This window comes from Spinacia oleracea, chromosome 6, assembly GCF_020520425.1.
Source record: "Spinacia oleracea cultivar Varoflay chromosome 6, BTI_SOV_V1, whole genome shotgun sequence".
In the NCBI taxonomy this organism is placed as follows: domain Eukaryota; kingdom Viridiplantae; phylum Streptophyta; class Magnoliopsida; order Caryophyllales; family Amaranthaceae; genus Spinacia; species Spinacia oleracea.
Genome location: NC_079492.1, coordinates 6773153 through 6845241, shown reverse-complemented (window position 1 = coordinate 6845241; position 72089 = coordinate 6773153). Strand labels below are relative to the sequence as shown.

The 72089-nt window shown below is 39.1% G+C and overlaps 1 protein-coding gene and 1 long non-coding RNA gene across 2 annotated transcripts; one reads left to right on the top strand and one right to left on the bottom strand.

The window, feature by feature from the left end:
- Positions 1-168: 168 nt before the first annotated feature.
- Positions 169-2625, bottom strand: LOC130464101 (uncharacterized). The gene is made up of 4 exons (XR_008924403.1): positions 2347-2625; positions 2001-2242; positions 1422-1486; positions 169-435 (listed from the first exon to the last, which is right to left on the bottom strand). It is a non-coding gene; the product is annotated as an uncharacterized lncRNA (long non-coding RNA).
- A 37202-nt stretch (positions 2626-39827) lies between these two features.
- On the top strand, positions 39828-60805 carry LOC130462889 (uncharacterized). Its single transcript, XM_056831862.1, has 7 exons — positions 39828-39895; positions 40533-41606; positions 41704-41741; positions 41830-42581; positions 59205-59295; positions 59547-60062; positions 60223-60805. Exons 2-7 carry the CDS (start codon positions 40548-40550, stop codon positions 60803-60805), a joined length of 3039 nt encoding a protein of 1012 aa, XP_056687840.1. The 5' UTR covers positions 39828-39895; positions 40533-40547.
- Positions 60806-72089: the final 11284 nt, after the last annotated feature.

The window sequence follows — 72089 nt, the reverse complement described above, 5'->3', positions numbered from 1 at the left end:
GATTTTTAAGAAATTTATTTTAAATAACTAGATAGTTAGGCGCCTAAAAAATTTATTAAAGTAAAACCATAAGCTCTGATACCACTTTGTAACACCCCGACAATTCTCTCTTTTCTAAAATAATCTTTTAATATAAAACGTAGAGAATTATCAAGGCATTATCGCCCGTGTGAAAACGTAACGGCTTATTCAGAATTTTGCAGCGGAAAACATAAAACTAACTTTAGGTTTATAAATAATCGATTACAGATTTAGTCCCCAAAAATCAACCAACGAAAATAAGGAAATATAAATAGTACGACAAGTTTAAAGTCCCAATTAACAAACCCAAGTTAACTTAGCAAATCAAAACTAAATACAAGCTCTCTATTCCCGATCCCAATGATGCAACATCTTCAAACCTGCAGATGGACAATGCTTATTGATCCTTAGAGACTGCTCACCAAAGATTGGGTCATCACAGGATCAATAAGGCATAGCCATGATCAACATGCACAAGCAAAAGCACGTAATCAGCAAAGCTGAGTACTACATACTAAATCAATAATAATCCTAACATGATACTATTAAACGATCAATCCTAACATGACACTAATGAACATAAATAAGGGCAGACAAATCATGATAATCTGAAGGCCATACTTGACTAGACTAGGCTAGACTGGACTAGACTTTTATAACAATAATATTATTTTAATTGAAATAGGCAATGGACCGAGTTTTCTAGCTAGACGAGGTACGGGCGCGACTCCGTAACCTCAGTGACCTGCGATATCGAGGAACGTTTGACTGAAAATAGGACGCGGTGATCAATCCGGTCCGAATGAAAGGCCATGGGCTACCACCATGAACCCCAACTCCTGTTTGTCCGTCACTTTAGACGTGCACAGTCTAAAGCTATTGCTACTCAGTTTCACTTTACATGATTTACAAATTGACACCCAGTTATGACTCAACAATCACATAAGGCATACAACTCACATTTATTTACAACTGGTTTTATCCTGGAATTAAGTAAGTGATCACAAAGGCATCAAACAAGACTCATTCCAATTAACTCCAATCTTTTCTTTAATACTGATCAACCCCTGAATATGGGTATAAGGTTTCAACTTACTAAATGAGGTCCTCCGCCCTCATAAAGTAGTGAAAAGCTAAAAAGGGAACAACAATTAACTGATCTGAATTGTATACTAAATACTCTAGTGTTCCCAATCAAACATGTTTGCATCAATCTTCCATACTAACATGTTATAATCCTCAAAATGCAATAAAGGTTTAATATGTTCATCCAACAGTATCAAACATGCAATTTCAACCTGACTAAGTTCATCAACAACATTAACATAACCAAGTTTATCAACAATTCAACATGGTTTCAACAATTGGCACACATTCCAAGCACACAGGTATGTACGTACCTTGTGTAAACAAACTGATACGTCACTTTAACACTTTTAAAAGTCGCCTAAAGAGAATTCTCCACCTAACAACAACCAATATAGACTCATATCAATTCATATTGAATTTTCAGCAACATTAGGGAGCTTCAAACCCTTCCTAAACATAATTATAACATTTCCCAATATCGAAACTTGAATATTTGATTTCCTAGCATCATAATTGTTATATTAATTATTGAGATTCGTTGAAAACTTTTCAAAGCATCATACTTTAAATTTCCAGCAATATAACTAATTTCAAACTACTCCAAAACATATTAACATGTTTGAAATCATAAAAACAATAAATTTAATAATTCTCAAACATCATACTATGATTTTCTAACTAATAAAACCTTAAAAATTCAAGCTTTATAATTTAAAACCCTTATTTAACAAAATTAATAAATCTGAAAATTAAATAATTCATTATGCAAAATATGAAATATGATTTCTATATTTAGATAATTAAAACTATAAATTTAAAGCATGAAAACATTAATTAAATTACTAAAACAAAATTAAAAAATTAAATAGTTTTAGGGTTAAAGAAATAACCAAAAAGTGAGGAAGAGAGTGATGGCCGGCAGCAGGGGGCGCGGCAGTGGGACGGTCGGCGTCTGGTGGTGCGGCGACAGTGGTGGTGCGACGTCGCGGTGGTACCACGCAAAGGAGAAGCAAGAAAAGAGAAGAGGAAGCTGGCTGGAAAGGCGCGGCTATGGCTGGCGTGCGGTGCAGCAAGGTGGCACGACAAAGGGGCACACCCGCAGCGACCAGGTGGTGGCGGCGATGGGTGGTGGCTGTCGAGAAAAATAGGCAAGCAAGGAATTAAGGAGAGCAAAACTGAGCAAGGTGAGGAGAAGAATGAAAGGAAAAACGAGTGAGAGAAGGAGAAGGAGATTACCGGCAGAGGAGGACGGCGCCAAGGGACGACGGTGGTCCAGCGGTGGTTGATTGGCGGCTGAGAGTAAGGAGGTTGCAAGATTTTGATTTGTGTTTTCACGTGAAGGCTAAAGCAAGAAGGAAGGTTTCTTGGTTTCACGTGAAAAAGAAAAGAGGAAGGAGGAGGATTATTTTGGGTTTATTGATTTGGGCTTTACCCAATTGGGCCTAGAATTAGGATTTGAGTTTTAGTGTTTGAGTCAAACCGAATAGGATTGTTTTCTAAATTCAATCGATTTTCGTAATTCAAATTCTTTTCAACTTAAAATTCTAAAATTATTCTTGATTGCACAAATCGTTAAAATATTTAGAATATATTTAAATATACATTAAATATATAAATATAATAATTTTCAAAAATCGTTAAATATTTAGAACGTACTTAAAATAAAATAAATATACGTTAATTATATATTTATTACTAAAATTCATAAATTCTATTTAAATATAAATAATATACGTTAAAATATATTAATAAAATTTATAAATTTACGGGGGATTACATTTGTGCTTTATACATGTTTCCTGGCTTTGGGGATGTTCCGCACATGTTATGTATGTTTAATTGTATTCCCCTAGAGTGGTATCATGAGCCTTATGTATTCAAAGCATTTTTTAGCATGATTTATTGTTTTTGCTGTTGTCGAATTTTTTGGATTTTTATTGAATTTTTCGAATTATTATGGATTATTGGATGAATCGTGTAATAAGTTCTGAATTCAAAAAGTTTCATAATTTCGACTTTTCTGACCCTAATCCGATTGAAAACGATTTTCTAAGATCAACTCATGAGAATGGAATTGCAAAAACAGGCCTCGAAATATGTGTTTTTGGGCGTTTTTGTTAATTAACGAATTAAAATTAACCAATTCGGAAAGTTTTTCAATTAATTGGTCGACCTAAATGTAATCCCCCGTAAATTTAGAAACATTATTTATATATTTTAACGTATAGTTAATTATGTTTAAATAAGAATTTACGGATTTAGAAATAAATATATATAATTAACGTATATTTATTTTATTACATTTTGAATGTTTTTAACGATTTATGAAATCAAAAGTAATTTTAGAATTTTACGCTGAAAAGAAATCGAATTACGAAAATTGATTGAATTTAGAAAACAATCCTATTCGGTTTTGGATTCGAATCCTAAAACTAAATTCCTAAGTCTAGCCCAATTGGGTAAAGCCCAATATTATAAACCCATAACCCCATACTTCTACTCCATGTAAAACACAAAACACCAAACCCCTTCTCTTCCTACTTCACGTGAAAAATAAAGAAAACCCCAAAACCCTTCTCTCTCTTCACTGCCGTCATTACTGCTGCCGCCCAGCCTCCACCACCGTCGGTGCTCCCTCCGTCGCCCCTCCCGCCGGTAACTCCCTTTCGTTCTCCTTCTCCTCGTCATCTCTTTCTCTTTCATTGAGTCTTGTTGTTTTGATTCCCTCTCTCACAATCTTTTTCGTTCTTGCTATTCTCTCTCGTTTCTGTTCGCGCAGCAACCACCGTTCGTCGCCGCCGCCACGCAGGCGCAACACCGCCCCTCCGCCGCCGGTAATCTCCTCCTCCTCTCCCCTCTCGTCGTTTACCCCTTGTTTCATTTTTCTTCTCTCCTCCTTAATTGTGGCCCTTGTACTCGAACAGCACCATTGTTTGCGCCCAACCACGTCTTCTGTCGCCGCAAGCCACCGCCCTGCCGCCGCCGTGCCCTGTCCGCAGGCCAACCCTCCTCTCTCCTTCTTTATTTGGTTATTTCTTAAACCCTAAGTTAATTAAATGTTTTAATTATATGTTATTAATTTTTTTTATTAAAGTAAATTTATGATTTTATGATTTATTTATGAATTTCAGATTTTTAATATTGAATAATTGAATTATTAATTTTTAGATTTCATAATTTGATTGAAATAAGAGTTTGAATTATTTAAAGCATGAATTTTATGGCTTTAATGGTTTTAAACCATAGTAGAATTATTAGGAATTACTAAAACTATTATTTTTATACTCTAAGCATGATAATTTGGTTTTGGTAAAGCTTTAAACGAGTTTATATTGCTGGAAATTTAAAGTATGATGTTTTGAGGAGTTTTGAACGAATTTCAATCATTAATTCAATAATTATGATTCTAGGAAATCAAATATTCAAGTTTTGATACTGGGGAAGGTTCTAAATATGTTTAGGATGTATTTAGAATGCTTTATTATGGTTACGAATGATTAGAAATTGACTGGGAATTTTTGTTGGTTGTTTTAGGCGGAGAATTCTCTTTAGGCGACTTTTGAAAGTGTTAAAGTGGCCTATCAGTTTGTTTACACAAGGTATGTACATACCTGTGTGCTTAAAGATGTGTGTTATTATTGAAACCATGTTGAATTGTCGGTGAACTTGGTTATGTTGAAATTTACATGTTTAATATTGTTGGATGAACATGTTGAACATGAAGGAAATAATGCCCTTGGTCCAAGTATGCATTCTATGATAAGTCTAATAAATGCGGTTCAGTATTAATTAACAAGTTAATAATTCAGTGAGATCAAGTGAGCTGAATGCCTAGCTAGAGGCCGCTTCAGTTCAAGTGGAATTAATGATATTAATCCACAGCTTACTCTTGACTGAACCCGTAGGGTCACACAAATAGTACGTAAACGGATCAAGTATTTAATGGCATTAAATACTCCATCTATGAATATTCGGAATCGACGGATCTTGGTTTCAGTGGGAGCTGAGATCGTCACAAGCAAGAAATGAATACTCCGGAAACGATGATATTACCGGAAACGGAAATATGGATAGTATCGGAAATATAAATATTATCCAAGTCGTAGATGTTGCCGGAAACGGAAACATGGTACGTATCGGAAAATATTATCGGAAATGGAAATATTGCCAGAATCGGAAATATTGCCGGAAACGAAAATATTGTCAGAATCGGAAATATTATCGGAATCGGAAAATAATTCCGGAAACGGAAATATTAAATATTTGTTCGAAACGGAAATTAATTCCGGAATCGGAAATGTTAAATATTGTTCGTATCGGAAAAGAATTCCGGAATCGGAAGCGTATCGTACGAAAAAGCATCGGACGAGGCCTGCCGGACGAGGGCCCAGCACGAAGCCAGGCCATCGCCCAGCAAGCCAAGCGCGCCACACAAACAGCCACGCCAGGCCCAGCGCAAGGCCAGGCCCAGCAGGCCGTGGCAGCGCGCACAGCGCGCGCAGCGCGCGCGGGTGCTTGCGTGGGCTTGTGGCTCGCGCAGGCCTCGCTGCGTGGGCTGCTGCTCGCACGCACGCATGGGCGGCCCATCGTGGCTGCCGTGTGTGTGTGCGTAAGTGTTTGTGTTCGTGCACGTTTCCTAAAACGTGCAGAGTTCGGTTAATGATTAAATTCCTAATTCTATTTGATAAATTAATTAAATTAGAGTTCTTGTAAGATTCTAGGTTTAATTAATTTGTATCTGAATAGGATTCCAATTCCCTTTCCATAACCCTATAAATATGTGGCCTGGGTTCACAATTTACAACGAGTTTCAAGTATTCAAAGTGAGTTTTTGAGAGAAAAATTCAGCCACACATCTTGCTCAAAAGTGCCGAAAATTCTAGTACCTTAAGGGCGATTCTAGTTGGTCAATCTTAAGGCGGATCCGGACGTGCTGTGGACTATCTACGGAGGGACGACACTTGGAGTCCTAAAGACTTGTTCTTGCTCGGTTCGGGCGCAGCTAGGGAGGGCACGCAACAAAGAGTATGCATCTAAATTATGCTATATGATTATGTGTAAATAATATGTATTCCTGGGTTAATGGTTGTTTCCGCATGATTTATGTAATATCATATGTATCATAACCTAACAGTGGTATCACGAGCCCCTTATTATTTTCATAATCTAATTTGCATAAACATGGTTAAATATTACAAATTTGCAAGAATTAAAAGGGGTGATTAATTTTCGTAATTGTTAATTAATTGCAAATTGCGTTTATTTAATTATACGTACGCAGTTTTTCGGCAGTTTTTCTGCCGAACCCAGAATTCTCAAATTCGAAGCCTAACTATGACTTTTCGAAGGTTTTAGTTTTTCGAATGCAAAATTTCGTAAATTTAAGATGTTAAATTAAATATTTGCGATTCTTGTTGATAAATCTTGAATTTTTGATTGACCTACTGCATATGTTTAACAAGTTTGAATGCCTAGTCTTGTTAATTATGCAATCTAATTTGTAATTATGATTAATTTGTTGAAAATTAGAATAATTTAGAATTAATTTGATTTTCATAATTAATTGTAATTTAATTAGAAACCTATGATTAAAAACCACCATAAAAATTGTAAATTTATGATAAATTTTAAATTTTTGTGACCTAGACTTGAATCCATAACAATCGGAAATCAATTGGATAATAAATTTTCGATTTTTTCGCCCTAAAATTATGAAATTAATAATATTTATTAATTTGTCATTAATTTTATAAATTTTAAATTTTTTATGCGATTCGTTCATATAACTTGCACGCACAAAGCAATGGACGCTTCGTGTTACCTTTAAGGGGTGTTGTATAATGCGGGCATGCGACGACGAGCAAGGGAGCTCGTCGCCCGTGCGGCACGAATGCAATGAGCAAGGGCGTAGTGCACGAGCACAAGGCAGCAGCCCTGCCTTGTGTCGTGGGCCACGAGCAATGGACGAATGGGCATGGGCGAAAGGCAAGCCAAGGCAGTCGCGTGTGGGCAGCAAGCGAGCTGCGCCACAACGCGCACTGCCTCGCGCAAGAGCGCGCAGCCTCGCGCGCAGCGAGCGCAAGCTCGCGTGCCACGAGCGCTGCGCCCAGCGTGGCTCGCGCGCCCAGCGAGCGATGTCGCGCGCCCAGCGAGCGATGTCGCGCGCCCAGCGAGCGATGGCTCGCGCGCACAACGAGCGATGTCGCGCGCCCAGGGAGCGATGTCGCGCGCACAGCGAGCGATGGCTCGCGCGTACAGCGAGCAATGGCTCGCGCGCACAGCGAGCGGTGGAGCGCGCGCAGCGAGCGCTGGCTAGCGCGCATTGCGAGCGATGGCTCGCGTGCGACGAGCGCTGGCGCGCGCGTAGCAAGCACCACATCGTGCGATGGCTTGCGATGGAGATGCAGCAGCTATGCGACGAGCGCATGGGCTGCGCGCACATGGCCAGCGATGGCTGTGTGCGTGCGGCCCATGGGCGTGCAATGCGTAGGGTGTTTGCGTTACGATTAGATCGTTTTGAATGTTTAATTTGAAAATTTCAGTTCACGTAATTTTAATTAATTTTAAAATTAATAATTTAAATTAGTTTCTTGGATTTTAATTTTGAATATTGTAATTATAATAAATGTTATTTATTCTAATTATTTTACTAAAATTAAAATCATGAATTAATTTAAATACGACTGAAATTAAATTAAACTTTTTGGATTCAATTATAAATTTATATGAGCTTTAAATTTTAATTAAATTTGTATGTTTCCGGTTAGACTAGAAATACATTTTTATGTTTAAAATTAGTAAAGCATATGAATTTATTGGTTTAAGTGGGAGCGCTTTTTAGTCATAAACTCTTGATTAGGTCTACAAATCCTTAAGGTTAAAACAACTTGATTAGAATTAATAAGGACTGAATAATTGGTAGATTATTGGTGCCCTTGATTAATTGTTGCAAATGTTTACGTGATGCATAATGTGTTTTACTAACCAGCTATGTGGGCCATTCATGATAATGAATGGGTGAATGGTATATATTGTATATGTACTGTTTTGCAGGTTATAAAGTGACTAGTATGGCCCAAATAGGATAGAAAATATGGTCTGCGTACCATTAATTTGAATGTAATTGGTCTGAAGTACCAAAGTTATTTTTCAATTCAAATATGGTCTGCGTACCATCAAATAGTTGTAATTAGTTATAGCTTATCCTATTTGAAGAAAATGGTGCCTCCCACGGAGATTTTCAAGACGGACTTTGAAGTTAAAGCTTCAAGATGAAGTCGGGCCATACTAGATCACAAATATCTTATGCATGTTTTAAGTTATTTATTGCTTTTAAATATGTCTTAAAATGCATGAGATCAAAAGCTTGATTATGTTGCATGATTAAGGATTTTAGTTCACTTAAAATCTAACCAACATAGTAAGAGCCTTAATTTCCAAACTTAAAAATTGAGTTAAAAGGTGCCATGCCAAAATATACACTTGCTTGGATATCCTTTACATCAATCTAGTAATAGTTTTCGCTCAGCGAGGTGTTACTTATTGGTCCTAAAGGGGCAAGGTACACAAATAATTGTGAGTACATGTTAGTTTTGGTGAAACTCAACGATATAAGTAAGGAGTCCTTTTATGTCGTGGCAAATTCGATAGGTTTACCTAATAAGTTCTTAGACGTACCTATCAACCAAGAATAGTTTCTAGACTATTAGCAAAAGGCTTTTGCTTACCTAAGATGTTCTAGGATTAAGTCGACAAACTGTGCTTAGTTCTTCAATGATTTTAGGATCTTGGAATCATTTTATTCACACCTGCCGGAACACATAACTTGAATAAAATGCTTAATAAACATTGAATTATGCATGTATGCTAGAATTTAAGTTTATTAAGAGAAAATGTGAATGGTTATTTATTTGTTTATTCTTTTCAATTGTAGTTTTTAATATGGCAAACAACAATTCATTCAACATTCGATCAATTCTCGAAAAGGAGAAGTTGAACGGGAAAAACTTCCTTGACTGGCAAAGGAACTTGCAAATAGTTCTTATGCATGAAGAAAAGGAGTATGTCCTAGATGAGGCGATGCCCGAAGCTGCAGGCGACGGGGTCACTCAGGCAGCCCTCAATCGTTGGATTGATGCCAACAAGGATGTGAAATGTCTAATGCTCGCCACCATGAGTGCGGATCTGCAGAAAACGTTCATCAACTCAGATGCTTTCACAATCATCAGTGAGTTGAAGAACATGTTCCAAGATCTGGCTCGAGTCGAAAGATTCGAGACTCATAGGCAAATTCTTGAGACCAAGCTTAAGAAAGGCGAGCCCGTAAGTCCACATGTTCTCAAAATGATTGGACTCATTGAGAATATGAGTCGGCTGGATCAGCAATTTTCTCAGGAAATGGCTATAGACACCATCCTCCATTCTCTTCATAGCGGGTATGATCAGTTCAAACTGAACTACAGTATGAATAGTCTGGACAAAACGCTCACTAAGCTTCACGGTATGCTGAAGACCGCTGAAAAGACGCTCAAAAGTGATAAGCAGGATGTGCTTATGGTGCGTGGGGGCAAGTTCAAGAAATCTGGAAAGAAGAGGAATGCTAAGAAAGGTGGCAACAAGGCCAGCCCAACTAAGCAAACTGGCGCCAAATCTGCAAAGAGGAAGGTCAGTCAACCCACTTCTGAATCCGTATGCTTCTACTGCAAGAAGAAGGGGCATTGGAAGAGAGATTGCTTGAAGCTAAAGGAAGATCAGAAGAACGGAACAGTCGTTCCATCTTCAGGTATTTTCGTTATAGACTTTATACTTGCTAATTCAACTTCTTGGGTATTAGATACAGGTTGTGGCTCACACTTATGTTCCAATCCACAGGGACTAAGAAGAAGTAGAAAGTTAAGCAAGGGTGAAGTCGACCTACGAGTGGGAAATGGAGCACGGATTGCTGCATTAGCTGTAGGAACTTACTATTTGTCGTTGCCCTCCGGGCTAGTTTTGGAACTGGAAGAATGTTTCCATGTTCCAAGTCTTACTAAAAACATCATTTCAGTTTCTTGCTTAGATGCTAAGGGATTTTCCTTTTTAATAAAAGACAATAGTTGTTCGTTTTATTTTAAAGAGATGTTTTATGGATCTGCTAGATTAGTCAATGGACTTTATTTATTAGATCACGACAAACAAGTATATAACATAAATACCAAAAAGGCCAAAAAGGATGATTCAGATCTCACCTATCTGTGGCATTGTCGATTAGGCCATATAAACTTGAAACGCTTAGAAAGACTTCAAAAGGAAGGAATTCTAGAGCCATTTGACTTAGAGGATTATGGTAAATGCGAATCATGTTTACTTGGCAAAATGACAAAGCAACCTTTCTCTAAAGTTGGAGAAAGAGCAAATGAACTATTGGGTTTAATCCATACAGATGTATGTGGACCAATGAGTACAAATGATAGAGGTGGTTTCAGCTACTTTATCACTTTCACTGATGACTTCAGTAGGTATGGTTATGTCTACCTAATGAAGCATAAGTCTGAATCCTTTGACAAATTCAAGGAATTTCAGAGTGAAGTAGAGAATCAATTAGGCAAGAAGATTAAAGCACTGCGGTCTGATAGAGGCGGTGAATATCTGAGCTATGAATTTGATGACCATCTGAAAGAATGTGGAATTCTATCAGAATTGACTCCTCCTGGAACACCACAATGGAACGGTGTGTCGGAACGGAGGAACAGAACCTTGCTAGACATGGTCAGGTCAATGATGGGTCAGGCCGAACTTCCATTAAAATTTTGGGGACATGCACTAAATACAGCTGCACTCACTATAAATAGAGCTCCGTCTAAAGCTGTCGAAAAGACTCCATACGAATTATGGTTTGGAAAGCCTCCAAATGTGTCTTTTCTTAAGATTTGGGGATGTGAAGTATACGTCAAACGATTAATTTCAGACAAACTTCATCCAAAATCTGAAAAATGTATCCTTGTGGGCTATCCAAAGGAAACAAAGGGGTATTACTTCTACAATACATCTGAGAACAAAGTGTTTGTTGCTCGAGATGGTGTCTTTTTGGAGAAGGATCACATTTCCAAAATGACAAGTGGGAGAAAAGTAGACCTCGAAGAAATTCGAGTCGAACAACAAACTCTAGAGAATGCTCAAGATGACATTCAGGATGAAGCTCAGAGATCTTTAGAAGAATCTAGGTGAGAATCATGGTCAATCTAGAAATGTTACCCCGCGTAGATCGCAAAGATATAGATCTCAACCGGAAAGGTACTTAGGTATTTTGACGAACGAGAGCTATGACGTTCTATTACTTGAAAGTGATGAACCTGCGACTTACAAACAAGCTATGACGAGCCCTAGCTCCAAGCAATGGCAAGAAGCCATGCAATCTGAATTAGACTCCATGTCTGAAAACCAAGTATGGGATTTGGTCGATTTGCCAGATGGCTACCAAGCCATTGGAAGCAAATGGGTTTTCAAACTGAAAAAGGACAAGGATGGGAAACTTGAAGTTTTCAAAGCTAGATTGGTTGCAAAAGGTTACAGGCAAGTCCACGTGTGGATTACGATGAAACCTTTTCACCAGTTGCAATGCTAAAGTCTATTCGGATAATGTTAGCAATCGCTGCATATTACGATTACGAAATATGGCAGATGGATGTCAAAACTGCTTTCTTAAACGGCGTTTTAACAGAAACTGTGTTTATGACACAGCCTGAAGGTTTTGAGGATCCAAAGAATGCTAAGAAGGTATGCAAGCTAAAGAAATCAATCTACAGATTGAAGCAGGCATCCAGGAGCTGGAATATACGTTTTGATGAAGCAGTCAGTGACTTTGGTTTTATCAAGAACGCAGACGAATCTTGTGTATACAAGAAGGTCAGTGGGAGCAAAATTGCTTTCCTAGTATTATATGTCGACGACATATTACTTATCGGAAATGACATTCCTATGTTGAACTCTGTCAAGATTTGGCTTGGGAAATGTTTTTCGATGAAGGATCTAGGAGAAGCACAGTACATATTGGGCATCAAGATTTACAGAGATAGATCTAAAAGGATGATTGGACTTAGTCAAAGCACTTATATCAATAAGGTGCTTGATAGGTTCAAGATGGCGGACTCCAAGCGAGGCTACCTACCCATGTCTCATGGAATGACTCTAAGCAAGACTCAGTGCCCAAAAACACTTGATGAGCGTAGACGAATGAATGGGATTCCATATGCATCATTGATTGGTTCAATAATGTATGCTATGATATGTACACGCCCGGATGTTGCGTGCGCACTCAGTGCTACGAGCAGATACCAGTCAGACCCAGGAGAGGCGCATTGGACTGCTGCCAAGAATATTCTGAAGTACCTGAAAAGGCACAAAGATGACTTCCTAGTCTATGGTGGAGATGATGAATTAATTGTTAAAGGCTATACGGACGCAAGTTTCCAAACCGACAAAGATGATTTCAGATCACAGTCTGGGTTTGTCTTCTGCCTCAACGGAGGAGCAGTAAGCTGGAAAAGTGCTAAGCAAAGCACCATTGCGGATTCTACAACTGAAGCGGAGTACATTGCTGCACATGAAGCAGCAAAGGAAGCTATATGGCTAAGGAAGTTCATAGGTGAACTTGGTGTAGTCCCCTCCATTAAAGGACCAATAGCCCTGTATTGTGATAATAACGGAGCTATTGCACAGGCAAAAGAGCCTAGACACCCCAAAGAGTCAAGCATGTACTTCGTAGATTTCACCTTCTACGAGAGTTCGTTGAAAGAAAAGAAGTCGAGATAAGCAAAATTGGAACTGATGACAACATATCAGATCCATTAACTAAACCTCTGCCGCAGGCGAAGCACAACTCGCACACTGCAGCTATGGGAATCAAGCATATTGGAGAATGGCTTTGATGTCTCTATTTAATGTTTTAAAGTTTTAGAGTTTAAATCTTTATAAAACATTATTGGTTAATCATTCACAATAAATGAAAAGAATTCATTTTTCCATTTAATTTGTGGTTTATTAAATGTTGAGTCCCTTCAATTTGACGATATATTCAAGATAGACTGTCAGGACCAGTCCTGTGACTAAGAAATGTCTATCAAGTGAACTTGAATGTCAAAAGTTGAAAATGGTCCCTAATCGGAATTTTCTATAAAGTTGGACGCATAGAAAACGTTAGACGATTAGAATGCAAGATGACTAGTAGTTCTGTTTCTGAACTATGTGGACATGGCAATGTCGTAATCATTTGCATAGATACTTACTTTGGGAAGACTAGTATCGGACAAGACCTATGAAACTTTACTGTAAGAGATGAAAATCTGTCATAAGTAAATTTCATTAAATTATTAGACACTAAATCCTCAATACCTGAGTGATTTGAGATTACTTGTTTGAGAACTGGTTGCTTTGACGTTGACCAACCGTCGCACCGTAAAAGGAGGCTATAAAGGCAACGCTCAGGTAATCACCTATCAAACGAAGTCTAATCTCAAGATCGCAAGATTGGGATTGTCCTCCCATAAATCGGGATGAGATGCTTAAAAGTTGTACAAGGCCACTCGGAGAGCTAGAAACTGTGAAATGCATGGCCGTGCTCGGATGAATCATAGGCTATGATTATCTGTTTATTTGATCAGTTGAACTCTGAAACCGAGGAACACCACTGGACATAATAAGGATGACAACTCTTACCTTATGTTCAAGAGCAAGCATCGAGCGACAAAAGGAATTAGGAAATGCACACTTGTCCCTAAGGACAAGTGGGAGACTGAAGGAAATAATGCCCTTGGTCCAAGTATGCATTCTATGATAAGTCTAATAAATGCGGTTCAGTATTAATTAACAAGTTAATAATTCAGTGAGATCAAGTGAGCTGAATGCCTAGCTAGAGGCCGCTTCAGTTCAAGTGGAATTAATGATATTAATCCACAGCTTACTCTTGACTGAACCCGTAGGGTCACACAAATAGTACGTAAACGGATCAAGTATTTAATGGCATTAAATACTCCATCTATGAATATTCGGAATCGACGGATCTTGGTTTCAGTGGGAGCCGAGATCGTCACAGGCAAGAAATGAATACTCCGGAAACGATGATATTACCGGAAACGGAAATATGGATCGTATCGGAAATATAAATATTATCCAAGTCGTAGATGTTGCCGGAAACGGAAACATGGTACGTATCGGAAAATATTATCGGAAATGGAAATATTGCCAGAATCGGAAATATTGCCGGAAACGAAAATATTGTCAGAATCGGAAATATTATCGGAATCGGAAAATAATTCCGGAAACGGAAATATTAAATATTTGTTCGAAACGGAAATTAATTCCGGAATCGGAAATGTTAAATATTGTTCGTATCGGAAAAGAATTCCGGAATCGGAAGCGTATCGTACGAAAAAGCATCGGACGAGGCCTGCCGGACGAGGGCCCAGCACGAAGCCAGGCCATCGCCCAGCAAGCCAAGCGCGCCACACAAACAGCCACGCCAGGCCCAGCGCAAGGCCAGGCCCAGCAGGCCGTGGCAGCGCGCACAGCGCGCGCAGCGCGCGCGGGTGCTTGCGTGGGCTTGTGGCTCGCGCAGGCCTCGCTGCGTGGGCTGCTGCTCGCACGCACGCATGGGCGGCCCATCGTGGCTGCCGTGTGTGTGTGCGTAAGTGTTTGTGTTCGTGCACGTTTCCTAAAACGTGCAGAGTTCGGTTAATGATTAAATTCCTAATTCTATTTGATAAATTAATTAAATTAGAGTTCTTGTAAGATTCTAGGTTTAATTAATTTGTATCTGAATAGGATTCCAATTCCCTTTCCATAACCCTATAAATATGTGGCCTGGGTTCACAATTTATAACGAGTTTCAAGTATTCAAAGTGAGTTTTTGAGAGAAAAATTCAGCCACACATCTTGCTCAAAAGTGCCGAAAATTCTAGTACCTTAAGGGCGATTCTAGTTGGTCAATCTTAAGGCGGATCCGGACGTGCTGTGGACTATCTACGGAGGGACGACACTTGGAGTCCTAAAGACTTGTTCTTGCTCGGTTCGGGCGCAGCTAGGGAGGGCACGCAACAAAGAGTATGCATCTAAATTATGCTATATGATTATGTGTAAATAATATGTATTCCTGGGTTAATGGTTGTTTCCGCATGATTTATGTAATATCATATGTATCATAACCTAACAGAACATATATTTCGTTATGAGAATTATAACATGTTAGTATGGATGATTGATGCAAGCATGTTGGTTGGGAACACTAGATTATTTTATATATATTGAATTAGATCGATTGATCGTTGTTCCCTTTTAGCTTTTCACTACTTTATGAGGGCCGAGGACCTTGTTTAGTAATTTGAAACCTTATACCTGATATGTGTGTTTTATATAGAGTTTTACCCCCGTCCCTTAGTACTTGTATGCATCAAATGAGCTCTTAGGAGCCGTTTTTAGTACTAATATGTGTTATTGAGTGTGCCTTGAGTTTCAGGTTTGATTAGTGAGAAATTGGTCTTTTTAGACCCGTTTCATGGTGATTTAGGCCACTACACGAGCCCGAGGAAGTTCGGGACCATTATCGCCGACTTTAGGGAGCCTTAGATGCTTATGGTTGAGCCTCGGGAGTTAGACTCGGTGATATGGGCGAAGGATGTTGATGATTGCAAATCGCCCTTTGAGCTGAGGGCGAAACGCGAAGATCGGGCGGAAAGAAAAGAATTTGAAGCCTTCCGTGCGCGCCCGATCGGGCGCACATCGCCCGGTCCGGATCGGGCGGCCATCTAAATGCTGCTGTGGACCTTTCGCAAACCGCCCGATCGGGCGGAATTTGGCCCGATCGGGCCGAATATCGAGTACATTGCCCGATCGGGCGACGCCAACCTCCTGCAGTTTTTCGCGAGTTTATTTTCCGTTTTTGAGTGTTATTTTGGGTAAACTATAAATACTAATGTAACATCCCGCCCTTAACGAGATGCTTCCTAAACACACTTAGACTTACACAAAAACTTGATTAAGACTAAGTTAGGGGCATAGGTTTACTCTTCGGATACTACTCAATGGAATTGAAGTTGAAAATGGATAGAAGATCACATCGAAACCAAATAAGGGAAGACATCCTCACATCCGCATGATCAGAATTTTATTTTCAAAGGAATAGAATCATTGATACTTGGAACAAATTGATTGGGAAGAAGTTACTAAAGGAAATAATGATATGATGCCAAACCCTATGAACCATGAATAGATACTAAGGGTTTAAATGTGGAAGAATCTCAACTACTAGGAATACCAAAATAGAAACGGAATTATATAGGAAGAAGTTCAACAACTATTGCAAACAAAAATTCGGAAAATGCTTGGTTAAAAACGATTTAAATATTCTTTATAATAGATTTTTATTTCAAAAAAAAAATTCACATAGGAATCTTAGAGTTACTATTAAAATAATAAGAAGCGTATATTAGAGTCACAAACATGGATCAACACCTTTTTTTTTAATTAGAACTAATACTATTTTCCCCAATTCCAATACTCACCTTGTACCTCTATGGCTTAAATCTCTTAAACTCGATCTATGTATACTTGACTTTAAATTCGAATAATTCAATTAAACAACCAAAAGTCGTACAATCACATAGCAAGTAAACAACAACAAATAAGCAAGTAAACAAATCAAAAAGTCTAATCCTCAGCCCAAAATTCTGAAGGAAATAATGCCCTTGGTCCAAGTATGCATATAATGTTAAGTCTAATAAATGCGGTTCAGTATTAATTGACAAGTTAATAAATTCAGTGAGATCAAGTGAGCTGAATGCCTAGCTAGAGGCCGCTTCAGTTCAAGTGGAATTAATGATATTAATCCACAGCTTACTCTTGACTGAACCCGTAGGGTCACACAAATAGTACGTAAACAGATCAAGTATTTAATGGCATTAAATACTCCATCTATGGATATTCGGAATCGACGGATCTTGGTTTCAGTGGGAGATGAGATCGTCAAAGGCAAGAAATGAATACTCCGGAAACGATGATATTGCCGGAAACGGAAATATGGATCGTATCGGAAATATAAATATTATCCAAGTCGTAGATGTTGCCGGAAACGGAAACATGGTACGTATCGGAAAATATTATTGGAAATGGAAATATTGCCGGAAACGGAAATATTGTCAGAATCGAAAATATTATCGAAATCGGAAAATAATTCCGGAAACGGAAATACTAAATATTTGTTCGAAACGGAAATTAATCCCGAAATCGGAAATATTAAATATTGTTCGTATCAGAAATGAATTCCGGAATCGAGTTTTTAATCGGAAGCGTATCGCACGAATTAGCATCCGACGAGGCCTGCCAGACGAAGGCCCAGCACGAAGGCGGGCCATCGCCCAACAAACACACGCCAGCCGCGCCAGGCCCAGCGCAAGGCCAGGCCCAGCAAGGCATGGCGGGCGCGCGGGCTGATGCTCGTGGGCTGCGAGCAGCGCCAGCTCGTGTGGGCCGCAAGGCCTGCGCGGGTTTGTGCGATGCTCGTGAAGGAAATAATGCCCTTGGTCCAAGTATGCATTCAATGTTAAGTCTAATAAATGCGGTTCAGTATTAATTAACAAGTTAATAATTCAGTGAGATCAAGTGAGCTGAATGCCTAGCTAGAGGCCGCTTCAGTTCAAGTGGAATTAAAGATATTAATCCACAGCTTACTCTTGACTGAACCCGTAGGGTCACACAAATAGTACGTAAACGGATCAAGTATTTAATGGCATTAAATACTCCATCTATGGATATTCGGAATCGACGGATCTTGGTTTCAGTGGGAGCTGAGATCGTCACAGGCAAGAAATGAATACTCCGGAAACGATGATATTGCCGGAAACGGAAATATGGATCGTATCGGAAATATAAATATTATCCAAGTCGTAGATGTTACCGGAAACGGAAACATGGTACGTATCGGAAAATATTATCGGAAATGGAAATATTGTCGGAATCGGAAATATTGCCGGAAACGGAAATATTGTCTGAATCGGAAATATTATCGGAATCGGAAAATAATTCCGGAAACGGAAATATTAAATATTTGTTCGAAACGGAAATTAATTCCGGAATCGGAAATGTTAAATATTGTTCGTATCGGAAATGAATTCCGGAATCGGAAAATTAATCGGAAGCGCGTCGTACGAATTAGCATCGGACGAGCTTGCTAGACGAAGGCCCAGCACGAAGCCAGGCCCACGTCCAGCAAGGGAAACGCGCGCCACAACACGCCAGCCCAAGGCTGCGCCAGGCCCACCGCAAGGCAGGCCCAGCGCGCGCCCAAGGCTGCGGCAGTCGTGGGCTGCGATGCTCGGGCTGTGCGCGCGCGCGCATGGCGCCCCTCGTGGGCTGCTGTGCGTGCGTGGGTGTTTGTGTTCACATACGAAACCTAAAACGTACAGGATTCGTTTAATGATTAAATTCCTAATTCTATTTGATAAATTAATTAAATAAGAGTTTCATTAGGATTCTAATTTAATTAATTCGTATCCTAATAGGATTCCAATTCTCTTTCCATACCCCTATAAATATGTGGCCTGGGTTCACAATTTATAACAAGTTTTTCAAGTATTCAAAGTGAGTTTTGAGAGAAAAATTCAGACACATTCCTTGCTCAAAAGTGCCGAAATTTTTAGTACCTTAAGGGCGATTCTAGTTGGTCAATCTTAAGGCGGATCCGGACATACTGTGGACTATCTACGGAGGGACGACACTTGGAGTCCTAAAGACTTGTGCTTGTTCGGTTCGGGCGCAGCTAGGGAAGGCACGCAACAAAGAGTATGCATCTAAACTATGCTATATGATTATGTGTAAATAATATGTATTCCTGGCTAAATGGTTTTTCCGCATGATTTATTAATATTCATATGTATCATAACCTAACAGTGGTATCACGAGCCTCTTATTATTTTTATAATCTAAATTGCATGAACATGGTTAAATATTACAAATTTGCAAGAATTAAAAGGAGTGATTAATTTTCGTAATTGTTAATTAATTGCAAATTGCGTTTATTTAATTATACGTACGCAGTTTTTCGGCAGTTTCTTCGTTACTCATCCAAATCGAGTGCTTTTTGTGTCAATTCCGCATGTAAAAGGCATTCTAAAAATTTGACAAAAATAATTTTTTTCTGCCGAACCCAGAATTCTCAAATTCGAAGCCTAACTATGACTTTTCGAAGGTTTTAGTTTTTCGAATGCAAAATTTCGTAAATTTAAGATGTTAAATTAAATATTTGCGATTCTTGTTGATAAATCTTGAATATTTGATTGACCTACTGTACATGTTTAACAAGTTTGAATGCCTAGCCTTGTTAATTATGCAATCTAATTTGTAATTATGATTAATTTGTTGAAAATTAGAATAATTTAGAATTAATTTGATTTTCATAATTAATTATAATTTAATTAGATACCTATGATTAAAAACCACCATAAAAATTATAAATTTATGATAAATTTTAAATTTTTATGACCTAGACTTGAATCCATGTTTATCGGAAATCAATTGAATAATAAATTTTCGATTTGTCATTAATTTTAAATATAATTTTTTTAAATTTTATGCGATTCGTTCATATAACTTGCACGCACAAAGCAATGGACGCTACGTGTGACCCTTAAGGGGTGTTGTATAGTGCGGGCATGCGACGACGAGCAAGGGAGCTCGTCGCCCATGCGGCACGAATGCAATGAGCAAGGGCATGGTGCACGAGCACAAGGCAGCAGCCCTGCCTTGTGTCGTGGGCTACGAGCAATGGACGAATGGGTATGGGCGAAGGCAAGGCACGGCAGTCGCGTGTGGGCAGCAAGCGAGCTGCGCCACAACGCGCACTGCCTCGCGCAAGCGCGCGCAGCCTCGCGCGCAGCGAGCGCAAGCTCGCGTGCCACGAGTGTTGCGCCCAACGTCGATGCCTCGCGCAGCGAGCGCTGGCGAGCGCGCGCAGCGAGCGCTGACTCGCATCAAGCGAGCGCTGGCGAGCGCGCACAGCGAGCGCTGGCGAGCGCACACAGCGAGCGCTGGCGAGCGCGCACATCGAGCGCTGGCGAGCGCGCACAGCGAGCGATGGCTCGCGTGCATCGAGCACTGGCGCGCGCGCAGCGAGCACCAACTCGTGCGATGGCTTGCGAAGGGTAGAAGCAGCAGCTATACGACGCAGCGCATGGGCTGCGCGCACATGGCCAGCGATGGCTGTGCGTGTGTGGCCCATGGGCGTGCGATGCGTAGGGTGTTTGCGTTGCGATTAGATCGTTTTGAATGTTTAATTTGAAATTTTCAGTTTACGTAATTTTAATTAATTTTAAAATTAATAATTTAAATTATTTTCTTGGATTTTAATTTTAAATATTGTAATTATAATAAATTTTATTTATTCTAATTATTTTACTAAAATTAAAATCATGAATTAATTTAAATACGACTGAAATTAAATTAAACTTTTTGGATTCAATTATAAATTTATATGAGCTTTAAATTTTAATTAAATCTGTATGTTTCCGGTTAGACTAGAAATACATTTTTATGTTTAAAATTAGTAAAGCATATGAATTTATTGGTTTGAGTGGGAGCCCTTTTTAGTCATTAACTCTTGATTAGGTCTACAAATCCTTAAAGTTAAAACAACTTGATTAGAATTAATAAGGACTGAATAATTGGTAGATTATTGGTGCCCTTGATTAATTGCTGCAAATGTTTACGTGATGCATAATGTGTTTTACTAACCAGCTATGTGGGCCATTCATGATAATGAATGGGTGAATGGTATATATTGTATATGTACTGTTTTGCAGGTTATGAAGTGACTAGTATGGCCCAAATAAGATAGAAAATATGGTCTGCGTACCATTAATTTGAATGTAATTGGTCTAAAGTACCAAAGTTGTTTTTCAATTCAAATATGGTCTGCGTACCATTAATTTGAATGTAATTGGTCTAAAGTACCAAAGTTGTTTTTCTATTCAAATATGGTCTGCGTACCATCAAATAGTTGTAATTAGTTTTAATTATAGCTTATCCTATTTGAAGAAAATGGTGCCTCCCACGGAGATTTTCGAGACGGACTTTGAAGTTGAAGCTTCAAGATGAAGTCGGGCCATACTAGATCACATTTATCTTATGCATGTTTTAAGTTATTTATTGTTTTTAAATATGTCTTAAAATGCATGAGATCAAAAGCTTGATTATGTTGCATGATTAAGGATTTTAGTTCACTTAAAATCTAACCAACATAGTAAGAGCCTTAAGTTCCAAACTTAAAAATTGAGTTAAAAGGTGCCATGCCAAAATATACACTTGCTTGGATATCCTTTACATCAATCTAGTAATAGTTTTCGCTCAGCGAGGTGTTACTTATTGGTCCTAAAGGGGCAAGGTACACAAATAATTGTGAGTACATGTTAGTTTTGGTGAAACTCAACGATATAAGTAAGGAGTCCTTTTATGTCGTGGCAAAATCGATAGGTTTACCTAATAAGTTCTTAGACGTACCTATAAACCAAGAATAGTTTCTAGACTATTAGCAAAAGGCTTTTGCTTACCTAAGATGTTTTAGGATTAAGTCGACAAACTGTGCTTAGTTCTTCAATGATTTTAGGATCTTGGAATCATTTTATTCACACCTGCCGGAACACATAACTTGAATAAAATGCTTAATAAACATTGAATTATGCATGTATGCTAGAATTTAAGTTTATTAAGAGAAACTGTGAATGGTTATTTATTTGTTTATTCTTTTCAATTGTAGTTTTTAAAATGGCAAACAACAATTCATTCAACATTCGATCAATTCTCGAAAAGGAGAAGTTGAACGGGAAGAACTTCCTTGACTGGCAAAGGAACTTGCAAATAGTTCTTATGCAGGAAGAAAAGGAGTATGTCCTAGAAGAGGCGATGCCCGAAGCCGCAGGCGACGGGGTCACTCAGGCAGCCCTCAATCGTTGGATTGATGCCAACAAGGATGTGAAATGTCTAATGCTCGCCACCATGAGTGCGGATCTGCAGAAAACGTTCATCAACTCAGATGCTTTCACAATCATCAGTGAGTTGAAGAACATGTTCCAAGATCTGGCTTGAGTCGAAAGATTCGAGACTCATAGGCAAATTCTTGAGACCAAGCTTAAGAAAGGCGAGCCCGTAAGTCCACATGTTCTCAAAATGATTGGACTCATTGAGAATATGAGTCGGCTGGATCAGCAATTTTCTCAGGAAATGGCTATAGACACCATCCTCCATTCTCTTCATAACGGGTATGATCAGTTCAAACTGAACTACAGTATGAATAGTCTGGACAAAACGCTCACTGAGCTTCACGGTATGCTGAAGACCGCTGAAAAGACGCTCAAAAGTGATAAGCAGGATGTGCTTATGGTGCGTGGGGGCAAGTTCAAGAAATCTGGAAAGAAGAGGAATGCTAAGAAAGGTGGCAACAAGGCCAGCCCAACTAAGCAAACTGGCGCCAAATCTGTAAAGAGGAAGGTCAGTCAACCCACTTCTGAATCCGAATGCTTCTACTGCAAGAAGAAGGGGCATTGGAAGAGAGATTGCTTGAAGCTAAAGGAAGATCAGAAGAACGGAACAGTCGTTCCATCTTCAGGTATTTTCGTTATAGACTGTATACTTGCTAATTCAACTTCTTGGGTATTAGATACAGGTTGTGGCTCACACTTATGTTCCAATCCACAGGGACTAAGAAGAAGTAGAAAGTTAAGCAAGGGTGAAGTCGACCTACGAGTGGGAAATGGAGCACGGATTGCTGCATTAGCTGTAGGAACTTACTATTTGTCGTTGCCCTCCGGGCTAGTTTTGGAACTGGAAGAATGTTTCCATGTTCCAAGTCTTACTAAAAACATCATTTCAGTTTCTTGCTTAGATGCTAAGGGATTTTCTTTTTTAATAAAAGACATTAGTTGTTCGTTTTATTTTAAAGAGATGTTTTATGGATCTTCTAGATTAGTCAATGGACTTTATTTATTAGATCACGACAAACAAGTATATAACATAAATACCAAAAAGGCCAAAAAGGATGATTCAGATCTCACCTATCTGTGGCATTGTGGATTAGGCCATATAAACTTGAAACGCTTAGAAAGACTTCAAAAGGAAGGAATTCTAGAACCATTTGACTTAGAGGATTATGGTAAATGCGAATCATGTTTACTTGGCAAAATGACAAAGCAACCTTTCTCTAAAGTTGGAGAAAGAGCAAATGAACTATTGGGTTTAATCCATACAGATGTATGTGGACCAATGAGTACAAATGCTAGAGGTGGTTTCAGCTACTTTATCACTTTCACTGATGACTTCAGTAGATATGGTTATGTCTACCTAATGAAGCATAAGTCTGAATCCTTTGACAAATTCAAGGAATTTCAGAGTGAAGTAGAGAATCAATTAGGCAAGAAGATTAAGGCACTGCGGTCTGATAGAGGAGGTGAATATCTGAGCTATGAATTTGATGACCATCTGAAAGAATGTGGAATTCTATCAGAATTGACTCCTCCTGGAACACCACAATGGAACGGTGTGTCGGAACGGAGGAACAGAACCTTGCTAGACATGGTCAGGTCAATGATGGGTCAGGCCAAACTTCCATTAGAATTTTGGGGACATGCACTAAATACAGCTGCACTCACTATAAATAGAGCTCCGTCTAAAGCTGTCGAAAAGACTCCATACGAATTATGGTTTGGAAAGCCTCCAAATGTGTCTTTTCTTAAGATTTGGGGATGTGAAGTATACGTCAAACGATTAATTTCAGACAAACTTCATCCAAAATCTGACAAATGTATCCTTGTGGGCTATCCAAAGGAAACAAAGGGGTATTACTTCTACAATACATCTGAGAACAAGGTGTTTGTTGCTCGAGATGGTGTCTTTTTGGAGAAAGATCACATTTCCAAAATGACAAGTGGGAGAAAAGTAGACCTCGAAGAAATTCGAGTCGAACAACAAACTCTAGAGAATGCTCAAGATGACATTCAGGATGAAACTCAGAGATCTTTAGAAGAATCTGGTGAGAATCATGGTCAATCTAGAAATGTTACCCCGCGTAGATCGCAAAGATATAGATCTCAACCGGAAAGGTACTTAGGTATTTTGACGAACGAGAGCTATGACGTTCTATTACTTGAAAGTGATGAACCTGCGACTTACAAACAAGCTATGACGAGCCCTAGCTCCAAGCAATGGCAAGAAGCCATGCAATCTGAATTAGACTCCATGTCTGAAAACCAAGTATGGGATTTGGTCGATTTTCCAGATGGCTACCAAGCCATTGGAAGCAAATGGGTTTTCAAACTGAAAAAGGACAAGGATGGGAAACTTGAAGTTTTCAAAGCTAGATTGGTTGCAAAAGGTTACAGGCAAGTCCACGGTGTGGATTACGATGAAACCTTTTCACCAGTTGCAATGCTAAAGTCTATTCGGATAATGTTAGCAATCGCTGCATATTACGATTACGAAATATGGCAGATGGATGTCAAAACTGCTTTCTTAAACGGCGTTTTAACAGAAACTGTGTTTATGACACAGCCTGAAGGTTTTGAGGATCCAAAGAATGCTAAAAAGGTATGCAAGCTAAAGAAATCAATCTATGGATTGAAGCAGGCATCCAGGAGCTGGAATATACGTTTTGATGAAGCAGTCAGTGACTTTGGTTTCATCAAGAACGCAGACGAATCTTGTGTATACAAGAAGGTCAGTGGGAGCAAAATTGCTTTCCTAGTATTATATGTCGACGACATATTACTTATCGGAAATGACATTCCTATGTTGAACTCTGTCAAGATTTGGCTTGGGAAATGTTTTTCGATGAAGGATCTAGGAGAAGCACAATACATATTGGGCATCAAGATTTACAGAGATAGATCTAAAAGGATGATTGGACTTAGTCAAAGCACTTATATCAATAAGGTGCTTGATAGGTTCAAGATGGCGGACTCCAAGCGAGGCTACCTACCCATGTCTCATGGAATGACTCTAAGCAAGACTCAGTGCCCAAAAACACTTGATGAGCGTAGACGAATGAATGGGATTCCATATGCATCATTGATTGGTTCAATAATGTATGCTATGATATGTACACGCCCGGATGTTGCGTATGCACTTAGTGCTACGAGCAGATACCAGTCAGACCCAGGAGAGGCGCATTGGACTGCTGCCAAGAATATTCTGAAGTACCTGAAAAGGCACAAAGATGACTTCCTGGTCTATGGTGGAGATGATGAATTAATTGTTAAAGGCTATACGGACGCAAGTTTCCAAACCGACAAAGATGATTTCAGATCACAGTCTGGGTTTGTCTTCTGCCTCAACGGAGGAGCAGTAAGCTGGAAAGGTGCTAAGCAAAGCACCATTGCGGATTCTACAATTGAAGCGGAGTACATTGCTGCACATGAAGCAGCAAAGGAAGCTATATGGCTAAGGAAGTTCATAGGTGAACTTGGTGTAGTCCCCTCCATTAAAGGACCAATTGCCCTGTATTGTGATAATAACGGAGCTATTGCACAGGCAAAGGAGCCTAGACACCACCAGAGAGTCAAGCATGTACTTCGTAGATTTCACCTTCTACGAGAGTTCGTTGAAAGAAAAGAAGTCGAGATAAGCAAAATTGGAACTGATGACAACATATCAGATCCATTGACTAAACCTCTGCCGCAGGCGAAGCACAACTCGCACACTGCAGCTATGGGAATCAAGCATATTGGAGAATGGCTTTGATGTCTCTGTTTTAATGTTTTAAAGTTTTAGAGTTTAAATCTTTGTAAAACATTATTGGTTAATCATTCACAATAAATGAAAAGAATTCATTTTTCCATTTAATTTGTGGTTTATTAAATGATGAGTCCCTTCAATTTGACGATATATTCAAGATAGACTGTCAGGACCAGTCCTGTGACTAAGAAATGTCTATCAAGTGAACTTGAATGTCAAAGGTTGAAAATGGTCCCTAGTCGGAGTTTTCTATAAAATTGGACGCATAGAAAACGTTAGACGATTAGAATGCAAGATGACTAGTAGTTCTGTTTCTTGAACTATGTGGACATGGCAATGTCATAATCATTTGCATAGATACTTACTTTGGGAAGACTAGTATCGGACAAGACCTATGAAACTTTACTGTAAGAGATGAAAATCTGTCATAAGTAAATTTCATTAAAATTATTAGACACTAAATCCTCAATACCTGAGTGATTTTAGATTACTTGTTTGAGAACTGGTTACTTTGACGTTGACCAACCGTCGCACCGTAAAAGGAGGCTATAAAGGCAACGCTCAGGTAATCACCTATCAAACGAAGTCTAATCTCAAGATCGCAAGATTGGGATTGTCCTCCCATAAATCGGGATGAGATGCTTAAAAGTTGTACAAGGCCACTCGGAGAGCTAGAAACTGTGAAATGCATGGCCGTGCTCGGATGAATCATAGGCTATGATTATCTGTTTATTTGATCAGTTGAACTCTGAAACCGAGGAACACCTCTGGACATAATAAGGATGACAACTCTTACCTTATGTTCAAGAGCAAGCATCGAGCGACAAAGGAATTAGGAAATGCACACTTGTCCCTAAGGACAAGTGGGAGACTGAAGGAAATAATGCCCTTGGTCCAAGTATGCATTCAATGTTAAGTCTAATAAATGCGGTTCAGTATTAATTAACAAGTTAATAATTCAGTGAGATCAAGTGAGCTGAATGCCTAGCTAGAGGCCGCTTCAGTTCAAGTGGAATTAATGATATTAATCCACAGCTTACTCTTGACTGAACCCGTAGGGTCACACAAATAGTACGTAAACGGATCAAGTATTTAATGGCATTAAATACTCCATCTATGGATATTCGGAATCGACGGATCTTGGTTTCAGTGGGAGCTGAGATCGTCACAGGCAAGAAATGAATACTCCGGAAACGATGATATTGCCGGAAACGGAAATATGGATCGTATCGGAAATATAAATATTATCCAAGTCGTAGATGTTACCGGAAACGGAAACATGGTACGTATCGGAAAATATTATCGGAAATGGAAATATTTCCGGAATCGGAAATATTGCCGGAAACGGAAATATTGTCTGAATCGGAAATATTATCGGAATCGGAAAATAATTCCGGAAACGGAAATATTAAATATTTGTTCGAAACGGAAATTAATTCCGGAATCGGAAATGTTAAATATTGTTCGTATCGGAAATGAATTCCGGAATCAGAAAATTAATCGGAAGCGCGTCGTACGAATTAGCATCGGACGAGCTTGCTAGACGAAGGCCCAGCACGAAGCCAGGCCCACGTCCAGCAAGGGAAACGCGCGCCACAACACGCCAGCCCAAGGCTGCGCCAGGCCCACCGCAAGGCAGGCCCAGCGCGCGCCCAAGGCTGCGGCAGTCGTGGGCTGCGATGCTCGGGCTGTGCGCGCGCGCGCATGGCGCCCCTCGTGGGCTGCTGTGCGTGCGTGGGTGTTTGTGTTCACATACGAAACCTAAAACGTACAGGATTCGTTTAATGATTAAATTCATAATTCTATTTGATAAATTAATTAAATAAGAGTTTCATTAGGATTCTAATTTAATTAATTCGTATCCTAATAGGATTCCAATTCTCTTTCCATACCCCTATAAATATGTGGCCTGGGTTCACAATTTATAACAAGTTTTTCAAGTATTTAAAGTGAGTTTTGAGAGAAAAATTCAGACACATTCCTTGCTCAAAAGTGCCGAAATTTTTAGTACCTTAAGGGCGATTCTAGTTGGTCAATCTTAAGGCGGATCCGGACGTACTGTGGACTATCTACGGAGGGACGACACTTGGAGTCCTAAAGACTTGTTCTTGTTCGGTTCGGGCGCAGCTAGGGAAGGCACGCAACAAAGAGTATGCATCCAAACTATGCTATATGATTATGTGTAAATAATATGTATTCCTGGCTAAATGGTTTTTCCGCATGATTTATGAATTGTCATATGTATCATAACCTAACAGCTCGTGCTCGTGCAACGTTTGTGTTTCAATACAAATCCTAAAGCTAATGGAATTTGTTCTATGATTAAATCCTAATCCTAATAAAGATAGAATTTGTTTAATAGAGTTTTAATAAGATTCTAATTAAATAAATTAGTATCCCAATAGGATTCCAAGTCCTTTTCCATAACTCTATAAATAGGTGCCTAGGGTCACATATTTACATGGAGAATTGAAGTATTCAAAGGTAAGATTTTCAAGCAAAAATCAGCCATAAACACTTGCCCTATTAGCCGAAATTTATAGTACCTTAAGGGCGATTCTAGTTGGTCAATCTTAAAGCGGATCCGGACGTGCTGTGGACTATCTACGGAGGGACGACACTTGGAGTCCTAAAGACTTGTTCTTGTTCGGTTCGGGCGCAGCTAGGAGGGCACGCTACAAAGTGTATGCATCTGAATTATGCTAAATGATTATGTGTAAATAATATGTTTCCTGGCTTTATGGTTTTTCCGCATGATTTATCTTTATTCATATGTATCATAACCTAACAGTGGTATCACGAGCCTCTTATTATTTTCATAATCTAAATTGCATGAACATGGTTAAATTTTACAAATTTGCAAGGAATTAAAGGGGTGATTAGTTTTCGTAAATAATTGCAAATTGCTTTTATTTAATTATATGTACGCAGTTTTTCGGCAGAATATTCGTTACTCAACCAAATCGAGTGATTTTTGTGTGAATTTCGCATGTAAAAGGCATTCTAAATTTTTGACAAAAAAGTAATTTTCGGCCGAACCCAGAATTCCCAAATTCGAAGCCTAACTATGACTTTTTGGAGGTTTAAGTTTTTCGAACGCAAAGTTTGTAAATTTAAGATGTTAAATTAAGTATTTGCGATTCTTGTTGATAAATCTTGAGTTTTTTATTGACCTACAGTATATGTTTAACAATTATGAATGCCTAGACTTGTTAATTATACAACCTAATTTGTAATTATGATTAATTTGTTGAAATTCGACTAATTTAGAATTGATTTTTTTTCATAATTAATTAATAATTTAATTAGGTATCCATGATTAAAATCCACCATAAAAATTGTTAATTTATGTTAAATTTTAAATTTTTATGACCTAGATTTGAATCCATGTTAATCGGAAATTAATTGATTAATAAATTTTCGATTTTTCGCCCTAAAATTATGAAATTAATATGATTTATTAATTTGTCGTTAATTTTAAATTAAAAATTTTAAATTTTTATGAAAACGCTCATAAATGTTGCACGCACAAAGCAAAGGAAGCTAGGTGTTACCCTTAAAAGGGGTGTTGTATAGTGCTGGCACGCGACGACGAGCAAGGGAGCTCGTCGCCCGTGCGGTACGAATGCAGCGAGCAACCTAGCGCATGGCGCGCGCACGAGGCAAGGCAGCCTGTGCATGTGTGCTGTGTGTTATGGGCGATGGGCGAAGGGCGATGGCGTGGCACATGGAGAGGCGCGCGCGCGAGGGCGAGAGCTAGGTCGCCCAACGATCGCTGCTCAGCGCACCAACATGCGATGCCTCGAGGGCTTGCTTGCGCGCGAGCGAGCGAGCGCTCCTTCCGTAGCTGATGTGATGCATGCGGGCAAGCAGGCTGCGCGCAAGCGTGGCTTGGCTTGCTGCGTTTGCGCGTGGCTGCTGTTGCGATGTGCTATGGGCCAGCGATTGGTCGTGCGCATGATGGGGCTTGGGCGCAAGCCCAAGTGCTCGTCGTGTTACGATTGACGCGTTTTGAATTTTAATTTTGAAATTTTCAGTTCGGAAATAATTTTAATTAATTTTAAAGTTAATAATTTCAATTGTTTTCTTGGATTTTAATTTTGAATATTATAATTTTTATAAATTTTTATTTATACTAATTATTTTACTAAAATTAAACCTTGAATTAATTTAAATTCATTTAATTCAACTGAAAAATAAATTAAATAAAATGGATTCAATTATAAATTTATATGAGCTTTAAATTTTAATTAAATTTGTATGTTTCCGGTTAGACTAGAAATACATTTTTATGTTTAAAATTAGTAAAGCATATGAATTTATTGGTTTAAGTGGGAGAAATTTTAGTCATAAACTCTTGATCAGGTCTACAAATCCTTTAAGGTTAAACAACTTGATTAGAATTAATAAGGACTTAATAATTGGTAGATTATTGGTGCCCTTGATTAATTGCTGCAAATATTTATGTGATGCATACAATGTGTTTTTACTAACCAATTAAGTGGGCCATTCATGATAATGAATGGGTGAATGGTATATATATTCTATATGTGCTGTTTTGCAGCTTATGAAGTGACTAGTATGGCCCAAATAGGATAGAAAATATGGTATGCGTATCATTAATTTGAATGTAATTGGTCTATTGCACCAAATTTGTTTTTCAATTCAAATATGGTCTGCGTACCATCAAATAGTTGTAATTAGTTTAATTATAGCTTATCCTATTTGAAGAAAATGGCGCCTCCCACGGTGAAATTCAAGAAGAAGTTTCCATCCATTTCAAGACGGACTTTGAAGTTGAAGCTTCAAGATGAAGTCGGGCCATACTAGATCACATTTATCTTATGCATGCTTTAAGTTATTTATTGCTTTTAAATATGTCTTAAATATGCATGAGATCGAAGCTTGATTATGTTGCATGATTAAGGATTTTAGTTCACTTAAAATCTAACCCAAATAGTAAGAGCCTTAAGTTCCAAACTTAAAAATTGAGTTAAAAGGTGCCATGCCAAAATAACACTTACTTGGATAACCTTTACATCAATCTAGTAATAGATTACGCTCAGCGAGGTGTTACTTATTGATCCTAAAGGGGTAAGGTACACAAATAATTGTGAGTACATGTTAGTTTTGGTGAAACTCAACGATATAAGTAAGGAGTACTTTTATGTCGTGGCAAAATCGATAGGTTTACCTAATAAGTTCTTAGACGTACCTATCAACCAAGAGTAGTTTCTAGACTATTAGCAAAAGGCTTTTGCTTACCTAAAAGATTTTAGAGTTGAGTCTAAATACATAATGTGCTTAATTCTTCAATGGGTTTTAGGATCTTGGAATCATTTTATTCACACCTGCCGGAACGCATAACTTGAATAAAATGCTTAATGAACATTGAATTATGCATGTATGCTAGAATTTAAGTTTATTAAGAGAAACTGTGAATGATTATTTATTTGTTTATTCTTTTTCAATTGTAGTTTTAATTATGGCAAACAACAATTCATTCAACATTCGATCAATTCTCGAAAAGGAGAAGTTGAACGGGAAAAACTTCCTTGACTGGCAAAGGAACTTGCAAATAGTTCTTATGCAGGAAGAAAAGGAGTATGTCCTGGAAGAGGCGATGCCCGAAGCCGCAGGCGAAGGGGTCACTCAGGCAGCCCTCAATCGTTGGATTGATGCCAACAAGGATGTGAAATGTCTAATGCTTGCAACCATGAGTGCAGATCTACAGAAAACGTTCATCAACTGAGATGCTTTCACGATCATCAGTGAGTTAAAGAACATGTTCCAAGATCTGGCTCGGGTCGAAAGATTCGAGACTCATAGGCAAATTCTGTTAGGTTATGATACATATGACAAAACATAAATCATGCGGAAAAACCTTAATGCCAGGAAACATATTATTTACACATAATCATGTTAGGTTATGATACATATGACAATTCATAAATCATGCGGAAAAACCATAAAGCCAGGAAAGCATATTATTTACACATAATCATTTAGCATAGTTTAGATGCATACACTTTGTTGCGTGCCTTCCCTAGCTGCGCCCGAACCGAACAAGAACAAGTCTTTAGTACTCCAAGTGTCGTCCCTCCGTAGATAGTCCACAGCACGTCCGGATCCGCCTTAAGATTGACCAACTAGAATCGCCCTTAAGGTACTACTTATTTTCGGCTAAAATGGGCAAGAGCTATGGCTGATTTTTCTGCTTAAAAATCCTAGCTTTGAATACTTGAAAACTTGTGTATGAATGTATGACCCTAGGCATATATTTATAGAACCTTGGAAAGGATTTCGAATCCTGTTAGAATACTAATTAATTAATTAGAATCCTATTAGAACTCTAAATAATTAATTTAATCTTTTAGGATTAGGATTTAATCTATGCATGAATCCCGATAGCTTTAGGATTCGTATAGCACGTACACACGCACCGCACGAGCTTCGCACGCCCATGCGCAAGCCTTGCGGCCCACGCTGTGCGCACGGCGCACAGGCCCACTGCCCGCAGCCCATTTGTGCGCGCGCGCCAGCCTTGGCTGGGACTGGCCTTGCGCTAGGCCTGGTCGAGGCATTGGCGTGTTGTTGGATGCGTGTGGCTTGCTGGGCGATGGCCTGGCTTCGTGCTGGGCCCTCGTCCGGCAGGCCTCGTCCGATGCTTATTCGTACGATACGCTTCCGATTAAATTCCCGGTTCCGGAATTCATTTCCGATACGAACAATATTTAATATTTCCGATTTCGGAATCAATTTCCGTTTCGAACAAATATTTAATATTTCCGTTTCCGGAATTATTTTCCGATTCCGATAATATTTCCGATTCTGACAATATTTCCGTTTCCGGCAATATTTCCGATTCCGGCAATATTTCCATTTCCGATAATATTTCCATTTCCGATAATATTTTCCGATACGTACCATGTTTCCGTTTCCGGCAACATCTATGACTTGGATAATATTTACATTTCCGATACGATCCATATTTCCATTTCCAGCAATATCATCGTTTCCGGAGTATTCATTTCTTGCCTGTGACGATCTCAGCTCCCACTGAAACCAAGATCCGTCGATTCCGAATATCCATAGATGGAGTATTTAATGCCATTAAATACTTGATCCGTTTACGTACTATTTGTGTGACCCTACGGGTTCAGTCAAGAGTAAGTTGTGGATTAATATCATTAATTCCACTTGAACTGAAGCGGCCTCTAGCTAGGCATTCAGCTCACTTGATCTCACTGAATTATTAACTTGTTAATTAATACTGAACCGCATTTATTAGACTTAACATAGAATGCATACTTGGACCAAGGGCATTATTTCCTTCAGTCTCCCACTTGTCCTTAGGGACAAGTGTGCATTTCCTAATTCCTTTGTCGCTCGATGCTTGCTCTTGAACATAAGGTAAGAGTTGTCATCCTTATTATGTCCAGAGGTATTCCTCGGTTTCAGAGTTCAACTGATCAAATAAACAGATAATCATAGCCTATGATTCATCCGAGCACGACCATGCATTTCACAGTTTCTAGCTCTCCGAGTGGCCTTGTACAACTTTTAAGCATCTCATCCCGATTTATGGGAGGACAATCCCAATCTTGCGATCTTGAGATTAGACTTCGTTTGATAGGTGATTACCTGAGAGTTGCCTTTATAGCCTCCTTTTACGGTGCGACGGTTGGTCAACGTCAAAGCAACCAGCTCTCAAACAAGTAATCTCAAATCACTCAGGTATTGAGGGTTTAGTGTCTAATAATTTTAATGAAATTTACTTATGACAGATTTTCATCTCTTACAGTAAAGTTTCATAGGTCTTGTCCGATACTAGTCTTCCCAAAGTAAGTATCTATGCAAATGATTATGACATTGCCATGTCCACATAGTTCAAGAAACAGAACTACTAGTCATCTTGCATTCTAATCGTCTAACGTTTTCTATGCGTCCAATTTTATAGAAAACTCCGACTAGGGACCATTTTCAACCTTTGACATTCAAGTTCACTTGATAGACATTTCTTAGTCACAGGACTGGTCCTGACAGTCTATCTTGAATATATTGTCAAATTGAAGGGACTCATCATTTAATAAACCACAAATTAAATGGAAAAATGAATTCTTTTCATTTATTGTGAATGATTAACCAATAATGTTTTACAAAGATTTAAACTCTAAAACTTTAAAACATTAAACAGGGATATCAAAGCCATTCTCCAATATGCTTGATTTCTATAGCTGCAGTGTGCGAGTTGTGATTCGCCTGCGGCAGAGGTTTAGTCAATGGATCTGATATGTTGTCATCAGTTCCAATCTTGTTTATCTCGACTTCTTTTCTCTCAACGAACTCTCGTAGAAGGTGAAATCTACGAAGTACATGCTTGACTCTCTGGTGGTGTCTAGGCTCCTTTGCCTGTGCAATAGCTCCGTTATTATCACAATACAGGGCTATTGGTCCTTTAATGGAGGGGACTACACCAAGTTCACCTATGAACTTCCTTAGCCATATAGCTTCCTTTGCTGCTTCATGTGCAGCAATGTACTCCGCTTCAGTTGTAGAATCCGCAATGGTGCTTTGCTTAGCACTTTTCCAGCTTACTGCACCCCCGTTGAGGCAGAAGACAAACCCAGACTGTGATCTGAAATCATTTTTGTCGGTTTGGAAACTTGCGTCCGTATAGCCTTTAACAATTAATTCATCATCTCCACCATAGACCAGGAAGTCATCTTTGTGCCTTTTCAGGTACTTCAGAATATTCTTGGCAGCAGTCCAATGTGCCTCTCCTGGGTCTGACTGGTATCTGCTCGTAGCACTGAGTGTGTACTCAACATCCGGGCGTGTACATATCATAGCATACATTATTGAACCAATCAATGATGCATATGGAATCCCATTAATTCGTCTACGCTCATCAAGTGTTTTTGGGCACTGAGTCTTGCTTAGAGTTATTCCATGAGACATGGGTAGGTAGCCTCGCTTGGAGTCCGCCATCTTGAACCTATCAAGCACCTTATTGATATAAGTGCTTTGACTAAGTCCAATCATCTTTTTAGATCTATCTCTGTAAATCTTGATGCCCAATATGTACTTTGCTTCTCCTAGATCTTTCATCGAAAAACATTTCCCAAGCCAAATCTTGACAGAGTTCAACATAGGAATATCATTTCTGATAAGTAATATGTCGTCGACATATAATACTAGGAAAGCAATTTTGCTCCCACTGACCTTCTTGTATACACAAGATTCGTCTGCGTTCTTGATGAAACCAAAGTCACTTACTGCTTCATCAAAACGTATATTTGAGCTCCTGGATGCCTGCTTCAATCCGTAGATTGACTTCTTTAGCTTGCATACCTTTTTAGCATTCTTTGGATCCTCAAAACCTTCAGGTTGTGTCATAAACATAGTTTCTGTTAAAACGCCGTTTAAGAAAGCAGTTTTGACATCCATCTGCCATATTTCGTAATCGTAATATGCAGCGATTGCTAGCATTATCCGAATAGACTTTAGCATTGCAACTGGTGAAAAGGTTTCATCGTAATCCACACCGTGGACTTGCCTGTAACCTTTTGCAACCAATCTAGCTTTGAAAACTTCAAGTTTCCCATCCTTGTCCTTTTTCAGTTTGAAAACCCATTTGCTTCCAATGGCTTGGTAGCAATCTGGCAAATCGACCAAATCCCATACTTGGTTTTCAGACATGGAGTCTAATTCAGATTGCATGGCTTCTTGCCATTTCTTGGAGATAGGGCTCGTCATAGCTTGTTTGTAAGTCGCAGGTTCATCACTTTCAAGTAATAGAACGTCATAGCTCTCGTTCGTCAAAATAACTAAGTACCTTTCCGGTTGAGATCTATATCTTTGCGATCTACGCGGGGTAACATTTCTAGATTGACCATGATTCTCACCAGATTCTTCTAAAGATCTCTGAGTTTCATCCTGAATGTCAACTTGAGCATTCTCTAGAGTTTGTTGTTCGACTCGAATTTCTTCGAGGTCTACTTTTCTCCCACTTGTCATTTTGGAAATGTGATCTTTCTCGAAAAAGACACCATCTCGAGCAACAAACACCTTGTTCTCAGATGTATTGTAGAAGTAATACCCCTTTGTTTCCTTTGGATAGCCCACAAGGATACATTTGTCAGATTTTGGATGAAGTTTGTCTGAAATTAATCGTTTGACGTATACTTCACATCCCCAAATCTTCAGAAAAGACACATTTGGAGGCTTTCCAAACCATAATTCACATGGAGTCTTTGCGACAGCTTTAGACGGAGCTCTATTTATAGTGAGTGCAGCTGTATTTAGTGCATGTCCCCAAAATTCTAATGGAAGTTTGGCCTGACCCATCATTGACCTGACCATGTCTAGCAAGGTTCTGTTCCTCCGTTCCGACACACCGTTCCATTATGGTGTTCCAGGAGGAGTCAATTCTGATAGAATTCCACATTCTTTCAGATGGTCATCAAATTCATAGCTCAGATATTCACCGCCTCTATCAGACCGCAGTGCCTTAATCTTCTTGCCTAATTGATTCTCTACTTCACTCTGAAATTCTTTGAATTTGTCAAAGGATTCAGACTTATGCTTCATTAGGTAGACATAACCATATCTACTGAAGTCATCAGTGAAAGTGATAAAGTAGCTGAAACCACCTCTAGCATTTGTACTCATTGGTCCACATACATCTGTATGGATTAAACTCAATAGTTCATTTGCTCTTTCTCCAACTTTAGAGAAAGGTTGCTTTGTCATTTTGCCAAGTAAACATGATTCGCATTTACCATAATCCTCTAAGTCAAATGGTTCTAGAATTCCTTCCTTTTGAAGTCTTTCTAAGCGTTTCAAGTTTATATGGCCTAATCGACAATGCCACAGATAGGTGAGATCTGAATCATCCTTTTTGGCCTTTTTGGTATTTATGTTATATACTTGTTTGTCGTGATCTAATAAATAAAGTCCATTGACTAATCTAGCAGATCCATAAAACATCTCTTTAAAATAAAACGAACAACTATTGTCTTTTATTAAAAAGGAAAATCCCTTAGCATCTAAGCAAGAAACTGAAATGATGTTTTTAGTAAGACTTGGAACATGGAAACACTCTTCCAGTTCCAAAACTAGCCCGGAGGGCAACGACAAATAATAAGTTCCTACAGCTAATGCAGCAATCCGTGCTCCATTTCCCACTCGTAGGTCGACTTCACCCTTGCTTAACTTTCTACTTCTTCTTAGTCCCTGTGGATTGGAACATAAGTGTGAGCCACAACCTGTATCTAATACCCAAGAAGTTGAATTAGCAAGTATACAGTCTATAATGAAAATACCTGAAGATGGAACGACTGTTCCGTTCTTCTGATCTTCCTTTAGCTTTGGACATTCTCTTTTGTAATGGCCTATTCCATCACAATAAAGACAGCTTGATGTGGACTTGTCCTGCTTTGATTTAGCATCGCCCTTGGACTTTCCACTTTTCTTGAACGGTCTCCTTCTAGCCTTGAGTAAATCTTTAGCTTCACAGTCCAGTATTATTTCAGCCTTTCTGATAAGGTGAACAAATTCTGCAACTGTTTCTTCTCTTGGTTCACTTAGGTATAGTTGCTTGAAGCGACCAAACCCAATATGGGTCGTATCGGAAATATAAATATTATCCAAGTCGTAGATGTTGCCGGAAACGGAAACATGGTACGTATCGGAAATGGAAATATTGTCGGAATCATTGCCGGAAACGGAAATATTGTCAGAATCGGAAATGTTATCGGAATCGGAAAATAATTCCGGAAACGGAAATATTAAATATTTGTTCGATATTGAAATTAATTCCGGAATCGGAAATGTTAAATATTGTTCGTATCGGAAATGAATTCCGGAATCGGGAAATTAATCGGAAGCGCGTCGTACGAATTACCATCGACGAGCTTGCTAGACGAAGGCCCAACACGAAGCCAAGCCCGCGTCCAGCAAGGCAATAGCGCGCCACACACGCCCATCCCAAGGCTACGCCAGGCCCACCGCAAGGCAAGCCCAGCGCGCGCCAAAGGGGCAGGCAGCTCGTGGGCTTCGTGGCCGAGTGGGCTGCGTCGCTCGGGCTTCGCGCCCGTGCGCATGGCGCCCCTCGTGGGTTGCTGTGCGTGCGTGTGTGTTTATGTTCACATACGAAACCTAAAGCATATAAGATTCGTTTGATGATTAAATTTCCTAATCCTAAAAGATTAATTAATTAATTAAAGAGTTCTGCTAGGATTCTAATTTAATTAATTCGTATCCTAGTAGGATTCGATTGCTTATTCCATGGCCTATAAATATGAGATCTAGGCTCATAATTTATAATGTGTTTGAAGTATTCAAAGGTTAGAATTTGAGCAAAAATTCAGTCATACACTTGCCCATAATAGCCGAATATTTTAGTACCTTAAGGGCGATTCTAGTTGGTCAATCTTAAGGCGGATCCGGACGTGCTGTGGACTTTCTATGGAGGGACGACACTTGGAGTCCTAAAGATTTGTTCTTGTTCGGTTCGGGCGCAGCAAGGGAGGGCACGCTACAAAGAGTATGCATCCTAATTATGCTAATTGTTATGTGGCAATTAATTTGGAATACTGGCATTTATGGTTTTTCCGCATGATTTATATTCGTTTATATGTATCATAACCTAACAAGGCATACAGTTCACTTGATCTCACTGAATTATTAACCTGTATAATTAATTAATATTGAACCGCATTTATTAGACTTAGCATTGAATGCATACTTGAACCAAGGGCATTATTTCCTTAATAATGTATTTGAGTTCATGGTTAAGTGAGAAAAAATAATATAATATTTATAAAATTATGTTATTTATAGAAATGAACCGAGTATTAAAGGACGACTTTATAAGGAAAGTGAAACGAGTATTAAGGGATGCAAATTGGGAAATAAGCACGAGTAAGTGGATTACAATAGTTGGACACATATCCAAAGACTTTCGAAGTTACAGAGCCGGGATTGATCGTTTCCAGGCACCCTCAAAATCAAACATGAAACTCTCTGGGCAGCGAATCAAACCAAAGCAAAAAGGGCCGAAAATTCACCAACATTCATCAAGCAGCGGATCACTAAAATAGTGCTAATGTTTAACCAATTTGTAATCAAAAGAACTAATCAAGAAGATCAAGAAATAAACCTAGCAGAAGAAATTACAAGAACGGTCCAAACAACGAACGAAGAATCTCAGTCAAAAGTTCCGAGGTGAATTGCCGACTAAGGAATGAGATGTCTTGCTCCAAACAACGAACCCAAGAATCGCAACCAAACCACCGACAAACCTCCGATCAAAATCCGGCTAACCCTTCGATTAAAACGCCGAAGAACGCACAAACAAATCCTGCAACCTTTAGCTACGTCATATGAAATCCTTGCAATTCGATGGCGACCGAACCGTTATACTTCAAAATTTTGAGTTAGGCTCACCGGCGACCAGAGATCGGAGATCGGCCTCCGCCGACGACCAGAGAGTGGAGATCGACCGCCGCCGGCGACTAGAGAGCAGGAGGAAGAACAGGGGAGAGGAGAGAGAAAGAGAAGAATTTGAGAATTTTTTTTTTGGAATTTATGTCGAAGAACATTCATTAAGGGCAAAATGGTAAACTGCAACTAATAGAGGACTAACGTCCTTACCTCCAAGTGCATCTCATGAACAGTACGGAAAAATAGGGGTATATTATGTGATTCGAAATAAGCAAATGTATTTGGTGCATTTCGTTAAATCTCAGGAACATTTCATGAAAAAACAGTAGATTATATTAGTAAACGGTAGACCCTTAGTTCGTGAAAAGGCCACCTTTATGGGCTTTAAAACTTCCGGTTCGAACTTAAGCCCAGCCAGTGTTCAGGTCTAAAACGGAAGAGTAGTTTTTCATAAAGTTGCCCCGTATAAATACGGAGGTTGAGATGGCGTGGTAAGGAATAAGATTGATTCCAAACATTACACGAAAACCGTACCGTGGGTGTGGCCGCCATAACCGCCGCGTCAGGAAGGAGGGGTTTCAGAGTTAATCAGGTAACTCAAATCTAACACTCTCAATCTTGTCATAATTTGATTTCTAGGGTTTTTGTCACAAACTTAGGTTTTGATTCAACAAACAATTGATATTCAATCCCTTCAATTTTCGGAAAGTTTTCTGTTTTAGTTCCTATTCCTTCGATTGTATCTGATTTGAACATTTTTTTGGCTCATTCATCAAAGGACTGGCTAAATTTATAATTCAATTTACCATTTTTTTTTGTTTTTTTTTTTTGGTGTAATTCAACTTACCATCGAAAGTGCAATGACAATTTTGGCAATTATGAACCTGAAATTGACAATTTTGGATATTATGAACCTGAAAGTGACAATTTTGTTCCCTTTCCTCATCGTATAATTGGCATCACAATTCATCTTAGTTTTTAATTTAATATGATGAAGAACTATTGTAGTGGGTGCCATATTTGTTTGTAAATTTATTCCCTGAACTGCTAGATTACATGAAAAGATGTGTAATTTATAACATTTTCATAAAGTGGTTTGTCTGTGTAGGTGCTCCGTTTTTGCGATGAGCTTTGTTCTTGAGTTTTGTACTTAACTGCTTATAAGTAGCTTTTTGTTATCCCTTTTGGTAATATAACCCCTTTTATTTGCCAAAAAATAAAAATTGTAGGTAACTGTTTCGAACATGGGAGATACATTTGACAAAGACTCCGTGAATCCTATGGATTTCAAGTTTAATTCTAATAAAGATTTGGGTCTTACTTTTGGAGAATATCTTATTGAAGTGTCTTCTGTGACTGTCCAACTATATGATAATCAAAAGTCATATCTAATATATGGTGAAATCTTTGTTGTTGATGATAAAGGAGAAACAATTCATCTCTACAGGCGAGATAAGGGGAATCCTCAGTTTATCTCCTCAGACAATAACACCTTATTGCTTAATGGTCCACAAGACAGTATTATCACAATCAATGGAGCCCTTAGCATGACTGTAAGTCTCAAGATCTTGAGCCGGAACAAAAAGAAAAACTGCTGGGAATATCCTTTTGCAGAGAAGGGATTGGATCTTGCAACTGAGGGTAACTCTAGCTGGTTACTTGCTGGAGGGATAGGTCGGGGTCGGGGTCTTGATAATGTTTGGTTTGTGAAAGGGTGTTTAAATTTGGACAATACCGCTGAAGTTTGCTATCATGAATTCAAATCCTTATCTTTTAAGGGTATCCTTGGATCTGTTTGTGTGAATTATATTTCTATGCCTTGTGGCCTTATTGCTGAAGTGGAAGTAATAAAAGTTGTTAAAGTAGGAGAAGATGGTGTTGAAAGAAGTGGACTCCGCAATGCTAAGATTTATGGAAGCATCACAGCTTGCTATGGCAGGACTTTTGGGCACACTGCGGACGACTCTTCTACAGAATATCCTCCAATTGTTCTTTATAAGAAACTACCAAGGAAGCATGATCGACTGACTTACGGGATTCCAATAGAGTTGTGTAGATCGTTGTTTTGCGTGCCATCCTATTCCTCCCTTTTGGTTACATTAGACATAACCTTGAGGGAGCGTGGTGCTAAAGAGAACATTGTTCTCAAGGGGTCAAAAGAATTCAATATCTGTGGAAATTTTGTGACATCTCCGGAATTTTTGTCTGTTGGAAATATCTGTGTCAAAGCTGAAGTGAACTTCTCTACTAGTGATCAAGGTGGATTAGACCTCGAGAAAGAAAAGAACCGTGAAAGTCAACTGGTGTGTGTGTTTTCTGTCCACCTTTAATCTCCATTTTTCTTTTCTTTATCTCCTACCTTTTAAAGCTATTTTCTTTTCTTGTTTGTGCATGTCGCAGTCTCATCAACAACCTGTCTCAGCCTCGAGTATATGCAGGTTGGTTGCTTTTCTTTGTATCTGCTGCAACTGTTTATTCCTTGTTTGGCTTGGTATTTGAAGCACTAATATGGACCTTTTCTTTCAGGAGTGTATCACGAACAAGAAGAATGACCTTTAATGAACAAATACAGGTGCTTTCAGTCTTTGTTGCTCATGAAGGTAGGGAAAAAGTGGATATGTATGGCACAATCGCAGTTGATTCCTCTCCTGGTAGGCATTATATTTACAAAAGGGGTGAGTCTTGTCCTGAAAGCTTTCCTCGAAATGGCAAAGCAGCATCCCTGGAGGGGCTTACCAGTTACGAAGGGGATACTTTTTCTATGTACGTGAAGCTCAAGGATATTGCGGGGCATGTGGAAATTGATAATTGTTTTATGATGTACTATCATGTATATGATCATCCTGGACAGTGGTTTGATAGGCCCCTATGCCGTATTCTTATGGGGAAACATAGCTTTGCTGCAGTGAACTTCATAGTATTCAGCAGCGCTGTGAGGGCTACTGTGAAAATCTCTGTCATTGCCAAGGATGCTTCTGCTTCTGTCCCCTTTGTGTATGGGTCTATTGTTGCGGAGTATAGCAACTATGAGTACTCAAACAATTACCAGAGAAAACACTGGCGCATTGTACTTTTTGAAGAGGAGAATGCGCGATGCCTGACAGAGGATGGTGAAGTGCCCCTTTCTAGGAATGTGGTTTCTGTTCCAGAGGAAGATTCGTCTTTGATTGTTGATGTAGACCTGCATGCAAGTTTGGGGACAGCCGGAGCTTCTAGCTTGGACCATTTTTTGGGTAAAGTTAATATCGGCGATGATGAAGGCCAGAAAATTGAGGGACGTGAAGGAAATAATGCCCTTGGTCCAAGTATGCATTCTATGTTAAGTCTAATAAATGCGGTTCAGTATTAATTAACAAGTTAATAATTCAGTGAGATCAAGTGAGCTGAATGCCTAGCTAGAGGCCGCTTCAGTTCAAGTGGAATTAATGATATTAATCCACAGCTTACTCTTGACTGAACCCGTAGGGTCACACAAATAGTACGTAAACGGATCAAGTATTTAATGGCATTAAATACTCCATCTATGAATATTCGGAACCGACGGATCTTGGTTTCAGTGGGAGCTAAGATCGTCACAGGCAAGAAATGAATACTCCGGAAACGATGATATTGCCGGAAACGGAAATATGGATCGTATCGGAAATATAAATATTATCCAAGTCGTAGATGTTGCCGGAAACGGAAACATGGTACGTATCGGAAAATATTATCGGAAATGGAAATATTGCCAGAATCGGAAATATTGCCGGAAACGGAAATATTGTCAGAATCGGAAATATTACCGGAATCGGAAAATAATTCCGGAAACGGAAATATTAAATATTTGTTCGAAACGGAAATTAATTCCGGAATCGGAAATATTAAATATTGTTCGTATCGGAAATGAATTCCGGAATCGGAAAATTTAATCGGAAGCGCATCGTACGAATAAGCATCGGACGAGGCCTGCCGGACGAGGCCCAGCACGAAGCCAGGCCATCGCCCAGCAAGCCAAGCGCGCCGCACAAACAGCCACGCCAGGCCCAGCGCAAGGCCAGGCCCAGCAGGCTGCGCAGCGCGCACAGCGCGCACAGCACGCGCAGCGCGCAGCGCGCGCGGGCGCTGCGTGGGTTGCTGCTCGCGCGCACGCATGGGGCCCATCGTGGCAGCCGTGCGTGTGTGTGCAAGTGTTTGTGTTCGTGCACGTTTCCTAAAACATGCAGAGTTCGGTTAATGATTAAATTCCTAATTCTATTTGATAAATTAATTAAATTAGAGTTCTTGTAGGATTCTAGGTTTAATTAATTTGTATCTGAATAGGATTTCGATTCCCTTTCCATACCCCTATAAATATGAGGCTAGGGCTCACAATTTATAACAAGTTTTCAAAGTATTCAAAAGTGAGTTTTTTGAGAGAAAATTAAAACACACATCTTGCTCATAAAAGTGCCGAAATTTTCTAGTACCTTAAGGGCGATTCTAGTTGGTCAATCTTAAGGCGGATCCGGACGTGCTGTGGACTATCTACGGAGGGACGACACTTGGAGTCCTAAAGACTTGTTCTTGTTCGGTTCGGGCGCAGCTAGGGAGGGCACGCAACAAAGAGTATGCATCTAAATTATGCTATATGATTATGTGTAAATAATATGTTGTTTCCGCATGATCTATGTAATGTCATATGTATCATAACCTAACAGTGGTATCACGAGCCCCTTATTATTTTCATAATCTAAATTGCATGAACATGGTTAAATATTACAAATTTGCAAGAATTAAAAGGGGTGATTAATTTTCATAATTGTTAATTAATTGCAAATTGCGTTTATTTAATTATACGTACGCAGTTTTTCGGCAGTTTCTTCGTTACTCATCCGAATTGAGTGATTTTTGTGTCAATTCCGCATGTAAAAGGCATTCTAAAATTTTGACAAAAATAATATTTTTCTGCCGAACCCAGAATTCTCAAATTCGAAGCCTAACTATGACTTTTCGAAGGTTTTAGTTTTTCGAATGCAAAATTTCGTAAATTTAAGATGTTAAATTAAATATTTGCGATTCTTGTTGATAAATCTTGAATTTTTTGATTGACCTACTGCATATGTTTAACAAGTTTGAATGCCTAGTCTTGTTAATTATGCAATCTAATTTGTAATTATGATTAATTTGTTGAAAATTAGAATAATTTAGAATTAATTTGATTTTCATAATTAATTGTAATTTAATTAGAAACCTATGATTAAAAACCACCATAAAAAATTGTAAATTTATGATAAATTTTAATTTTTTATGACCTAGACTTGAATCCATAACAATCGGAAATCAATTGGATAATAAATTTTCGATTTTTTCGCCCTAAAATTATGAAATTAATATTATTTATTAATTTGTCATTAAATTTAAATATAAATTTTAAATTTTTATGCGATTCGTTCATAAAACTTGCACGCACGAAGCAATGGACGCTTCGTGTTACCCTTAAGGGGTGTTGTATAATGCGGGCATGCGACGACGAGCAAGGGAGCTCGTCGCCCGTGCGGCACGAATGCAATGAGCAAGGGCGTAGTGCACGAGCACAAGGCAGCAGCCCTGCCTTGTGTCGTGTGCCACGAGCAATGGACGAATGGGCATGGGCGAAGGGCGAGCCAAGGCAGTCGCGTGTGGGCAGCAAGCGAGCTGCGCCACAACGCGCGCTGCCTCGCACAAGAGCGCGCAGCCTCGCACGCAGCGAGCGCAAGCTCGCGTGCCACGAGCGCTGCGCCCAGCATTGCTCGCGCGCACAACGAGCGAGGAATCGCGCGCACAGCCAGCATTGCTCGCGCGCCCAGCGAGCGATGGCTCGCGCGCCCAGCGAGCGATGGCTCGCGCGCCCAGCGAGCGATGTCGCGCGCCCAGCGAGCGATGTCGCGCGCCCAGCGAGCGATGTCGCACGCCCAGCGAGCGATGTCGCGCGCCCAGCGAGCGATGTCGCGCGCGCACTGCGAGCGATAGCTCGCGTGCGATGAGCGCTGGCGCGCGCAGCGAGCACCAATGCGTGCGGAGGCTTGCGATGGGGATGCAGCAGCTATGCGACGAGCGCATGGGCTGCGCGCACATGGCCAGCAATGGCTGTGTGCGTGCGGCCCATGGGCGTGCAACGCGTAGGGTGTTTGCGTTACGATTAAAGATCGTTTTTGAATGTTTAATTTGAGAATTTCAGTTCACGTAATTTTAATTAATTTTAAAATTAATAATTTAAATTATTTTCTTGGATTTTAATTTTGAATATTGTAATTATAATAAATTTTATTTATTCTAATTATTTTACTAAAATTAAAATCATGAATTAATTTAAATACGACTGAAATTAAATTAAACTTTTGGATTCAATTATAAATTGATATGAGCTTTAAATTTTAATTAAATTTGTATGTTTCCGGTTGGACTAGAAATACATTTTTATGTTTAAAATTAGTAAAGCATATAAATTTATTGGTTTAAGTGGGAGCGCTTTTTAGTCATAAACTCTTGATTAGGTCTACAAATCCTTAAGGTTAAAACAACTTGATTAGAATTAATAAGGACTGAATAATTGGTAGATTATTGGTGCCCTTGATTAATTGCTGCAAATGTTTACGTGATGCATAATGTGTTTTACTAACCAGCTATGTGGGCCATTCATGATAATGAATGGGTGAATGGTATATATTGTATATGTACTGTTTTGCAGGTTATGAAGTGACTAGTATGGCCCAAATAGGATAGAAAATATGGTCTGCGTACCATTAATTTGAATGTAATTGGTCTAAAGTACCAAAGTTATTTTTCAATTCAAATATGGTCTGCGTACCATCAAATAGTTGTAATTAGTTATAACTTATCCTATTTGAAGAAAATGGTGCCTGCCACGGAGATTTTCAAGACGGACTTTGAAGTCAAAGCTTCAAGATGAAGTCGGGCCATACTAGATCACATTTATCTTATGCATGTTTTAAGTTATTTATTGCTTTTAAATATGTCTTAAAATGCATGAGATCAAAAGCTTGATTATGTTGCATGATTAAGGATTTTAGTTCACTTAAAATCTAACCAACATAGTAAGAGCCTTAAGTTCCAAACTTAAAAAAATTGAGTTAAAAGGTGCCATGCCAAAATATACACTTGCTTGGATATCCTTTACATCAATCTAGTAATAGTTTTCGCTCAGCGAGGTGTTACTTATTGGTCCTAAAGGGGCAAGGTACACAAATAATTGTGAGTACATGTTAGTTTTGGTGAAACTCAACGATATAAGTAAGGAGTCCTTTTATGTCGTGGCAAATTCGATAGGTTTACCTAATAAGTTCTTAGACGTACCTATCAACCAAGAATAGTTTCTAGACTATTAGCAAAAGGCTTTTGCTTACCTAAGATGTTCTAGGATTAAGTCGACAAACTGTGCTTAGTTCTTCAATGATTTTAGGATCTTGGAATCATTTTATTCACACCTGCCGGAACAATAAAATCGAATAAAATGCTAATAACTTGTTTGAATTGCATGGTTGCTTTAATTTCAAGTTATTATTCATGATAAATGTTTAGACTTTGCATGCTTCAATGTATGTTTTAATTATTGTTTATAATTAAATATCTTGCACTGCAATAATCCTTTTAGAAAGGTAACAGTAAATTTCCTCGATTGGTAGTGAATCCAAGAACGATTCACGGAAAAGAGAGAAAGTGAGCAATTTAAAATGTACGTTTCTTATATCGACTTTTATGGTTGTTTTCGAATATCAAAATCGAATGGCAAACCAATTGGTGCTTGTGAAATCAAGATACAATGTAGTTTTGAGATCATAAAGCATTGAGTTTAAACGCTCAGCTTTACCAATGGTTAACAACCTAATATCTTTGTCCATTTAATTCTCGAATGAGTCTAGTCCCTAGACATTCGAATAGATCGATACTTAGAGAACTTTAGAAGCTTCTGGTAAGATCATCTAGTTGAAACAAAATATTCAACGTAAATTAAAATGGTAAAGAACCTTGTTGGTGACATTGGACATGTCTAACAAAGTATAAAAGTCAACACTAAAGAATTCAATTCTTAAGACTATAAGAAAGGGTACAAGAAATAGGAAAACAAAGGAACAAATGAAAGGAATTTATAATTCCGTTTCTACCTATAAGTTTATGTTTAAAGAGAAGTGACCTAGGAATCAAACTTCCTTGGTATCATATACCGCTTGAGGTTCTTACTTCGGTAATAACTCAAATAATGGAAGCTAGGATACACTAATGACCTACAAGTGGGAAATGAAGCATGGCAATGCTACATTAATTGTAGGGTCATCTAAGTTTGTTTTAAGTCCTTTCAAAGGCTGGAACTTAATGGCTATTTTGTTCCATAATCAGCATACCTAAATTTCTGCTTCAAACACAGAAAGACTCACATTCAAGAAAAACAAAAACAATGTTTGTTTATTTGAATGAAATGGTCAATTACAGGTTGAGTCAATATGCTTGATTAAAACAAACAACTCTTTAAAGAACTTTACTAGGTTCAAATCAACCCCTTGATTTGAGTTCCACTAATCTTTGGCATTGTTGCTTAGACCATATCAACAAGTTAACATTCAAAAGCTCTATTTTGATGGACTTTTGAAAGTTGATTGATTTCTAGATCATTTTAAGACAACTAGTCTTACTTGTTGAAAGTAACAAAAGATATGAACTATTGTTAGAACGCCTAGACAATAGAGTTCAAAGCTAAAGAAAGATTTTATGACTTTATTATTTCACATGGATATGAGTGAATATAGGTTTATTTACTCAAAAGTGATATAAGTTGAATCTTTTTGGCTAGTTCAAAGATTCAGAAGTATAAAATCCACTTGGCAAGAAATCATAAAGATCTAGGTTAGATCATGTTGATGATTACTTGAGACCAAATATGATCATTAATGATTGTGTGTTGTAATTTCACAATCTAGGTCCATAAGATATGGCATATCTTAGTTGGAATAATCGAAGTCAATTAGTACTTGATTCGATCAATGATGGATCATAAAGACTTTTCCTATAATTTCTAAAACAAAATGCTCAACTACCACCAAACTAAACCAAATTCGTCAAAGCTATTGAAAAGTAATTTCAGAATAACTTTTCATATCTAGAAAGTTGCTAAACTCAGTGGGAGCTTAGTGTTTGTTATTCAACAAACTAAGGCCCAAGTCTAGATATATGTTTCATTATGATTTATTCAAATGAGACACAAGGGTATTGTTTCTACCACGAATTTTTGAGAACATAATGTTTGTTTGCTCGAAATAATGTCCTTTTGGAGATTCGTTTCCAAAATGACAAGTGGGAGAAAATAGACCTCGAAAGTCTTCGAGGCAAACAACAAACATAAACGGACATTCCGGAGGCTTTTCGAAGTGCTTCAGAAAATCCGAACTTATTCTATAAGGACTTTACAAGTGGCTTTAAAGAATAGACATCTCTTAGAAGACTTTACAAGTGCTTCAAGGAGAACAGAATATTCAAAGGACTTTCAAGTAGCTATTGATATTCTATTGTTTGATGTTCTATACCCTAGTAGGCATAGAGTTCAAGTCACTGGAACTATGAGATTCTTCTATTAGATAGTGAAGAAACATGGAGTTCAGGTCATTGAAGCTATGCGATTCTTCCATTAGATAGTGAAGAAACCTACAACTTGCAGTCAAACTATTATCATGTAGATTAATGAGTTTGTGACTTGTAAGAAAGCTATGACGAAACCCAGATTCCCTAAAATGGTTAGAGGCCATATATAGACTCAAATGTTTTAAATGGTTAGAGGCCATAAAACATACTCAATGTTTTGATGACAAAATTGAAATTTTGTTGATTTGCAAGAATAGGTTCACACCTATTGGTTGCAAGTTTGTTTTAAGGATAAAAACCATCAAACATGGAATTGTGTTCACACACAAAGCTAGATTAGTTGCTAAAGGTTACAAGCAAATTCATGGCATGGATTGTGTTGAAACCTCATGCAAAATCGTAATGCTTAAGTCTATAATTCAAGCAATGATTGCATATTGGCAATTGGATGACAAAACGTATTCCTCAATCAAATGATGGAATATATTATGTACATGGTATGTCATAGAATTTGTGGATCCAAATAAATGCTTGAAAAGGAAAGCTAGCTTATAAAATCTAAGTACAGATTTAAGCAAGCAATTGGGAATGGGAACTGTATTTTAAGTGAAGCTAATAAGCATTTTAGTTTCATAAAATATACATGATTCTTATAGATGTATAAGAAGTTTAGTGGGAGTACTTAAAACTTAATTGGTCCTATGTGTATTACACACATATCTCTCTATTGTGAAATAACATTCAAATGCTAATGACTTAGATTTGAAATTATTCATCAATGATGGACCATGGCGAAACTTAGTACATACTAGGTATTAAGATCTATTTACAAAGATCTTATGATATTGTTTTGGATTAAGTAATGGCATTTACTAAATCAAACACGAAAGTCTCCATTGGAGATATTCGACCCATGTGAATAAATCTAAGTAAAGGATGTTTGAACTATGTATAAGCATTTACTAAGTTAAACATCCAAGGATCTAAGTAAGATTCTTAACCTATATTATATGTCAAAGAATTTAGCTGGATTTAGTATCTACTGAAACTAGATGAGCTAAAGTTACATGAATAGAATTCAATTGGGAATTATTCTGCAAAAGAATTTATCATGTATGATATAATATGAGGATCGCCAAAAACGTATCGTATGACTTTAGGCATGACGAACATATACCAATCTCTATTGATCTAAGTGAAGATCAACTAGATTGAGATCAAGAATACTTATGATACTTGAAAAGGTACATAGGAATAGTTCTTGATTCAAGGAAACAAAGATATGCTAAATATTGATGCTACACGCATAAACACTGGCAAAGGATCAAGCAAGACCCTTTGGAGTTAACCATTGATAAGGACGAGCTATAGAGCATCGTGTTTTGAAAATGGCAACATGGGTTGGAGACCATGAGTTGTTGCGTGGGAAATTAAAATAATAATTTCTATGTTCCAAGATATAGTTGGAGAATCTTCCACATATCTATGAACTGCCTGGATAGGTAAATCCAAACAAAGAATCACTAGCAACCTATACAGTTGAAGTAAAAGTAATTATTGCCTAAGAAGCAATAAAACAGGGTTGTTTAAAGTTCTTCACTGAACTTGGGTAGATCACCTATCTGCTGGCTTGATGGTTCTTCATTGAAAAATGCGTAGAACCACTCTTGAAGCAAGAAAAACGTCTGCTAACTTGATGGTTCTTCATTGCAAAATGAGTAAAACCACCATCGAAGTAAGAAAGACTAGATCACATAATAAACAAACTCGAAAAGATCTTATCATCATATCTCGAAGAACATTCGATGAAAAGGATATTAAGATTGGCAAAGCATGATAACTAAACCTATGCAACAAGTGAGAAGCAACACTCACGTTGTAGCACTGGAAATCAAGCATAGCTTTGAATTCCATGAATTGTTTTAGAAGATGGGTTTGAGGCCCATGGTTATAAAACATTGGGGTTGAACATTTATCATATATGAAATGTATTTTCATATTCCATTTAATCTTGGTTTAGTATTAAATGATGAGTCCCTTCAAATTTGACGATATATTCAAGATAGACTGTCAGGACCAGTCCTGTGACTAAGAAATGTCTATCAAGTGAACTTGAATGTCAAAGGTTGAAAATGGTCCCTAGTCGGAGTTTTCTATAAAATTGGACGCATAGAAAACGTTAGACGACTAGAATGCAAGATGACTAGTAGTTCTGTTTCTTGAACTATGTGGACATGGCAATGTCATAATCATTTGCATAGATACTTACTTTGGGAAGACTAGTATCGGACAAGACCTATGAAAATTTACTGTAAGAGATGAAAGTCTGTCATAAGTAAATTTCATTAAATTATTAGACACTAAATCCTCAATACCTGAGTGATTTGAGATTACTTGTTTGAGAACTGGTTGCTTTGACGTTGACCAACCGTCGCACCGTAAAAGGAGGCTATAAAGGCAACGCTCAGGTAATCACCTATCAAACGAAGTCTAATCTCAAGATCGCAAGATTGGGATTGTCCTCCCATAAATCGGGATGAGATGCTTAAAAGTTGTACAAGGCCACTCGGAGAGCTAGAAACTGTGAAATGCATGGCCGTGCTCGGATGAATCATAGGCTATGATTATCTGTTTATTCGATCAGTTGAACTCTGAAACCGAGGAACACCTCTGGACATAATAAGGATGACAACTCTTACCTTATGTTCAAGAGCAAGCATCGAGCGACAAAGGAATTAGGAAATGCACACTTGTCCCTAAGGACAAGTGGGAGACTGAAGGAAATAATGCCCTTGGTCCAAGTATGCATTCTATGTTAAGTCTAATAAATGCGGTTCAGTATTAATTAACAAGTTAATAATTCAGTGAGATCAAGTGAGCTGAATGCCTAGCTAGAGGCCGCTTCAGTTCAAGTGGAATTAATGATATTAATCCACAGCTTACTCTTGACTGAACCCGTAGGGTCACACAAATAGTACGTAAACGGATCAAGTATTTAATGGCATTAAATACTCCATCTATGAATATTCGGAACCGACGGATCTTGGTTTCAGTGGGAGCTAAGATCGTCACAGGCAAGAAATGAATACTCCGGAAACGATGATATTGCCGGAAACGGAAATATGGATCGTATCGGAAATATAAATATTATCCAAGTCGTAGATGTTGCCGGAAACGGAAACATGGTACGTATCGGAAAATATTATCGGAAATGGAAATATTGCCAGAATCGGAAATATTGCCGGAAACGGAAATATTGTCAGAATCGGAAATATTACCGGAATCGGAAAATAATTCCGGAAACGGAAATATTAAATATTTGTTCGAAACGGAAATTAATTCCGGAATCGGAAATATTAAATATTGTTCGTATCGGAAATGAATTCCGGAATCGGAAAATTTAATCGGAAGCGCATCGTACGAATAAGCATCGGACGAGGCCTGCCGGACGAGGCCCAGCACGAAGCCAGGCCATCGCCCAGCAAGCCAAGCGCGCCGCACAAACAGCCACGCCAGGCCCAGCGCAAGGCCAGGCCCAGCAGGCTGCGCAGCGCGCACAGCGCGCACAGCACGCGCAGCGCGCAGCGCGCGCGGGCGCTGCGTGGGCTGCTGCTCGCGCGCACGCATGGGGCCCATCGTGGCAGCCGTGCGTGTGTGTGCAAGTGTTTGTGTTCGTGCACGTTTCCTAAAACATGCAGAGTTCGGTTAATGATTAAATTCCTAATTCTATTTGATAAATTAATTAAATTAGAGTTCTTGTAGGATTCTAGGTTTAATTAATTTGTATCTGAATAGGATTTCGATTCCCTTTCCATACCCCTATAAATATGAGGCTAGGGCTCACAATTTATAACAAGTTTTCAAAGTATTCAAAAGTGAGTTTTTTGAGAGAAAATTAAAACACACATCTTGCTCATAAAAGTGCCGAAATTTTCTAGTACCTTAAGGGCGATTCTAGTTGGTCAATCTTAAGGCGGATCCGGACGTGCTGTGGACTATCTACGGAGGGACGACACTTGGAGTCCTAAAGACTTGTTCTTGTTCGGTTCGGGCGCAGCTAGGGAGGGCACGCAACAAAGAGTATGCATCTAAATTATGCTATATGATTATGTGTAAATAATATGTTGTCCTGGGTTAATGGTTGTTTCCGCATGATCTATGTAATGTCATATGTATCATAACCTAACAGGACGAACTTATGATCTTGTTGTTTCGGGAAAATTCAGAGGTTAGACCCATCAATCCGCTAATTTAGCTACTCATTAATTTACTGTAATAACAAGATCAAGTTGTTTGTAACTTAGTATTATTAAGATGTAGCCTGTAGGCAAGTGAATTATTGCTGAGAGAGAGTCTTGGATTAAGTTAAATTTGTACTCTGTATTTCTATTGTTTATATTGGAAGGAGCACTTTGTAATCAAGTTCGATTTTATCTTTGAAGTTCAACTATAATTTGAAATCAGTTAACTTCTTTAAATCAGTTGTTAAGTAGTACCTAAGGGGGGTGTTTGGTTCGCGGATGTTAGGTATGAGGTATGGGTTAGAATGGTTTAAACCCATATCATGTGTTTAGTTGGAAATTTAAAGAGTTTTAAATCCATACCTTGAACCCCAAGATATGGGGTTTTAAAAGGTCTTGCGCGCACAAGGTGTACAATAAATTTATTGTACACCAAGATAACTTTTACTCATTTTTTGTAACTTTAACCTGGTTTTGATTAATTTTTATATTAGTAAAAAAAATTAATAAATAAATATTTTAAAGGGTTAAATGATTAATTTTACGGATTTTTCATGAAATACCCCCGAATTTTGGCGTAATTCACCAAATGCCCCTCGACTTTCAGAAATTCACCAAATGCCCCTCACAAATGACTTAATACCCAAAATACCCTTACTAATGATGCGCCGTTAGTCCTCCGTTAACCTAATTTTCAAATTCACCAAATACCCCTATTTTAATACTTATTTCACCAAATACCCTTATTCAGAAACTTAATTCACCAAATACCAATAACTTAAAATTACTCATTTTGATGCTCAACGGCTAGTTTTTGTGTTTGAAAATTAGTTGTTGCTTATTGTTTGCTTATAAATACTCTTTTTCTGACGGTTTATTGTAGTTTTCCTATTATTTTGTTAATTTCATATCATTTTTGTCATGAGTTTTCTTTCAAAATCATCATCCACACCCAATGAGTCCACATATGTAAGAGTCCCAAATAAATTTTGTTATCATGGGAGAAAATTTGACATCCGAATATCTGATACAACACTCAATCTGAAGCTCCGGTACAACACTAAAACGGAAAACACTCCTAAAAACACCTCAAAACGTCGCAACTCTTCAAGAAAATAGCTACTTCTTTTGTACCTTATTCTTTATGTGACCAATTAATTATATTTACCACGCAATCGGAAGGTATTCCTTTTTCAATATGGGAAATATCTTTAACATATGCAAACAGATTAAAAATAAAGCTCTTATTAATTTTATTCTAACGCATATGTTCCAGCTACCTCGGCTTCTATTGCTTCCATGCCACATATTTAACGTTAACTCCCTTTTGTCTCCTGTCTCTACTGCCTCCAAACATCTTTCTTCAATCTCCTAACTTTCTCTCAACCTTACAGTCGAGGCATAAAGGTTTTCCCACTTTTCTTTTGAGCTAGGTCCTATTGACATGGTCAGATTTATGGACAAATGTCTATTTTTGGATTTGAGGGAACAAGAAAAAAAAATGAAACTAAGGTATGTTCCAAAGCTCATGAACCAGTGAAAAAACATGAATCTTGGCACAAAGATTTGCCTCCAAACTCAAGATTTTCACATCATGAATCCAAGTTGAAATCGAGGTTGTGATAAAAATGTATGTGTTATTGAACTTGATTTCTTAGTTACTTTACCATTCGGACAATAAGAAAATTAAGGTGTTAGCTTTAGATTGAATTACTTCAGCTTCACTTACATAAGATCCCTTTGAAAATGGGGTTTTTTGGCCTTTTGCTCTGCTAAAGTGCATTGTCTTTACTGGATGAGGCCTGAACTTATTGGATCATAATTGAAACTTACTGAGTGTTGTATCGGAGCCTCAGATGGAAATTTCCTCCCATAATATTAGAAATTGTTTGGGACTCTTACATATGTGGATTCATGGGTGTGGATGATGATTTTGAAAGAAAACTCATGACAAAAATGATATGAAATTAACAAAACAATAGAAAAACTACAATAAATAGTCAGAAAAGGGGTTTTTATAAGCAAACAATAAGCAACGGCTAATTTTCAAACATAAAAACTAGCCGCTGAGCATCAAAATGGGTAATTTTAAGTTATGTGTATTTGGTGAATTAAGTTTCAGAATAGGGGTATTATATGAAATAAGTAATAAAATAGGGGTATTTGGTGAATTTAAAAATTAGGCTAACGGAGGACTAACGGCGCGTCATTAGTAAGGGTATTTTGGGTATTAAGTCATTTGTGAGGGGCATTTGGTGAATTTCTGAAAGTCGAGGGGCATTTGGTGAATTACGCCATAATTCGGGGGTATTTCATGAAAAATCCGTTAATTTTATACATTTTTAGTGAATTTGAAAAAATAAGTTTTATTAAAATGAAAAAAAATTCACTAAAAAATAGATAACTTTTACATATATAAGCTTAACTTTTAAGCATTTTGATTTAACTTTTACTCCGGTGTACAATATTTATTGTGCAACCTTTGTAAATAAGAATTTATAATGGGGTTTAGGCACGGTTTGGTTAAGCTTCTAGAAGACAATTTCTATTTCTAAGAAGTAGTTTTCTAGAAACAGTTTCTAGAGAAACCATTTTGAGAATAGAAGTGTACAACCAAGAAACTTAAAATTAAATTTGACAAACAGAAACATTTTTACACCTTTTGGCCAATTATTATTCCAAAGTCTATAATCTATTTACTTTAATTTTAGAAAAGTAAAAAGAAAAAAACCCCAAATCAATACCTATTATTTAAAAAATAAAACCAACTCTATTTTAAGGACACATAAGCAACACCATTTTGACGACACATGACGGATACGTAATCACCACCACTTAGAAGACACGTGTTCAAGAATACATAATCAATTCTTCATTCGACACATAATAAGTCACCTCAACATTTCATCATTCCCTTTCCAATTTTAGTTTAACCGTTTAGAATAATTTAATTAGAGACATTGATTAATACATTAGTGGTTATGGTGAATCAAGAATGAGAAACGTTTTAGATGGATATAATTCTGGCGTTAATGAATTTCACTATTTATTAAACCTACATGGTTGCAATTTTTTATAGACCGACATTCCTCCCTAACTTATTTTGCTAAATGTTATGAACTTCTAATTCATGCCCACCCCATTGTTTTCTGGAAAAATATTTCTTCTAACTAGCTCTTGAGCCCGTTCAAAGAACGGGTAGTTATATAGTGATTGTTTAACTGTTATTTGAAGTTTTTATTTTTATTGAGAGCTTGTGAGTTTAGTGAGAATATATAATTTAATAAAATATGAATTTGAAGGTTGAAATATTATATAAATTAAATGAAAATTTGGTATTGAGTGTTATTGAGGAGATGAAGTGGAAGAGACGTGGGAGTTATAAAGTATACTATGTAGCAAACAACAAAAGAAAAATCAAATTGATAGATAAAATAAAGGAGTTAACTTGCCTTAACCATAGTTCAACGCGAAATTACCTTGGTAGCCTTATTTCTTTGTATATTACATTCCGTGCCATGTGATTGACGAGATTTGTTAATCACGGTGATTGTTTAGGAATTACTCAGGTTTGTTTGACCTACCTACAACTGTCAAAACATATCATCGGGTCAGATTCGGGTCGGGTCATTTTGGGTCTCGGGTCATGATCAGGTCGGGTTGTCGAGTCACTTTATCACTCAGGTGCAGGTCGGGTTGGTTTTCGGTTGGATCATGTCGGGTTTTTTCCCTTTCGGGTACAAGTTGGGTTCGGGTCGGGTTCAATTTCGGGTATGGGTCTTATATAGTTGGGTTTGAATCGGTTAATCTCGGGTTTGGGGTCAAGTTTGGATCGTAATTTTTGGGTCGGTTTGAAATTCAGGTCGGATTCACTCTCGGACACAGGTTAAGATCAAGTCAATATCTGATTTAGTCATCTTAAAATATTTACTCCACATGTCAAGTCATAACATGTTATGTGGTAAAAAACGGGTTAAGGTCATTGTCGGGCAACAAATCGAGTTTAGATCACTATTCAGTCAGGTCAGTTCGGTTATCGGTTATCTTTCAGCCGGGTGTCGGTTCGGGTTCGAGTCATACAACGTCGGGTTAAAATCGGTTATCGGTTTTTTCGGGTCGGATTTCGGGTTACCTGTTTTACCAAAATTTCGGGTCATGGTCGATTACGGGTTCGATCGGTGGTTTAGGTCGGGTTTTCGGGTCGGGACAGTTATTGACAGCTCTATACCTACCCCAGGTGGACACGTGGAATAAAATAGGGTTACCCGATTCAATCAGTTCGACCGACATTCGACAAAAATTAATTAGGCTCAAATCAGTAATCGGTCATAGACTTGTTTTGAGAACCCTTTCACCCACACGGCCACACCAATGGCCCAACCCCAACAAAAAAACTAGATTGTCAACCTCTCTTGATTAGGAATACAAACAAAATTATAGTTTACTAATTTCGCAATCCTTAATTTTAAGTATAAGCTTAGAGAAGAAATATTTTTTCTCTAAAATTTATAAGTTTAGTAATTAGTATGGAGTAGCAAATGTTTGGACCGGCGTACATAATTTGGAACATGCATCTCACAAATTGAATAATCTGAATATGCAACGCATATGTCAGCATGAGTGATGAACAACTAGAATTAGTGGCGGAGCCAGATAGGTGCGGACCCCCAAAGAAAAATTGGGAGAAAAAAATAATGATAGCTGAGAGCTAAGAGACCTATTATAATGTAGGACTGATTTCTTAGGTTATACTTAAATAATCGTAAGAGACCAGTCTTTAGAAACAACTGGTCTCTATAGTTTTGAATAACTATGGGGATAATCCTAAGAGATCAGTTTTATCGGTCTCTTAGATTTTCGAATTAAGCACCCGCTTTCTTAAATTAAGTTATTCTTTTCACCACGCATATGAAACAAGTAGAGAATAATTGTAATAATTTTGTAATTCTTAAATGGACTTGGTCCACACTAAATTTATTGTAGACCATGCCTTAAAATAAAGTCAACAAATTATTCCTAATTTATTTTAACATTTTATTAGGATTATTATGAAAAATGTATCAAATTAATGTCGTTTGTATATGTTGTGCTTGAATCATGTGATTTAAGTCCCAATTTGCTTTTAAAAACATAAGGTTACTATGCTTCAAAGAATGGTTACTATGTCTAAGAATTTTGGTTTTAAATTTATTATAGTTACTATATGAACAATAAAGGTCACTGTGAGTGTAAAAAAGATGTTAGAGAAAACTATTGATTTTGGGTCCACACTAATATTATTGTGGATCAGGTGCACGCAAGAATATTTGATTGTAATATGAATATTTATTAATTTTAGGACTATACATTTTTTTAGTAATATACGGAGTATTGTGTTTTGTGGAAGATGATCAGACACAACACACTAAAAATCCTGGATACGCCACTGCCGACACCCCGAAAAAAAATCATGGCTCCGCCACTGCGTAGAATGAAAGGTTGATAGAATGGTTATATACACTCAAAAGTATAATATACGAGTTTTAGGTGTGATTATTAAAAGAGGGATGTGTATTTATTTGTTTTGTCATGGCAAATTTTCCAAAAACAACCTTTTATAACCATTTTTTTTGCAAAAAACAACATTTTATAATTTTTTTTGCAAAAACAGACCTAAAAGTAATTTTTTTTTTGCAAAACACAGCCTTTTGGCATTTTCAGGTATTGACTTTTTTTTTCCGGCTTGACTCTCACGTGTTTAGCACGTGCCTTCGATTTTCCTTAAGTGCACCCTTTTCCCTCCCTTTTCCTGGCATATAAAAGGGGTAGACTTAAAACCTAAAAAAAAAAAAAAAAAATATGACAAACCTTTCATCTTCTCTGTCGCCATTAATGTAGCTCCACCATCAATGAAGCTTCATTGAATGCGGTAAGTTCTTCTGCACTCAAACGTCACCTCACTCCAACTACTTAAATTGAAGTGTTTTTTTTTTCATTTTTGGGTTTAATTTTCTGACTTTTCTGTCACTTTCATTTTCTGTTTTTGGCTCTGTTCGTTGCTGCTCTTTTGTACTCTAATGGAGGGCAATAAAGGAAAGAAGGCGACATCAACATCAAGGAAAAGGAAGAGGAAAACGACAGAGTTGATCAATTTTGGGAATAACAGACTCATACAAAAACCCAGGTAATTTTCAAAATTTGAACCCTAAAATTTCGATTTTAATTAAACAATTAGGGATTTCTGATTAATTAAGTAGTATTATTGAATTATTTAGTGCATAATCGAATTGTGAAACCATTGTGTTAGTGTGTTTACCTAAAAACAGTAAATTGGAATTTGTGCTTTGAATGTTGGATTATGTGTTGTAGAATATGGTTATGCTTGGATTAAAATGAAGGAATTGAATGAGTAGTTTGTTTGTGTGTGCGCATCAGGTTTAACGGTAGGATAAACGTAAATTACACTTGGTATAAATTGATGGAGCTTGTCACAATTAGTTTGTTTCACGGGGGTCAATTTGTAACGAACAATAATAGAACAACTTATGAAAGGGGTGATAATCCTAAGGCGGGGATGACATTGCATACAAATGTTGAGGAAGTGTGCTATTTTGAGTTTTGTGATTGGATTAAGAGGGAATTAGGGTACGATGCAGTGAGTCAAATATGGTTTAGGAGGCGTGGTTGTAGCTTAAATGGGAATGGTAGGAAAGAAATTAAGAGTGATGCTGAGATTCCCGAGTTTTTGAGCGCACCCGAAAAAGACGGATCGTACCAACTATACGTGGTACATGTTGAGAAGGGGGTTGATTTGAGGAGTCGGTTTCCTTCATATGTGAGGTGGTATAGTGAGAGTAAGATTGACACTGATGAGGGAAGTGGAGGAGGGAGTAATTCCTTTAGTGGTGACTCAGCAAGGGGGGCCCACAAGTTGTCCAAATCAGCAGTACAGTCAGCAGTCCATTCACCAAAAGCAGTCAAAACCCTAATTCCAGTCAACACTCACAACACTTGAGCAAATTGCCTCCCACCACAAATCTGTTAAATAAAATCCTTTCATCATTTGTTTTCAAAAAAATCCCCCCTCCCCTCCTGCATCAATTCTGTCCAGACAAAACCCACCCCTTCCAACAGGTTTGATTCCATCCCTCACACTCCCACCTACCACAAAGCAACCCTTTTCACTGCTAGATCAAGCAGTGAGACAGAAGCTACCCACAGTTTTCCTGTACAAGAGAACTCTTGACCAAAAAAGGGCAGGTGCTAGATCTGGCAGTGTGACTGGTGGAGCTGTTCAGGAGAGAGCTGGAGGTTCTGTTCAGGAGAGAAATGGAGGTTCTGTTCAGGAGAGAGCTGGAGGTGATCAGGTGCTATATGTAAGTGAGCAGAATAGAGCTGAGTTTGATCAGGAGAGATCAATAGGTGAGCAGAATAGAGCTGAGTTTGATCAGGAGAGATCAGTAGGTGAGAAGGAGAGAACGGTGGGGAAGAGATTTGGAGGGAAGGGGAAGAGAGCTGTAGAGAAGGGGGAGACAGCTGTAGGGCAGGATACACTACTGGATGATGACTGTGAAGGAACTGAGGATAGTGATGTTTTATTGAGTGATGATGATTATGAGGATGCCAGTGATGATGATCTGTTCCAGGAGTTTGTGGATCATGACATCACTGAGGATGTTAGTGTTAGGTTATGATACATATGACAAAACATAAATCATGCGGAAAAACCATAAAGCCAGGAAACATATTATTTACACATAATCATTTAGCATAATATAGATGCATACACTTTGTAGCGTGTCCTCCCTAGCTGCGCCCGAACCGAACAAGAACAAGTCTTTAGGACTCCAAGTGTCGTCCCTCCGTAGATAGTCCACAGCACGTCCGGATCCGCCTTAAGCTTGACCAACTAGAATCGCCCTTAAGGTTCTAGGATTTTCGGCTATTTAGGTTACAAGTGTTTGGCTGATTTTTGCTTCAAAATCTTACCTTTAGAATACTTCAATTGTCGATGTAAATATGTGACCCTAGGCACCTATTTATAGAGTTTATGGAAAGGAACTATAATCCTACTAGGATATGGATTTATTAATTAGAATCCTATTAGAACTCTAAATAATAAATTTAATCTTTTAGGATTAGGATTTAATCAATGCACGAATTCCAATAGGATTAGGATTCGTTACGAACACGAGTGTTGCACGACCACGAGGAACGCACGCACCCGCGCAGGCCTTGCGGCCCACACGAGCAGGCACTGCCTCGGAGCCCACGAGCATAAGCCCGCGCGCGCCTATGGCCTTGATGGGCCTGGCCTTGCGCTGGGCCTGGCGAGGCTGTGGCAGCTCCGTGTTTGGGCGCTTGGCTTGCTGGGCGCGGGCCTGGCTTCGTGTTGGGCCTTCGTCTAGCAAGCCTCGTCCGATGCCAATTCGTACGATGCGCTTCCGATTAAATTCCCGGTTCCGGAATTCATTTCCGATACGAACAATATTTAATATTTCCGATTCCGAAATTAATTTCCGTTTCGAACAAATATTTAATATTTCCGTTTCCGGAATTATTTTCCGATTCCGATAATATTTCCGATTCTGACAATATTTCCGTTTCCGGCAATATTTCCGATTCCGGCAATATTTCTATTTTCGATAATATTTTCCGAAACGTACCATGTTTCCGTTTCCGGCAACATCTACGACTGGGATAATATTTATATTTCCGATACGATCCATATTTCCGTTTCCGGCAATATCATCGTTTCCGGAGTATTCATTTCTTGCCTTTGACGATCTTAGCTCCCACTGAAACCAAGATCCGTCGATTCCGAATATCCATAGATGGAGTATTTAATGCCATTAAATACTTGATCCGTTTACGTACTATTTGTGTGACCCTACGGGTTCAGTCAAGAGTAAGTTGTGGATTAATATCATTAATTCCACTTGAACTGAAGCGGCCTCTAGCTAGGCATTCAGCTCACTTGATCTCGCAGAATTATTAACTTGTTAATACTGAACCGCATTTATTAAACTTAACATTAAATGCATACTTGGACCAAGGGCATTATTTCCTTCAAACTCCCACTTGTCCTTAGGGACAAGTGTGCATTTCCTAATTCCTTTGTCGCTCGATGCTTGCTCTTGAACATAAGGTAAGAGTTGTCATCCTTATTATGTCCAGAGGTGTTTCTCGGTTTCAGAGTTCAACTGATCAAATAAACAGATAATCATATCCTATGATTCATCCGAGCATGGCCATGCATTTTACAGTTTCTAGCTCTCCGAGTGGCGTTGTACAACTTTCAGCATCTCATCCCGATTTATGGGAGGACAATCCCAATCTTGCGATCTTGAGATTAGACTTCGTTTGATAGGTGATTACCCGAGCGTTGCCTTTATAGCCTCCTTTTACGGTGCGATGGTTGGTCAACGTCAAAGTAACCAGTTCTCAAACAAGTAATCTCAAATCACTCAGGTATTGAGGATTTAGTGTCTAATAATTTTAATGAAATTTACTTATGACAGATTTTCATCTCTTACAGTAAAGTTTCATAGGTCTTTCCGATACTAGTCTTCCCAAAGTAAGTATCTGTGCAAATGATTACGACATTGCCATGTCCACATAGTTCAAGAAACAGAACTACTAGTCATCTTGCATTCTAGTCGTCTAACGTTTTCTATGCGTCCACCTGAATAGAAAACTCCGACCATGGACCAATTTCAACTTTTGACATTCAAGTTCACTTGATAGTGTGAGGGGGTCGAAAAATCACGAGGCTAATGCGTGACCTCGTCCCTCGTGGGTGTGACGCTTCTTTTTGTCAAATCAAGTGTAATTGGATTTCCTGTGAGTTTACACCCAATTGACTAGTAATATAGGAGTCGCCATTCAGTTTTTAACGACAATGAGAAAAACTGAGAAAACCCGGTTATCGTGACATAAAGGGAGTGCAATTATGTTTGACCACGACGGCCGTAGGTTCCCTTGTGATCCCTGGTGTGGGGATCTCTCAACGTACACCCGCAGGGTAGAGATTGAGGGTTCGGGGGACTGTAACTACCGAGAGGAGTACTCGCTCGTCGATAACTCCAGAGGCAGGATATCCTTACTAGCTCAGCATAAATAATTGAAGGGACATGCGTTAACTATTAAACTAATCTGAGTTGATTTTAACAATATGCAACACATAATACTATATCGATCGCGATTATCTGATTTAGATTGTATTAAGGGACCTAGCATGATAATCCAATTTCCCAAAAATATTATCTTTATTAGGCGTGATAGAACAATCAGATTTAATTAGTTTAACAGTTCATAAAAGGGCGAGGAAGACAATTAAATCATGGAAAAGGGACACATTACGACGCACCCTTGAGAGGTGCGTCACAGTTCTCAGAAAACTAACCACTTTGACTTTGCTATTTCTCCTTTTGTTTAACGAATCTCAAGTTACGGGACAGGATACGTTCTGTTCGATTTATGGATCTATTGCGACAGAACGCGTGATCAATTTCGCTGCGTGAGGCTTAGGCTTAGGGGTTGGAGTCAATACCCAGAATAATAATTGTGTGTGTTTTTCACGTCGAACTTGGGCTGTATTTATAGAAAAGAGTTCGTGGAAAGATAGAATTGTAGAGCTCTAATCCACGAAGAATTAGGAAAGAACACGTCCCAGGTAACTTCAGCGCCCAGGCCTGGGCGCCGAAGATTTCGGCGCCCAGAGCCAGGCGTTGAAAATAGGGTCTGGGCCGTTTTCTTAGTCAGATTCGGACTCTTAGAATCCGGAGTGTTTGAGACTTAATCGAGTCTTTTAGTGCGTATTAACTTTATGACGGAATGCGTCAGGGCCCGTTACGAACTCTAGGCTCGTTAGGATTTTAATTAATACGTAACTCTTATTTTCGAATCATATTAGGAATAGGATTCTCTCGCAATTTCTATCTCATTTATGATTTATGTTGGAGTGCAACACCTAATTCTGACAGGTTTCTATCTTTTATGACTTGCCACTTTTAACAACTACCCATTACGACAATTACTATTTTTAGCAGGTTTCCATAAATAGCAGGTTTCTATAAATAGCAGGTTTCGGGTGAAATGAACAGGGTGATTGAGATTCGTTATTTTATAGGAGATGCGTTGCCAAGTGGAGATTTATGTTCTCATCATCGAACCTTCCCTTTCGAGAATGGGGACAAAAGTAGGTGTCTACAGTTAGCCCCCACTTTGACTGAGTCTTGGAGTAAGACAATGGTCAAAGTATTAGACGGAGTGCGTCACACAAGCCATGGTGACCTGTTTTGTGAGGGTCTCACGAGCCCTCGAGTGATAACATTTGACTTAAGGGTCATCACTTGAAGTGTCGACATATCCCTCACGTGTCATTGGGATTTGTCAACGGATAGTATAGAAACTCCCTCACTTTGTCATTGGAAGTATCTAAAGAGGCGTAGAAACTCCCTCACTTTGTCATTGGGAGTAGCTACAGATGTTTTCGAAATCAAAGCTATAAAGTGTAATTGGGCCTGGCCAAGCCCAATCACGAGGTAAAAATGTTTTTAAAGATTCTCATTTCCAGGGTTAGCTAAACGAGAAAACCCCCTTGTTTTTATGGGACGTAAAACGAAGGAAAATCCAGCACATCGTTCTTTTTTGGAAAAACGGAAAACCAATCCTTTAATTTTTGGAAAAAAGGAAAACTACTCACATCGTTCTTTTTTGGAAAAAACGGAAAACCAGAAAAAGTTATCGCTGCAACGACTAAGGACCTGCGCGGTTAGTGGAGCAGACCCCGCCGGCTAAAGATGGCGAGCCTGTCCGCTAAGGGTGGACACCCCGTCCGATAGAAGTGGACGAATCTTTTTTTTGAATTTTGAAAATAAGGACCTACGCGGTTTGTGACGTAGACCCCGCCGGCTGAAGATGGCGAACCTGTCCGCTAAGGGTGGACACCCCGTCCGATAGAAGTGGACGAGTCTATTTTGAAATTTGTTTGTGCTTTTTGAAAATAAGGACCTACTGTAGACACCTACTTTTGTCCCCATTCCCGAAAGGGAAGGTTCGATGATGAAAACGTAAATCTCCACTTGACAACGCATCTCCTATAAAATAACGAATCTCAATTTCCCTTTTCATTTCACCCGAAACCTGCTATTTATAGAAACCTGCTATTTATGGAAACCTGCTAAAATAGTAACTACCGTAATCGGTAATTGTTAAAAGTGGCAAGTCATAAAAGATAGAAACCTGTCAGAATTAGGTGTTGCACTCCAACATAAATCCTAAAAGAGATAGAAATTGCGATAGAATCCTATTCCTAATATGATTCGAAAATAAGAGTCACGTATTAATAAAAATCCTAACGAGCCTAGAGTTCGTAACGGGCCCAGACGCATCCCGTCACAAGGTTAATACGCACTAAAAGACTCAATTAAATCTCAAATACTCCGGATTCTAGGAATCTGAATCTGACTAAGAAAAACGGCCCAGATCCTATTTTCAACGCCTGGTTCTGGGCGCCGAAATCTTCGGTGCCTAGGCCTGGGTGCTGAAAATACCTGGTACGTGATTTTTCCTAATTCTTCGTGGATTAGAGTTCTGCAATTCTATCTTTCCACGAACTCTTTTCTATAAATAGGGCCTTAAGTTCGACGTGAAAAGGACACAACACACAATTATTATTCTGAGTATTGACTCTAAACCCCTAAGCCTAAGCCTCACGCTGCAAAACTGATCACGCGTTCTGTCGCAATCGATCCATAAATCGAACAGAACGTATCCCGTCCCATAATTTGAGATTCGTTAAATAAAAGGAGAAATAGCAAAGTCAAAGTGGTTAGTTTTCTGAGAACCGTGACGCACCTCTCAAGGGTGCGTCGTAATGTGTCCCTTTTCCATGTTTTAATTGCTTTCCTCGCCCTTTTATGAACTGTTAAACTAACTAAAATCTGATTGTTTGATCACGCTTAATAAATATGATATTTTTGGGAAATTGGATTATCATGCTAGGTCCCTTAAAACAATCTAAATCAGATAACCGCGTTCGATCTAGTACTATATGTTGCATATTATTAAAATCAACTCAGATTAGTTTAATAGTTAACGCATGTCCCTTCAATTATTTATGCTGAGCTAGTAAGGATATCCTGCCTCTGGAGTTATCGAAGAGCGAGTACTCCTCTCGGTAGTTACAGTCCCCCGAACCCTCAATCTCTACCCTGCGGGTGTACGTTGAGCGACCCCCACCACCAGGGATCACAAGGGAACCTACGACCGTCGTGGTCAAACATAATTGCACTCCCTTTATGTCACGATAACCGGGTTTTGTCAGTTTTTCTCATTGTCGTTAAAAACTGAATGGCGACTCCTATGTTACTAATCAATTGGGTGTAAACTCACAGGAAATCCAATTACACTTGATTTGACAAAAAGAAGCGTCACACCCACGAGGGACGAGGTCACGCATTAGCCTCGTGCTTTTTCGACCCCCTCACAGTGGCGACTCCGCTGGGGATAGTGAAGGAAATACTCATGCTTGTAGGTAATCAAAATAGCCGAAGGGTGAAACGATCCTACCCCGCGTTTATTTCCCCATCAAGTTGGGACGACCTGAAAATCAGCATATTAATGTGAACGGACAGAACCGCATAACGAATCTTGGCTCCCTTGGTGTTTCATCTCGGGAGTTGGGACTAAGGATACCCATCGCCAACCAGGGGGTGCATACGCTTCGAATGTTGTCCACTCAGCACTTTCGCTAGTAGTACACCCGTCCTAAACCCAATCGGTCGCCCATTAGGTCCCTCTCGCCTGCATGCCCCCTTGGCTTGCACTTGCGGGTTGGCCTCTTGAGCGAAATTCGTCTGTTGAAGACACTACCTCGACCGGGGCATGTGTTGGATCTACGATAGAAGCGGTACCAAGCCAGGCGCAAATAACTACCCATAGAAGCCTATCATAAACTACATGACATGTTATTATTGCCTCATGATGGAATGTTAGTTATGTGTAGCGAAATATATGATTGTGTGTGACAAACTATCCTAGAAAAACCAACGACCTTAAAAACTGCCCAAACATTCATAAACCAATTTGCCAAAGAGTTATACCGAAATACGTGTTCCGCAAACCCTAACGATCGCCACAAAAATAAGCGACGCTCAGGATGGCCTGTAACGAATCCCACAAACGCTGCACAACGCGTAAAGGAGGTTATTAGGCAAGCACGCAAAATCGAAGTCGCATAAACAAAAGTAAACGCAAACAGAAAACGAGAACCAGCCAGGGACGCATTTTCAACGCCCCTGGCTGGGCGCCAGAATTTCTCACGCCCGACGCTGGGCGCTGAAGTTGCTGCTTGGCCTTCTGGTCAGGCGCATCAGCCTCGGCGCCCGCGCAAAAGGAAAATTTGTAGCACAAAAAAAAAACGTTCGTAAAAAGAATTGCTACGAGGGCATGAGAAAAGCACTCGATTCTAAAAGCGACTCATAAAAAAGAATAAATCTTTGCGTCGTTGTTAGGCCTCCTACGACGACAATGCTCGGCACCAAAACCGAACATGCTAATAATTATGAATGTCACACGGGCAAGTGTTTCGAAAATCCAAAGAATGACCAAAAGAAAGAACTAAAAAGTGTACCAACAAAAGAAAGAGTGAAAAACCAATAGAGAGAGTCGAAGTCTAGACTAAGTAATACTTGAAACTTTGGGACCTAAACTTTAGCTTATCTTATGCATAGGACTGGTCCTGCCACTTGGTGCCGATCAGGAAATCAACGGTTAGTGCGCCTCGAAGATACATCGCCAACACCAGATGTAGTGACTCCAAGCTCCGTCCGTCATCCCTCATTTCAAGGATCTCCGCTTCCCCAACCTCGATTCGCACCCTCAAACATGTCCATCGAAGAATTGCAAGAGAAGATGGCTCAAATGACCCAAATCATGGGCCAACTGAAAATGGAAAACGAAGCCTTAGCGGCTGCACAAGCCAAAAATGACCTCTTTAACGAGAAGAGGATTGAAAAAATGGTCCTACAGCAAACCATGGGGAGCAAGTACTTCTCCCTCGATCCTGATTCCTGGCAAACTACCAGAAAAGTTTAGTTCATCTGACTTACCAAAGTTTAAAGCCACGGACAATCCCCGTGATCATCTATTGAGCTTTGTGAATGCCATGAACTTGAAAGGGCTGGACAAGTCCATGTATTTACCTGCCTTTCCTTTGTCCTTGGAACCTGTGCCGCTCAAATGGTACTATCACCAGGACCCTAAGCTCTTCCCTACTTGGGAAGACTTTGTCAATGTTTTCATCAAGCAATACTCATCGAACATGGATTTTCAAGTCACCATGCGCGAGCTGGAAGTTCTCTTCCAAAAGAAAAATGAAGGTTTCACAACCTACTTTGCTAGATGGAGGGATCAGGCGGCCCAGCTAATCAATAGGCCTCCCGAAACAGAATTGGTCCAAAAATTCATTGACAACCTGGACCCGGCCTACAGACAACACCTTAGGTACCTGGGACTTGACACTTTCAAAAGAGTTTATGATGTGGGAATAAAAATCGAGGATGATCTCGCAAAAACAATACAAAGTAAACCCGCATACAAAAGCAACACCTACAACAGGGGAAACACATCCCAAGCCCAAGAAGTCCATGCCGTAGAGGAGACTCCCGCCCGAAGAAGCCCTGGAAGATGGGTCCGAGACCGAAAGTTTGCCCCACTCGGGTCAACTTTGGTACAAGCCTTTGAAAGACTAACCAATCAAGGAAAGTTGAGACCTATAGGCCCCACCCGTGACCCTCCTGTCAAGGGCAAGTATTGGGTCGAAGGTACTTACTGCAAATTCCATCAAGGAAATGGGCATGACACTGAAAACTGCTGAAATCTAAAACATACGATCCAGGACATGATAGAGGATGAAGTGATACCTCTCCCTAACGTTGGCAAACCCAACAACAACAAGAGCCCACTCGGCTCTTGTCACATCTCTCTCGACCAACCAGAAGATGAGAACTTCGACCCTACGGTGTACATTACGCCCCAAGGTGCACCACCCGCTGTGGTCCTTATGGATCGAATCGAGAGAGAAGTGTGCGGTGTGTGGGATGATGATGCTGAAGATGTTTACCTATCTCAAGTGTCGGGCCAGGACCTCTTTACTGAAACTTGGCCCGGGTATGCTCTCATTGACACCACCCCTCAGGAGTCCGAGGTCGACAACCTCACCCGATCCGGAAGGATATACCAACCGGATATTCGCCCACCTCCTACGGACGATATCCCAGTTAGGCAAACTCCTGAGAATGGACGGCACGCCACCGTCGCGGAAGTCATTGAAAATCCTCTCTTGAAACAACTAAAAAGAACCAAAGCCGAAATTACCATCTGGGATCTCATGTGTACTTCAAAGGAACATCGCGAAAAGCTTATTCGCTCACTCGACCTCATCTCAGTACCTACAGATATCACACCTGACTCACTGGTTAGCCATGTCATGAGAGATGCCGGAGAAAAGGCCATAGTTTTCACTGACAAAGACTTGCCCAAAGAGGGGGGTGCTCACAACAAAGCCCTTTATCTAGTGGTTGGATGCAAAGGACAAAACATCCCCCTAGCGCTCGTAGATAACGGTTCGGTAGTCAATGTTTACCCATTGCGAACCGCCCATTGCTTGGGGCTAGGAAATGATGACTTCCAAACCTCCACGCAAGGGGTACGAGCTTATGATAATTCCCGAAGGCCTGTGTTGGGAAAAATCAACCTCACCATACAAACCGGGCCTGTGGCACGCACCACGGAGTTTCAAATAATTGACATCAAGCCCACTTTCAACCTCCTCTTGGGGCGACCTTGGCTCCATGACCTAGGAGGTGTGGCTTCTACCTTGCACCAAATGGTTAAACTTAACCATAACGGGGTAATACTAGAAATCCGCGCCCCTCCCCTCGGCGTCAGTTGTACTATGGTTGGAACGGCCGAAACTGCAGACGACCTTTACGGGTTTCAAATGGAAGAAACAATCCAGTTCATCGAAGATTACGATCCAGCATTCCTAGACCCGCATGCATCCCGAGTCATCCCTAGAATGCTGTTAGCTCAAGGTTATTTCCCTGGAACCCCATTGGGCATAAGGAAGAAGGAATGCACATTCCATCCTTTACCCAACAAATCTACTCCCTTTGGCTAAGGCTATGAACCAACGGAGGAAGATATTGCTGACCGCCTGTCTAGGCTACGCCTTAACAAGGCCAAACAAACCACCCTCCTTCCCCCATATCAAAAAAACCTTAACGGGATGTTCGTTCGGGAAGGAGAAGGACACCCATGTTGTGATTTCCCTGAACCCTTCGTTCAGGATGGCTTGCTAAAACCAGGATTTGAAATCTTCCATGACTGCCACACCTTGGATGAGGCACCCCACCTCACCAAGACTAAAACAACTGAAATATTGGACGACCAGGCTCTATGGACATTGTTTAACGAATCGAGGCCTATGGAGGACGAGACTGTGACAACTACCCTAGCTTTATAAGATGATGGTTTCGATCCAACCCGGTTAATCGCTCCTGCATCAACACTAGAAGAGATCGAGAACGGATGGGTGAAGACATATCAGTGGGTCAATGCAAAAGGAATAGAATTCAAGATGAGTACCGGTGAAGGACCAAAGTTTTACGAGACTAAACCCAAGGCTTGAGCCACATAGAGCACCATAGTAAAAAGCGCCTAGTAGTTCTTTAGATTGGTAGAAAAATAATAAAGACTTTAGATGGTCCTAAGACCCCTTAGAATATAGGTCAAGTTTGTTTCAGTGTGTTTTCCTTACTTTCCAAATTAATAAAGGCGTAATATTTCTCCTAAAAATTTATTCTAACACTAAGCAAACACCAAATGTACTTGCAAAATACAAAAATAAAGAGGCGGCCCACTCTAGGCCCAACAAACGAGGCCCATTCGGTCTTGAAATAGTGCCATGGGAACCAGTTCCCGAAAACCCACAAAATAAACCGCACCATCCCATTCACCTAAAAAGTCAACTAGTGTCATTATAAAAGTCAATCCATGCAACCCAAATAAATCAAAAGGAAATCAAATTCAAACAATACAAAGGTTGCTCAAGAAAAAACTCATAAAAAAATAGACACCCCCCCCGCATCAACACGCACCTCAACCCACCTCAAAAGCCTACACAAAGATCTTCATATCTTCCACACCCTAACTCCATTTTCAAAGCCGTTTCGTGTCACGGATAGAAAAAATTAATCCGGACAAAAATGCATCTCACGCTAACAGTCAAAAAGCCTCCGAAATAGCCTCAAAATTGATTTTAAATACGAGAAAAAATCAAAGCACTAAAACAAAAAAGAGAAAAAAAAGAAATGCAAGAACACGTGAAGCAAAGCGTCAAAAACGACCGCCCAAGTCATTTTCAGCGCCCATGGATGGGCGCCGAAATCTTTGACGCCCCAGCCTGGGCGTTGAAACTCTCTGCCTGCCTAATTTTTTTAGAAGTGCTCGTCATTTTATCCGCACATAACGGAAAAATAACGAACACTTGGGGGGTACAGCACGTATCCAAATAGGCTCACCAAAAAATATAGCCATACAAAAGTAGTCGAATTTCATTTTTTTACGCGACTTACGGCAAACAAGAAAAAAAACGGCAGACGAAAATAATGATAATACTTCACTCATTTGACCGGTTAAGAAATATGCTAACACCTCAGGGCATATCTATTAAAATCTGGCATCCTAGAACTTATTCTAGCTAGAACTATGCGCGACCTGATTCTGACAAGATACGTAGGCAATCCTTACCAAGGATTCGGTCCAATAAAAAAAAAAAAACATACATAAATTGTGCAAAAAGTGTTAGACATATAAAAATATAAAAAAAAAAGGAGGAGAAACAAAAAAATGAAAATGAAAAAATAAAATACGCCTTTATTGAAAAATAATAAGAAGGAAAACAAAGTG

Bases quoted from the DNA above. Each gene is read 5' to 3' on its own strand.
- LOC130462889 (XM_056831862.1), top strand. From the start codon at position 40,548: ATGGGAGATACATTTGACAAAGACTCCGTGAATCCTATGGATTTCAAG. The intron at 59,296-59,546 runs GTAATTTTCAAA...TGTGCGCATCAG, and splicing joins AGACTCATACAAAAACCCAG to GTTTAACGGTAGGATAAACG. The intron at 60,063-60,222 runs GTCAGCAGTCCA...AATTCTGTCCAG, and splicing joins TTGTCCAAATCAGCAGTACA to ACAAAACCCACCCCTTCCAA.